This window comes from Peromyscus leucopus, chromosome 8a (assembly GCF_004664715.2).
Source record: "Peromyscus leucopus breed LL Stock chromosome 8a, UCI_PerLeu_2.1, whole genome shotgun sequence".
Lineage (NCBI taxonomy): Eukaryota > Metazoa > Chordata > Mammalia > Rodentia > Cricetidae > Peromyscus > Peromyscus leucopus.
Window position 1 is genome coordinate 41,286,411 of NC_051085.1, and position 72,089 is coordinate 41,358,499.

At 41.6% G+C, this 72,089-nt stretch overlaps 1 protein-coding gene and 1 long non-coding RNA gene across 4 annotated transcripts; both read left to right on the forward strand.

Annotated features, from left to right (window-relative positions):
- The first annotated feature begins 2,333 nt into the window (after window positions 1-2,333).
- Window positions 2,334-34,226, forward strand: LOC119086839. Its single transcript, XR_005090205.1, has 3 exons — window positions 2,334-3,532; window positions 31,989-32,120; window positions 33,200-34,226. It is a non-coding gene; the product is annotated as an uncharacterized LOC119086839 (long non-coding RNA).
- A 2,207-nt stretch (window positions 34,227-36,433) lies between these two features.
- On the forward strand, window positions 36,434-56,477 carry LOC114686318 (retinoic acid early-inducible protein 1-epsilon-like). Of its 3 annotated transcripts, XM_028860960.2 has the most exons (6): window positions 36,436-36,819; window positions 37,204-37,336; window positions 50,842-51,099; window positions 51,541-51,807; window positions 52,445-52,675; window positions 55,396-56,477. In XM_028860960.2, the coding sequence occupies exons 2-6, from the start codon at window positions 37,246-37,248 to the stop codon at window positions 55,428-55,430; spliced, it is 882 nt and encodes a 293-aa protein (XP_028716793.1). In that variant the 5' UTR covers window positions 36,436-36,819; window positions 37,204-37,245; the 3' UTR covers window positions 55,431-56,477. The 3 variants fall into 3 exon arrangements, with proteins under 3 accessions (XP_037056231.1, XP_028716793.1, XP_028716792.1); XM_037200336.1 differs by having other exon boundaries at window positions 36,434-37,336; window positions 52,445-52,537; XM_028860959.2 differs by having other exon boundaries at window positions 36,436-37,336.
- Window positions 56,478-72,089: the final 15,612 nt, after the last annotated feature.

Below are 72,089 nucleotides of genomic sequence, written 5' to 3' on the forward strand. Positions count from 1 at the left end.
GTAACTCTGAGAGTGGAGGGGGAAAAGGTTAATTTCATGGTGGATACAGGAGCTCAAAACTCAGTACTGTTGAAAGCTGAGGGGCTCAGGCAGACAAAAAATCTTGGGTCTAAGGGGGGCCACAGGGGCCTAGACCTATTCATGGACTACCAAAAAAATGGTGGACTTAGGAATAGGCCAAGTAACCCACTGATTTATGGTGATCCCAGAGTGTCCATACCCTCTGTTGGGGTGGAATTTACTGTCCAAGGTGAAGGCCCAAATACACTTCTCCAGTGGTGGGGCTAAATTGCTTAATGATGATGGGAAACCTGTCTATGTGCTGGTAATCAATGACATGGCTGAAGAATATAGACTACAGACTCCATCAAATGGCTACTGAGTCTGACCCCCCAACTTGAGGAGTGGCTTCAGGAGTTTCCAACAGCATGGGCAGAGACTAAAGGAATAGGGCTAGTGGTGCATTCCCCCTCCCACCCACCCCTGTCTATGTAAAGATTAATCCGGGGGCAGATCCAGTCAGGGTCCACCAGTACCATATTTCCTTGGAGGCCAAGAAGGGTATTACCCCACACATCAGGCGGCTGCTAGAGCTAGGGGCTCTCAAGCCCATACAATTGGCCTATAATACACCTCTGTTGCCTGTCAAGAAGCCCCATACCAATGACTACAGGCCAGTCCAGGACCTAAGGGGGGTCAACAAAAGGGTAGTTGATATCCATCCATGGTCCCGAACCCATAAACCTTGCTCAGCTCCTTGCCTGCCAACCGACAGTGGTATACAGTCCTGGATCTGAAGGATTCCTTCTTTGGCTCCCAGGGGCCAACAATACTTTACCTTTGAGTGGCATGATCCCAAACTTGGACCAGGCTACCACAGGGCTTCAAACACTCTCCCACCATTTTTGATGAGGCCCTGTATATGGACCTGGGTGAGTACCATGCACAAAACCCCGAGGTCAGTCTCTTACAGTATGTGGATGATTTGCTGACTGCAGCTGCTGACCAGGAGAGTTGTCTGGAGGAGACTAGAAGATTGTTCAGTGCTCTGGGCAGCCTGGGATATCAGGCTTCATCAAAGAAAGCCCAGCTCTGCTGGCAGCAGGTAACATACTTGGGGTACATCCTAAAAGGAGGACAGTGATGGCTATCAGACACACATAAGGAAATGGTCCTCAAGATTCTAACTCCCATCACTGCCAGGTGGGTGAGGAAATTCTTAGGCACTGCAGGCTTTTGCTGCTTGTGGATTCCAGGCCTTGCTGAAACAGCCAAGCCCCTATATGAGGCTGCTAAGGAAGGACAAAGTTTTCTATGAACTGAACACCAGCAACAAGCCTTTGACAGGCTCAAGCAAAACATGCTTTTGGCTCCAGTACTGGGTTGCCAGATGTGACCAAACCCTTCCACTTATATGTGGATGAGCACAAGAGGATCGCCAAAGGTGTCCTGACCTAGGCCCTAGGTCCCTGGATGCAGCCTATGGCCTATCTGTCAAAAAGGTTAGACCCAGTCACAAGTGGATGGCCTCCATATAATTTCAGCTGTAGCTCTGCTGGTCAAAGATGCTGACAAATTAACTCTGGGATAAAACTTTACTATAACTACCCCTTGTGCAATGTAGGGAGTTTTCAAGCAGCCCCCGATAGGTGGCTGAGTAATGCCAGAATGGCTCACTATCAGACTCTGTTACTCAAACCTGCCAGGATGACATGCCAGCTACCACCGGCCCTGAACCTGGCCACCTTGCTGCTGGACCCCAACCTGGAAGAGCCCCTGTATGACTGCTCTGGGATTTTGGCCTAGGTATACGACACCAGAGCAGACCTGAAGGATATCCCTCTGCTCGACATGGAGGTGTTGGGATCAGTTTTGTGCAGAATGGACAGAGGTAAGCAGGGGGTGGGGGTGGGGCGGGGGCAGTCACTACCTCAGAAGAGGTGGTCTGGGCTGAGCCAATGCTCACTGGCACCTCTGCTCAGAGAGTGGAACTGGTAGCCCTGACAAAAGCCCTGGAACTAGGACAAGGGTAGAAGGTTAACATTGACAGTGACAGCCATTTTGTGCTTGCTACTGCCCATGTACATGGGGCAATGTATAAAGAAAGGGGATATTGACAGAGGAGTGGAAGACAATCAAAAATAAGGGACAAATCTTGTCCCTCCTCAAAGCTCTGTAGAAGCCCAAGAAGGTGGCCATAATACATTGCCCAGAACACCTGAAAAGAGATGGACTAGTCCTGAGGAGCAACAATTTGGTGGACAAAACTGCCAGGAGGTGGCACTGCAGATCAGCCCAATTCTATCCCTGGTCCTAGTGGATCAGCCCCCCCCCCCCCCCCCCCCCCCCCGGAACTACCTGAAACTCCTCAATACATCAAGAAGGACCTTGCCTGGATAAAGTCCCTGCCCATGGTGCAGTGCCTGGATGGTTGGTGGCACTCTGCAGATGGTAAAATTATTTTACCAAGACAGCTGGGCCAAAGAACACTCAAAATGATCCATCAGGCCTCCCACATGGACATGTAAAGAATGTGGGACCTATTGAGGCAGTCTGGGATAAAAATACAGGGAAGAAACCAGGAGATTTCAAACAAACATTGTCTCTGGATACAAGGCTTGCCAGCTCACAAATGCCACAGGGAACCCAAAGAATCTATGGACAATGCTTTGGTGGGGGGAAAGCCAGGCACCTACTGGGAAGTAGACTTCACTGAGGTAAAGTCCCGCAAGTATGGGTACAAATATCTCTTAGTGTTTGTAGACACCTTCTCAGGTTGGACAGAGAAATTCACAACAAAGTTTGAAACTGCACAGTTAGTGGCCAAGAAGCTATTGGAAGACATCTTGCTGAGGTATGGATTCCCAACCGTGATAGGATCAGATCATGGACCAGCTGTTGTGTTCAAGGTAAGTCAGAATTTAGCCACTGTCCTGGGGAGTGATTGGAAACTACATTGTGCATACAGACTGCAGAGTTCAGGCCAAATAGAAAGAATGAATAGAACCCTAAAAGAGACTTTAACTAAATTAGCCCTAGAGACTGGTGCAAACTGGGTAGCCCTCCTCCCTTTTGCTCTGTTCCGAGTAAGGAAGTCCTCCTACCAGATGGGATTGACTCCATATGAGATGATGTTTGGCTCTCCCCTGCCTATTGTCCCTAGTCTCCAGACTGAACTAGTGACTGAGCTGGATGACCTGGACCTCCTGGAAGCCATGCAAGGAGTCCATTGGGCTCACAAGCATGTGTGGCCCAAACTTCAAGCCCTTTATGAGTCTGGTGTTCCCCCTTAACCTCACAGGTTCCATTCCAAGGCACCGCCAAGGATCCCCAGAGTCTCATTGGAAAGGGCCCTATATCATCTTGCTGACAACACCAACCACCATCAAAGTGAATGGTGTTGCTACCTGGATCCACTACACCTATGCCAGGCCAGCAGATCTTTTCACCCTGAGGTACAACTATCACAGTGAAGGATGGGATGCATCAAGAGACTGGGACAATTCACTCAAACTCTGGTCTGGCACTACTGGTGAGCATAATCACTCTGTTAATCTGGACAGAATGGGTGATGGGGATCAGCAACAACCCCCACACCCCCCATGGAGGTAGCAGTTCAAGTCAGCAATCCTGCCACAGGAACAGTGGCCCCGTCTTTTGGTCCCCTCAAGGAATACATACCTAATTCCCTACAATGACACCTGGTGGGCTTGCTCTTCAGGTCTGACACCCTGCAGCAATTCAAAGGTCCTGAATAACACCAAAAGGTTCTGTGTCTTGGTGCATCTGGTACCCCAGTTGGTCTATCACTCTAATCTCACAGACCTAGATGGTACAAGCCTCCAATGGCTTCAGAGAGAAGCAGTAACAGCTCTCACCTTAAGCATCTTAATCAGGGCCAGTTTGACAGGCTTAAAAAGGGGCACTGTACCTTTTCAGGATTGCAAAGCCATTTTAGCAATGGTGCCATATTGTCCTGGCCTCAGAGGATGCCTGTTGCTAAAGCTGCAACCATACTTGGCTTGACAAGGATCAGTAGTCCTTTGTTTTGTGTCCTGTGTGTCTATTTTGCATAGCATACAGTCAGCAGTCAATAGGAGGGCACTTCGTTGCCCAGTGGATAACTTTTGCCACAATGAAAGTTAACTCCATGTGCAGTTTTTTCAATGCCCATATCTTCTTTGAAATAGATTTGTGCTCCTAGGAGCTGACATGTCTCATAGTCATAAAAAAGAAAAAAATCTAAGTTATTAAACATTTTAAATGCCATAGCCTGTATATCATTGAGGGGTTTAAAGATGACCTATCTAAAATATACCTCTGCTTAACCTTGAAAATACCTAATGAGACTAGAAGTTCAATTGTAATGTCTAACTACTAACTTTCATTTCTTTATATTCTAATAATTGGTAATAATAATATTCAAGGATTAGCAAATTGCATTACATTGTTAAATAAATTGTATAAGTACAATTTTTTGAACAAGATTAGAAATATATATATATATATAGCATTTTTAAACAATATCAGTCTCAATATATATAATTTGTATACAATATATAAAAATCCAATCCAATGTAAAGTATTTAAAACTAGCAGTTGTCTTTTAAAAGTAGATTCAATAATCTTTTTATTTATATATCTATATCTTCTCTTTTCTTGTGAGAGTAGATTCAATAATCTACCCTCTTTTCTATCATTTCTATGTATCATTTTTTTTTTCAAACAAGAACCTTAAAATCTAATCTCCTAAGTTTAGCCCTTTTTCTAACCATTAACAACAACAACTTATAACCAACCCTCCTAAACAATGACAACTATCCCGAGCCCAAAACCCATTGAAAGACCAAAAACCACCCACCCCACCCCACCTCTTTGGGAATGTGGGTGTCATGTTCTTAAAATTGCTTCCTGCTGTTTGTGGGAGAAGGCATCTTTAGAGGATTCTGAAAAGAAAAATTTTGGGTTAATTGTAAATTTCTGGGAGAGATAGCTATATCATTTGTTGTCCAGTCTCTGGATAATGCCAAAGTGCAGGGCTTATCTCAAGTCCTTGTTTGAGTAGTCTGTGAGGCTGGATCATCTCAGCTAACCATCTCGAAATTGTCCTGAGCAGTTTGTAGTCCAAAGCTGATCTTTGGGTGATGTTTGTCTGCTTAGTGGTATTATTACTATCCATGTGGGATCATTGTTGTGGGGCCCCATCACCTTTCTGGAGATTTCAAATTCACTGTTAGGTCTGGTCATGATTCCCTGCAAAAAACTGATAGAGACTTGAACACAAAAATATGTATGAATTAGTATGAAGCCTTTTTTCTAGAATTAGTTAGTACTCTATATGATCATTAACATCATAACAAAAGTTAAATATATATATATATATAATATATATATATTAATCTTAGAATTTTGATATAAAAATCATACCTTAAGAAAAGTTTAAAGAATCAAAATAGAACCAAAGAGTTGAGATTAGCAGCAATAGAATTGTCCCTTAATTTTTTTCCTTCTGTCCCATATCAGAAGATATCTCTCTCTTCTGACATGATATAGAGATTTTGCATTTTCCTTTTAACAACATGCTTGAGTTTAAAGAAGGAGAGAGCCATGCTCCAACTCCAAAGCCAGCTTTAATTTTTAATTGAACTGGGACTACAAAAAAGACCATTTGTGTTGTGATTTTACAGAAGAGCAGAAACAAACATTTAGGAAGACTTATGAAATTTTAAAAGTGATATACCAATAGGCCAATTTACTCTTTTTCTTGGGACATTTTTTTCTAGATGATTTGTTCTTTTTCTTCAGATGTCTCATTTGTCCAGTGTTCTTCAGATTCCTTAGCCTTCATTCTCCTGAAAGCCAAAAACAAAAACTTTTCCCCAAGCCTAACTTTGGTTTCCTTTTGGCACGTTATATCTGATTAAATGAAAAGCATTTGTTAGTGGTATAAGTTAGTTTAAATTGGATGGTCATGCTGCTTGATGAACTATTGCCTCTTCTAATTAAGAGGTCTCTCTTGTTCAAATCCAATCCTTATCAATTTTGATGGTATCCACAGCACATCTTCTCCTGTAGAAACAAAAGGAAAACCTCGTCCTCAGCTTAACACATATCCGAGTTTCCATTCTGAGGTCAGCACATCTTTAAATTATATAGGCTGATTTAATTTCATTTTCTATTATCCAGTGTCTCTCTGCAGCTGTTGTTCCTTTCTCATTAGCATTAAGAAAATTCAAAGTTAATAGAGCATTATGTATTGGAGAAATTATTTTGGCCACTCCACGTAGTTGAAAGGATATTTATTTAATGGCATAACTCACAAATTAAGTGAAAGGTAGGTCTCAGGGTCTGGGGAAGGTGTATCGCAGTCCAGCAGTGTTCTCTGGAGCTCTGCTCAGTTCACCTCCATGGCTCAGGGTCCCGGCACAGAGAGAGCACACAGAGAGAGCACTGGCCCATCCAGCTCTTGGGTCTCCAGGCGCCTCCCCTCGCCCCACCTCATAGGCGTGACAGTTGCCAGAGTCTCAATGGGGGTTGGAACTTCCAGATCCAAGCTGGAATGGCTACCCACTACATCTCCCCCTTTTTGTCTAAATAAGGAGGTTCTAAACTTATACAAGACTATATACAAAGGAATGGTTATCAAATATTGTCCAGGAATAATGAGGGATAATGACCTAGATAAGATGTAACTACAACCAATGCAAAAAATATCAAGCAAGAAACACATACTAAAATCCAGAGAAGTATAGAGCATAGGTAAATGGAATGCTATAAAGATCATTCAAAGGTGTCCTATCCTAAAGAACCTGAATCTAATACTTAATATGTTCTATCTAAGATATTATATATACTAAGTTGTAACTATAACTGCTAGTCTTCAATCCCATCAAAGACCTGAGAAGGAACATAATGGTACCTCAGAAATGGTAGATGGATGCAAGCAACTTTTGGGAATCTTGCAAGAGTAGACCAAGACAGCTGGCAGCCTGGACAGTCACCTAATGTTTCTCAGCATTGTTGGTGCATTCAAATTGGCTTCAGGCCTAGAGTATCTGACAGACCATTTTCAGAAGCAGGGTTTCTGAAAGACCATCTTACCCTGTCTTGGCAGAGTACAGTGGTCGCTTTCCTTGTGTCCCACTTGTCCAGAAAGGACAGCATTGCATTTGTACTGTCAGCCATCAAGGCAAGGGCAGTTCTTTGCCCAGTAGGCCATTTTGTGCCAAAAAGACAAACTTCCAAATGGAAATGTCTTAGAAGCCCAACATTCTCTCGGGATCAATTGGTGCAGCTAGGAGCAATTGTGTCTCACATCAACAGAATTCTAAGTTATTTAAATGCCATATTCTCTAGGTCTATGAAGTGTTTGAAGATTACCTGTCCATCTGACCTATGTATCTGTAAATCTGGATAACCTAACTAATGTAACTATAGAGATGACAGGCATAGGCGACTATAAATCTATAAGTCTTATCTACCGAAATAACCTAAGGACTAAGGCTTCACGTAAACAAGGTAAACAGTCTATTAGCAAATGTATGGTGAAGAACGATGACTTCAAAATTGTGACAATACACAAGATATTTATAACAGAGGTAGAAATATATAGTGTGATGTGCAATATGACAATAATCTTAAATATATATCAATATACCGAATATCCTAAACAGAAGTAGAACATAAAGTATGACAGATATAAATTTACATTTGTATCAATATAAAAATGTTTCAAATAAGAGTAGAAATATATGTACATTATAACAAATATAGTTCTGTATTTGTATCAATATACAAATTATCTTAAACAGGAGTATAAAAATAGTTTACATTTGTATCAACATATAAGAATCCATAACAGTACAAATTACAATGCAAATTATCTAAGGTTGCTATTTTACTAAATTTGTTTACTAGTATATACAATGATTTACCATCATATCTTATACCTATCTGTTTCATTTCTTCTTCCCTCCCCCCCTTTTTTTTACAATACTGAGTCTAATATTTTCTTCCACCCCCAACCCTATAACCGTCATCCATAACCCTGAGAATTATGAAACCTAAGGGAGAAGGGGCGTCGTTTTCTTAGAATTGCTTCCTGCCATTTAGGGGGTGATGTTATCTCTGTTGGGTACTGTGAGAAAGCTCAGATAGTTAAATCTCAGTTAGACTAACTGTAGGTTCTGCAGCAAGTTTTAGAGTAATGGGTAAGATTGTCTGAAATTCTGGCAAGAAGTGTAGTATGATGATGATTACCATGACATCATTCTGGATTGAGTAGAGTTGTTGTTGTTGGGGCCCCATCTTCCTTCTAGAGACTTCCTTCTGAAGACTTCTCAGACTGCAATTTCTGAGATTGCTATTGGAAAAATTTATTGTTATCAAAAATTGGAGGTTTGGATTTAAAGAGGACATAGCATGTAAGAAAGGATTCTGAGAAATCAAGAGTAAGCATGGAGAGAATTAGAATTTAGAAGACAATGGTCCCTTTTTTTGTTTCCTTCTGTCTCACACTAGAGGGCTCTTCTGATACAGGACTGAAGAATCTCTCAAACTTTTATTTTAGCAATATGCTAGGGTTTAGAGATGGAGTGAGCCAATTCCATCTCCAAAGCAAGCTTGGCTTATAATTGAATTGGAACCACAGCTTTTCTAGATTGATAGAGAGATAGATGTTAGACAGTGAGATTTTACCATGTGTAGATTGGTACCAATAGATTCTTCCTTTCTGCTGTAAACATCCAGATATCCAAGGCCTTATGAGTTTTGGAAGATGGGTATTTCCATTATCCTGGAAAGACAAAAACAGAACCATACCCCACCTTTTGATTGTTAAATTTTTCTTACAACTTGTAGAGATGTCACATTGGTGGATGATCTTTTACTTCTCTTCATCAAGGGGTTTTTCCTGTTCAAATCGAATTTTTATTAATTTTGTTGGTATCCATAGCTTTTCTTCTCCTGCAGAAACAAAGGCAAAACCCCTTCCCCAACCTAGAACATATCCAGGTTTCCATTCTGAGGTCAGCACATCCTTGAAATAAACTGGTTGGTTTAGCTCAGGAGTTTTGTCTGTCGTTCAATGTCTCTCCACAGCTGTTGTTCCTTTCTCATTATCATTGAGAAAATTCAAGGTTAATAAAGCACTATGCAGTCTATTTCTAGGAGTCATTGTTACCTGTTGCTGTTTATTTAGCATATCCTTTAAAGTTCGATTGGATCTCTCAATGACTGCTTGGCCTGTGGGATTGTGTGGTATACCTGTAACATGCTTTATATTGTAATAAGCAAAGAATTGTCTCATTTTATTGGAGACATATGCTGGGGCCTTGTCTGTCTTAATTTGTACTGGTATTCCCATGATGGCCATAACTTCTAAGAGGTGTATAATCACAGAATCAGCCTTTTCAGAATTCATAGGAGTTGCCCATTGAAATCCTGAATAGGTGTCAATGGTATGATGTACATACTTTAATCTTCCAAATTCTGCAAAATGAAACACATCCATCTGCCAAATTTCATTTCTTTGTATACCTTTTGGATTACTCCCTGCAGGTAATGGAGTTTGGTTATAGATGGAACAAGTAGGACATTTTTTCACAATATCCTTAGCCTATTGCCAAGTGATGAAGAAATCCTTCTTCAAACCTTTGCTATTTACACGGTATTTCTTATGACATTCTGAGGCTTCTAGCACATTACCTATTAATCTCATCATTACCTTGTGCTAAAGGTCCTGGCACACCTGTATGGGATCTGATATGTGTTATATATATAGGATGTTCCCTTTTTCTGATGATTTCCTGAAATTGTATGAATAATGAAGTTAATTCTGTATTATCAGGAATACATTCAGCAGTTTCAATATGTAAAACAACTCTCTTTGCATATTGAGAGTCAGTGACTATATTGAGGGGTTCTGTGAACCATAAGTACCATAAGGATGGCATACAGTTCTGCCTTTTATACAGAGCTGTATGGACTTTGCACCACTTTACTTAAGTCTCCTGATTTATATCCTGCTTTCCCTGATTTATTTGCATCAGTATAGAATGTGAGGACTTCAGAAATTGGCTTTTGTCATACAATGTGAGGAAGGACCCATTCAGTCTTCTTTATTAATTCTATTCTCTTGCTTTTGGGATAGTGGTTGTTAATCTCTCCTAAAAAGTTACTGCAGGCTCTCTGCCAGTATTCATTATCTTTCCATAGTGATGAAATTTCCTCATTAGTTAACAGTACTACAATTTCTGCTGGGTCCATTCCTGTCAAGTGGCGAAGTCTTAATTTACGCCTTTGAATCAAATCAGAGATCTTTTCTATATAGTCTTTAATTTCTTATTTGGTTTACGTGGTAGGAATATCCATTCCAATATAATATCTTCCCTCTGCATCAAAATACCTGTTGGGGAATGTCTGGAGGGGAATATGACAAGAATGCATTTAAGTTCTGGATCCACACGATCCACATGTGCTTCTCGAATTGTCTTTTCTACTAGAGCCAATTCCTTCTCAGCTTCGGCTGATAATTCTCTTGGATTATTTAATTCTTTGTCCTCTTTTAGAGTATTAGCCAAATTTTGTAGTCCATCTTTGGGTATTCCCATGATACCCAGTAAGTTGGAAATGCTTCCTAATAACTTTTGAAAATCATTAAGAGTCTTCAATCTATCTCTTCTTAGTTGTACCTTTTGGGGTCTAATTTTTTGTAGCTCTATCATATATCCTAAGTAATTAATAGAATATCCTCTTTGTATTTTTTCAGGAGCAATTTGCAGTCCCCAGCAAGGCAAAACTTTTTTTACTTCTTCAAACATGCTTTCTAATGTATCTAACTTTGGATCAGCTAATAGGATATCATCCATATAGTGTTAAATTATGGATTGTGAAAACTTTACATGAAATATCTCTAATGGTTTCTGCACAAAGTATTGACACAAAGTAGGGCTGTTTAACATTCTTTGTGGGAGGACCTTCCATTGATATCTCTTGACTAGCTGAGAATTATTATAATTAGGTAATGTGAAGGCAAATTTTTCTCTATCTCTATTTTCTTGTAAGGGTATGGTAAAGAAACAGTCTTTTAAGTAAATAACTATTATAGGCCATTCTTTGGGTAGCAGAGAGAGCAAGGGCATCCCAGTCTGTTTGGAGCCCATTGGCTGAATTACTTTATTAATAGCTCTCAGATCTGTCAGCCTTCTCCAATTACCAGATTTTTTTTTAATAACAAATACAGGAGAATTCCAAGGGCTGGTAGATTCTTCAATGTGTTGAGCATTTAACTGCTCTTGAATCAGCTGTTCTAAAGCTTGTAGCTTCTCTTTTGTCAAAGGTCATTGTCCAACCCAGACAGGTTTATTAGTTAGCCATTTTAAAGGTAAGTCAGTTGGTACTTCTGAGAGTTAAACAACAGTTGTGCTCTGTTTGTGAACAGCCTGAATGGTTGGTGACTGATTTTTATAGCATGCTATGATATTATTCCTAGGAACATGCATTGGTCTGTATTCCTTTTCTGAAAGTGTAGGAATTTTAATCTGGGTATTCCACTGTTGTAACAGATCTCGGCCCCAAAGATTTACTGCTACATTTGCTACATATGGCTTCAGCCTTCCTCTCTGTCCTTCTGGCCCTATGCATTCAACCCATCTCGAACTCTGTTTTATCTGAGATAGGGTGCCAATCCCTAAAAGTTGGACATCTACCTCTTGAAGAGGCCAATTCAGATGCCATGATTTTGGTGTAATTATAGTCACATCTGCACCTGTGTCTACCAGGCCCTCCAGAACCAGGCCATTAATTCGAATTCTAAGCTTTGGTCTTTGTTCATTTATGGAAGTCTGCCAAAATATTTGTTTTATAGTGTTCTTTGTAAACTGTGATCCATCTATCAAAGCTGTTTTATCATCCATTGCAGTATCGGTTTTTACATTAGGCATTGGTTTATTCAGTTGTCCTGGAGAGGGATTTCTTCCACAGTGGCTGGGAATGTTCGTACTACGTTTGATTTGGGGGACTGCAAGAGGCCCCCTGAGGTGTTTCCCACCAGTAAAGGGTTGCCTTGTATATCTATTTTTGATCTGCACTCACTGGTCCAATGTCGGCCTTTGCCACATCTTGTACATAATCCAGGAGGTGGTTGGGGTCTCCTGTTTAGGCTATTCCTAAAAGGAGTATTACTTCTAGGAGTACCCCACATACAGGTTTTACGTATATGACCTGGTGTACCACATTTAAAACATTTGGTACTATGGGGCCTTCGTTCACCTCTGGGATTTGTCTCTCCTATCTAAGCCTCATTACTGTAGTTAAGAGACTGAACACCATTAGTATATTGAATCCACTCTTCCAAAGGAGCTGATCTGATCTTTAATGGTGTAAGTATTCTTCTGCATTCTGCATTAGCATTGTCGAACAACAAGGACTCAGTTAATACTTTTCTTAATTATTTGTCTGACACAGCTCTTGTTATAGCTGTGTTCAGTCTTTGTAAAAAATCAGTGAAGGGTTTGTGTGGTCCCTGAAATATCTTTGTGTATACCTCAGTTGGTTTTCCAGGTTCTGGAATTTTTTCCCAAGCATTTAGAGCTGCTGTACGGCATAGGGATATTGTATGCTCATCATGAGTGGCTTGTACATTCCTGCCAGCAAAACATCCCTCACCAAGTATTTGATCTTGGGAGATCACAAAACCTCTGATTTTACCTTGTTATTCTAAATTTTTTGCCTCTTCTCTCAACCAGCTTTTCCACTGTAACTGCTGGCTATATTCTAGAACAGCTGAAATTAACTGATGCCAGTTATCTGGAATGATTCTATGTGAGGTAGACCAGGAATTTAACATCTGGCTTACATATGTGGAGTGTATCCCATACATAACTACTGCTTCCTTTATATTTTTAAAGTCCCTTGTTGAAATTGGCTGTAATGTATATGTCATATGTGGCTCGGGGTGTGTGTCATCTGCTGGCTTCTCATGGACGATAACAGGATAAGCCATTGTATGAGAGCCATTTGGAGATGTTACAACCTCTATGGTCTTGACCTTCTGCTTATTAGTTCCCTTGTCATGTTTACTGAGAGTTTCTTCTAGGGCTTGCAAATGAGCACCTAGGGTCTGTTCTAGGGAGTGAACCTCTTCTCTTGCAAGGGACTCCAGATTTCTCATGGAATCATAGAAGTTTTTATGTTCCTCAGAAACACATGATTCCATGGACCTTATCCTATCAATTAACGATAATCTTTCTTCCTTATATACTGTCTGAGTAGCCACAACTTCACTCTGGAGAGTTAGTGTTCTATCCATTAAATATTCATATTTATTATCAATAAAATCAATTTTTGGTACAAGCCTGTTTTGTAAATCCTGATTAGCAGATTCTAGAGAAAGAATCTTTTTCTGTAAGCCTTCATTGCTATCTTTGAAAGCCTGTAAATCCTGGTTAGCAGATTCCAGAGAGAGAATCTTTTTCTGTAAGCCTTCATTGCTATCTTTTAAAGCAGATTCCAGAGAGAGAATCTTTTTCTGTAAGCCTTCATTGCTATCTTTTAAAGCCTGTATCAGTCCCAATAATGACTCATCTTTGTTCTTAAACCACTGTTTGAACACTGAATTATTATGATGAATGCCAAAATGGTATAGCCCAGATATGCCTTAGGAGTGTCGTATATTTCCAGGAAGATGTCATTCATCATACAGGCAAAAAGGTTTTTAAATTCTTGTGAGGTAATGTTGTCGGCCATATTACACGAATTACTCAAAATTTGTTAGTCAATTTTAAGGTGTAAAATTATCAAGTGCCTTTACTTGAAACAGTATGCTTACCTTTCATGGTTTTGGGGGCGTGTAGTAGCACTTTTCAGCCAGCAGGTGGCGTTGGTACAGCTCCAAAACAGGGCCTGCTGGCGATCTTGGCTGGAGTTGGAGATGACGGAAATCGGAGCCAGCCTCTTTCGCTGGTCTGGAGCTAAGCTAGGGAATTGAGATCGGACTAGCTGCTCCCTTTTTTGGGAATGGAACCGAGTAGGTGTTCCCTGGTTATATGGAACTTTGCAGGCGGGTTTAGGTACCCGCCAGCTAGGGAGGAGAGGGCAGGAGCCGCCCAGGCCTTTGGAGTTTGCCCCATGTGAGAGCCAGATATTGGAGAAATTATTTTGGCCACTCCACATAGTTAAAAGGATATTTATTTAATGGCGTAACTCACAAATTAAGTGAAAGGTAGGTCTCAGGGTCTGTGGAAGGTGTATTGCGTCCAACAGTGTTCTCTGGAGCTCTGCTCGGTTCACCTCCACGGCTCAGGGTCCCAGCACAGAGAGAGCACACAGAGAGAGGGCTGGCCCATCCAGCTCTCGGGTCTCCAGGTGCCTCCCCTGGCCCCGCCTCATAGGCGTGACAGTTGCCAGAGTCTCAATGGGGGTTGGAACTTCCAGATCCAAGCTGGAATGGCTACCCACTACAATTATGTAATCTATTTCTGGGGGTTTTGTTACCCCTTTATGTTTATTTAGCATATCCTTTAGAGTTCTATTTGATCTTTCTATAACTGCTTGGCCTGTAGGATTATGTGGTATACCTGTAATATGCTTTATATTGTAATAAGCAAAAACTGTTTCATTTTAACAGAGACATATGATGGAGCATTGTCAGTTTTAATTTGTGCAGGTATACCCATGATGGCCATAACTTCTAGCAAATGAGTGATTACAGAATCGGCTTTTTCAGGACTCAAAGCAGTTGTCCATTGAAATTCTGAGTCAGTATCAATGGTGTGGTGTACATATTTCAATTTTCCAAATTCTGCAAAATGAAATCTGCCAGATTTCATTCCTCTGAGTGTCCTTTGGGTTACATCCTGCTGTAATGTAATGTGAATATGATCGTAAAAAGAACAAGTAAAACATTTCCTTACAATTTTCTTGGCTTGTTGCGGGTTATGGGAAAATCCTTTTTTAAACATTTACTATTGACATGATGTTTTTTATGAAATTCTGAGGTTTCCAGTACATTTCCTATCAATAATTTATCAATCTCATCATTACCTTGTGCTTGAGGGCCTGGTAGACCCGTATGGGATCAGATGAGAGTTATCGATAAGGGATGCTTAGTATTCCTGATTATATCATGTAACTATATAAATAGTGAAGTTAATTCTGACTCATCAGGGATAAATTCTGCAGTCTCAATATGCAATACCAATATTTCTGCATACAGAAAGTCAGTATCTATGTTGAGAAGTTCTGAAAAATCTACTCAATATTTCTGCATACAGAAAGTCAGTATCTATGTTGAGAAGTTCTGAAAAATCTACTAATACCAACAGAATAGCATACAGTTCTGATTTTCGAACTGAATTATAAGGACTTTGAACCACTTTACTTAAATTTTCTGATATATAACCTGCCTTTCCTTGTTTGTTTGCATCTGTATAAAATGTACAAGCTCCAGATATGTATGTTTTGCATACAATGAGAGGCAAAATCCAATTAGTTCTCTTTATAAGTTCAATTCTATCACTTTTGGGATATTTGCTGTTAACCTCTCCCAAAACATTATTGCAAGCTCTTTACCAAGGTTCATGTTCTGCCCATAATTTGTCAATGTTAAAGGTACAACAATTTCTGCTGTGTCTATTCCTGCTAATTGATGAAGTCCCAATTTTCCTTTTAAAATCAAGTCACATTCTCAAAAGCCAAAGATTCAATTATTATCTGTCTAGCTTCTAAATTTGATATCATTCTCTTCTGCTGAAGACAGCCTTTGTAAGAAATCCATGAAGGATTCTCTGGAGCCTTATATAACTTTTGTGAATGATTCAATTTTCTTTCCTGCTTTCTCAATTCCGTACCATGCATTCATGGCTACCATGTGGCATAGAATTAAGGTTTGGTTATCATATAAAAATTGTCTTTGTATATCAGCATATTGGCCTCCAAGAAGCTGATTCTTGGAAATTTCCACACCTCTAGCTCTACATTGATTTTCTATTGTCTTATCCTCGTCCTTAAACCATGTTCTCCACTGTAATTGTGCCCCAGGCTCCAGAAGAGCTATTACCAATTCTTTCCAGTCCTGAGGAATAATCCCATTACAAGTTGACCGTGAGTTTAACATTTGCTTTACTAATGGAGAATGCATGCCATATGATAATATAGCTTCCTTAAATCTCCTTAAATCTAACATTTCCACTGGAGTCCAGTTAGCTTGTATATGTTCTTATGGAGGTAGTTCCTGTAAGGTTACCAGACAGATTAAGTTTGTTGTTTGTAAACAGGCTATCTCTCTGTAACCGTATAATTCAACCCTGAAATAATTTTACCTTTAAATTCTTCTGTCTGGGTCTGATTTTCTGTATAAGTCATTTTAACAGGTTTTTCAAAAGCTTTTATCTTGGTACTTAAATTGTATTAATTTTTAATACTAAAATTAGAATGATTAAACAAATAATATTCATAATTGATGTTACATGGATCCCATCAACATTAATTATCCTCTCATTTAATTGCTCCATATTTAGACTACCTAATGTGTTATTGAACAAAGACCAGTTTCCTTCCATTGTAAAAATGTTTCCCATTTTTTTAATGTGGAAATAAATCTCTTTTAACTAGTTTTTCCCTTTAGGATATCTCAATCGACTTACCTAGTCAGCATAGAACAGTAGAGGTCTGAGGAGTTTTCAAAGCAGCTACCTAGTGTCATGGCAGTACAAGATGGAAATGGGGGGGGGACTCACCACCCACCAGGAGAGAGAGAAAGCCAAAGAGATTCCGGCCATGTGCTCCGGCCTGAGTTACAAGCAGTCTGGCCGCATGTACCTCTGGCCACTTGCAGCATTCAGCTACAGCAGAGCTGGAGCCCAAAAAGACAGAGGTAAGTGGCTTTTTTTGTGAATTCCTGCCCCACAGTTGAATGCCAAGTGTAGATGAATTTCTAAATGGTCTTTTTGAATAAAAAAAAAAAAACATGGAACCAAATATAGGGGTGAAAGCCTTAGAGATCAGGGAAATAGGAATAGTCACCAGCCGATGTAACAGGAATCTTAAAAGTTCTTATTAATAAAAACAAACCCAAGGCCAGTTATTGGGGTGAATGCTGGAAAATCAGAGAGACAGAACAAGCCACAGCTTCCTCACTTCGCCAGTTCCTTTGCTGATCCTTTTCCTCAGACTGGAAGCCTCTGAGTCCTCATATCCGAATGGCTCTCAGCTGAACTGTGCTGCTAGAAGCCTGAAAGCTTAATCAGCCAAATGCTTAACCAGCCAAATGCTGCTAATTTCTGGTCTTCATGCCTTATATATCTTTATGTTTTTGCCATCACTCCCTGGGATTAAAGGTGTGTGTCACCATGCCTGGCTGTTTCCAGTGTGGCTTTAAACTCAGAGATCCAGAGGGATTTCTGCCTCTGGAATGCTAGGATTAAAGGTATGAGTCCCACCATTTTCTAGCCTTTGTATCTAGTGGCTGCTCTTTCTCTGACCCCAGATAAGTTTATTAAGGTGCACAATATTTTGGGGAACACAATGCCGCCACAAGCCAACCTTACCTCACCAGCTCTGCAGCTTCCAAATTTGATGACTTCCTGTCTACCTAGGCTTTTATTGCCTTGCTGTTCTGCCCTCTCATTGGCTCTCTTACCCAGCTACCTCACTTCCTTGTCACTGCCTGACTGTACAGACCTCCAGGTCTCTATAGTTGGTCCTGGGATTAAAGGAATGTTTCACCACGCTTGGCTCTGTTCCCTAGTATGGCCTTGAACACACTGATATCCACACGGATCTGTGCTTCCCAAGTGATAGGATTAAAGGCATGTGTGTGGGCCACCATTTTCTGGCCTCTATGTCTATCTAGTGGCTGTTTTGTTCTCTGACCCCAGATTAGTTTATTAGGGTGCAATATATTGGGGAACATAATGTCACCACAGATATGATATTGATATGTCCTCATTCTCATGTGTCTTATTGATTTTGATATGTCTATAAGTAAAATCTTTTTACTTTAGGAATAAGGTATTTATCTGGCTTTGTCTTATGGCTGGTCTGTGTGTACAGGAGATGCCTAGGCATGAATTTGTTGCTTGTAAAATGGAGCCACCTTGGGTAAGACCCAGCCTGAAAGCCATCATTTTACACAATAAGGAATAACCTAGAGCAGGATACAACCCAATCTTCCCAAAGGTTATAGTCTAAGAATGAGAAAATGAACAGGAACAAAACAAAATGGGGTCACTGGTGACAATGATCTGTTATATCTTGATGAACTGATAGAGGAGGCATGCAGACAGTCAACTTTAATCTTTCATACCAGGTTTGGTCAGAAGTGAAATGGCAGATTACAACCTCATCAGAAGGTTTTCTTTTCTAGCTGTGGTGTAGAAGGGATGTGGACTGTTCCAGAGAAGTACCAGAGGCAGCTGTTGACAATGACTGCAGATCAGATTATAGACGAGGAAGCCGAGGAGCAGCATGGAGAAGCACCTAGTGATGAAAAGGGGGTGTCAGTTACAGGGACTCCTGCACATCTGTATCCTACTCTACTTCATTTCAGACGATACTTCACAGACTGTGCAGCTCAGCTTCCCAGCAGTTTTTCTTCTTTGGTTTTTGGATGTATTTATTTCAAACCTTTCTGCCATTTTGTTCTTCAAATGAAAATGAGGTTTTGAAATATATTTAAAGAGACTGAATAAAATCAGAACAGGTGAAAGGTCAGCCAGATATCTATATTTCTGCTTCAGATGGCCTTTTACTTTACTTCTAATGTGTTTTGTGGGTTTTTTTTTGAGACAAGGTTTTTCTTTATAGTTGAGCTTGCTAGGAACTTCCCATGTACCACAGGCTCTTACCTCAGCTTCTCAAGTGCTGTGATTACAAGTGTGTGCAACCATACCCAGAGTTCACAGTTTATAAAAATGTTATCTTGAGATAATTATACCTACTCAAAACAAGAGAGCAAAATAAAACCAACAGTTTTGTATTGACTGATATTAGATATAAATCTATTTTACTCAGCATGTTCATAGGAATTTTTTTTGAAATAATAATAGAAAATCAGAGTCTTGGCCATCTTCATCATACTTCTGTGTGCTCACTCTAGACCTCATATGACAAAACCTAACAATGATGATGCTGAAAATGAGCCATGCTATCCTTTAGTAAACAGGTCATTTCAATTTCAAAGAATACAAGTATTAGCATAGTAATTTCATATGCACTGAAGTCCAGCAAAGTACGTTGATCAGGTTCTTTTCTTCTTTTTTTTAGGTTTGGCTTTTGTTTTGTTTTGTTTTTTTGATTGGCTGTTTGCTTTGTCAGGATCCTAACAGGCAGCCCAGGCTGGCCTTGAACTTGGTGATCCTTTTGCCTCAGCCTACTGAGTGCTGGAATTATAGGTATGTACTACTCTGCCACCTCTTAAATCACCTTTGTCTGTTCTGTTAATATCTTAAAGACTATCATAAACCTATAGCTGCTAATGCACAGTACATGACACAGGCATAATATTTGGTACTATTATCTAATAAGATTTTATCAGGACATGAACCCATGCAATCATAATAATGATGATGATAATAATTTATAATAATAACTCTTCATCTTGCTCTTCCTTACTTCGAGATTAGGTTTCCTCTTGTAGCTTGAACTGGCTTCAAACTCATTATGTAATCAAAGGTAGTCTTTTATTTATGATCCTCCTGCCTCCACTTCCCAAGTGCTGGGATTCTAGCTATATGCCCGTATGTCCATCTAATTCTATACCAGAAATTTAAAATAAATTTTACTATAGCATTTTGGCTAAACTATATGGTCATTTCAGTAAGCAAGGAACAAAGTCTTATAGGTCTTTAAATGGCTCCATCAGACATGAATTCTAAATTCCAAATAGTCTATATTCTGAAAAGTTTTTATATGCTCCCTCCTCGAGGTCCTCACTCCTGCTACTCACACATCCATGCTTTAAGGTAAAGAAAGCTGAACTTTAAGTGCTTGAGAACAAAATATGTAAAATGAGTTGAAAACTGTTTATTAAGCACCTCTTGGACGTCTTCCTACCGAACAGAACTGTGGAGCAGTGTCCCTGTGGTCACCCTGCTGTGCCATACACACCACTACTTCTGTCCACTCCTTGTCCTAGGGTCAGTGAGATGACTCTGTGGCTAAAGAGCTTATGCCACAAACATGGTGACCTGAGCTGAATCTTTGGAACAAGTAAAGATGGAAGAACTGACTCCACAAATCCTTGTTCTTCTGCTGTGACATGAATAGGTTCAAAACACGAAAACTTTACTAGAGCAATTGCAATGCCCAGGACACATAGTGGGAAAGGATTTCACACATCTATGTGGGCCACTTCCTGAACTTAAGTTTGATGGGCCTCACCAGGTCTGCCTGCCTGCCTGCCTCTCACCTCCTGCAGTATTTGGTTTTTTCATAGTGATAGGAACACCAATAATGCCAGTGACTCTGCAGGTGATGAATAGTTCCTAATATGAAAACAGTGGTAGTTGGCAACTGTAGCCTCTTGAGGTTGTGATTCTGATCTTGGGGCAGTGCTTTACTTCTGTCTGTAGACAGACCACACCACTTCTTCCTTTCTGCTATGCATGTGCCATCACACGCTAGTGTACAGGCTAACCCACATGCCACTTCAATCTGTTGTGCGTATTGTGGTTTTTAGTGAGTTCGCACAGTTGGCTTGTGGTTTTTGCATATCAGTATGAATTGCATACAAAGGAGAGTGTTCATATAGATAAGTTTCACTAAATCTCAATAAATATTTTCCTAACTTACAATCCCCTTAAAATATGTGAAAAGCCACCCAGTTACATCTAAGATGGAGGGAAGTGAGACAGAAAGAATATAATGGGAAGTCCTAATGGATGAGTGAAAATACCTTTGTAAATGTTTTTGAAATTAGTACATAGTAAGGGTCTGAGCAAGGGTCAAGCTAAGAGCTCATACACATGAGGCATTTGGAAGCTTGCTTCATTTCTTTTTTGGACACTCCTGGTGTCTGAGCAGAAGATTGCATGTTGAACTCGGAGCCAGACTGTCAAAAAGTTAGATCTATGTGGGCATGGTGGCACACACCTTTAATCACAGCACGCAGGAGGCAGAAGCAGATAGAGCTCTATGAATCTGAGGCTAGCCTGGTCTTCACAGCAAGTTCTAGGCCAGCAGGGACTACTGCTGTTTATTTATTAGGTTTTTACAGTTAATCTAGTAATGCTGTTTCACATGTTCTAGTGAAGACACAGAAGGAGATATGCTGTGGATTTCTGTATGATGTAAATGTGTTGCTATGATTTGTAGCTGAATTTTTCTCTGGTCTTGCCCAGTCCCACAGACCCTGGAGCCACTTATAAAATAATCCCTCAGAAGCTTGTATTAATTAAAACTGCTCAGCCATTAGCTCAGGCCTACCACTGACTAGCTGTTCACTTAAACTCAGCCCATTTCTGTTCATCTATATGTTGCCACATGTTCCGTAGCTTTACCTGTGTGCTGTTATATATTGCTCCCTGGATGGCAGGCGGGCATCTCCTCCTTTTAGCCTTCCACTTCCCAGACTTCTCTTCTCTCTTTGTTCTGCCTATACTTCCTGCCTGGCTACTGGCCAATCAGAATTTTGTTGATACAGAGTGATATCCACAGCATTTCCCCTTTTTCTTTCTTTCTTTCTTTCTTTCTTTCTTTCTTTCTTTCTTTCTTTCTTAAAGGAAGGATTTAACTTTAACATAGTAAAATTACATATAACAAAAGTTTTCAAACAAGAATTACAGTTACAATATCTAGTCTATTTGTTTTGGCAAAATTAAAGAAAATATTCTATCTATCCTATATTGTGAGTCTAAGGTTTCATATCTAACTTATCTTTTATCACAACTAAGGAAAATTGCATGGTTTAGAAACCAAGATAAGAATATTCTCTAGAAACACAACCCTTAAGCCAAGCTAAAGGTGAGTTTTAAACAAGTGTCAGTCACTGATCAATGTAAGGGAATTGATCCAGGTTCCCAGGTACTGTGACATTAGGCCAAACTGCCCTGGCAATGGCTGGGTCCAGGGACCAGGAGATGGCCAGGTCACATCATAGGAGGGCCAGTCAGTCTCACAGTAAGTGCAAGCATTCCTTCCATTCCTCCCAAACCCTTGGGAGAAATTCTTTAGCATACAATAGGATGCTACTAGTAGGGAGCATTTAGAGTTGGAGGTGTGCATGTTAGGAGAAAATTTCTGTGACTCCTCTAAGTAGACAAACCCATTAGCACTGGCATTGAAGAGAAAATGGGACGTGGTGAGATCTTCCACAGCTCCGCTGTTGTGGGGACAAGTGAGAATAAGGACAGGAAGCAAGTGAGAATACAAGGCGGGGCAGAGGGGTGTGTGTCTCCAGAAGAGAATTGATATGACAGGGAATTTCCCCATCCTGGAGCCAGAGGAGACATATTACAAACAGCAATCACAGAGGGTGCCACCTTGTGGAGGAGTCGTAGGAAATCAACTGACATTACAGGGATCAAATAACAAAACATACTGTGTGCAGACAGTGCCCCTAGTGGCAGAATCCAGAAAACCCATCAAGAATACCAGTCAATCATTGTGAATATAGTCCAGGTCCCTGTCAGACAAAACAGAAATGCAAGCAACAAAATCAAGAAATCAAACAACTCCCTGGGCCAAAGATTCTAGTCATACACTCAAGGACTCACACAGTTGGCCATCAACTTATCCAAACAAAACTGAAATCTTGTCTCTCAAATTAGACAGAAACAATATTAGGTCCCCCATATTCATCCCAATTTAGCATGGGAGGACTGAGGAAGAATTTCTCCTCACAATTTTCTTTCCTAATCCCAGTGAGGCTTCTTTGGCCTTTTCCTCTTTAATCAGAAGAAAAACTGAATTCTGTATAGAGACTTACTTCCTAGGAGTGTCAGAAGGATTTTATGTTTTCATGTTTGGGAAAATTGCTGCCTTTCCAGAATTCTTTGGACTCAGTGAGAGAAGCACAGTCCTGAAAGTTTTATCAGGGGTACCCCCTCCCCCAATACTTCTACTTGGAAGGGAAGGCAGGGAACAAGGCTGAGTACCACAGAGATGGAGCTGGGGCCTCCGAATGAAATGATCCACGTGAGATAGTCATTGTCAATGATGGTGATTGAATCAAAGAAAAGTTTTGAGTCTTTTAAGTAATGGCCAGTATAAGAGTGGGCCTGTGCATCTGAAAAAGTCTTTTGGAGATTGAGCTGAGCTGAGGCATACCATGTTTTAAAAAGACAAAATCAAAAAGAAAAGATCAAAATCAAAAGAAAAACCAAAAAAAAAAAAAAAAGACAAAATCACAATGGCATCAGTGCTCAAATTGGGGGATTACACCAGTGAGGTATTTGGGGTGGACAGGTAATATCATTTCCTTGCAAAGCTCAGTAGTATTTTCCAGACACTCTACAACAGTTGTTCTTGATTTACATGTTCTTTTAGTTCTTTTAATTTTATGGTTAATCTTGCACAAACACCACATATTTTGGTTTATACATCTGGACCATAGATAGGGTCATGGACAGTGCCAAAAGCATTGCCAAGGTGGATGTGGCCGTTGGGGAAAGGGTAAGAAGTATCTAGGTAGACACAAAAAAGTTGGGACAATATGGCATTACCTTACTCTTTGCAACTGGATTTAGATTTGAAGTAGAAGTTCTCAGTGAGGACAGCATTACCTGTTGGCAATCTATTACTAGAGGGTTTTTTCTCCCTTCCTTTTCTTGTTCAAAAGTTTAGAATATTCTGCATCCTCCTCCTCAGTTTTCTTACTGTGTTGTTTTTTTCAGAGCATCAGTGTTTCATCAATATTTGAGATGTAGGACACATGGAGTAACACATGCCTAATCTTGGCTGCTTTAGTCCTGGGTGTCTTATCTTCCTTGTTTAAAGGCTTTCTGAAAATGTCTTGGTGGATGTGATGGCTATTCTTGATTGCCAAACTTGACTATATCTGGAATTAACTAAAACCCAAATGGCTAGGCACACCGGTGAGTGATTTCTTTCTTATTTGAATTATTTGATGTGGGAAGATCCCACTAATAATCCTGATCTTTGAGGTGGAAAGATCCACTTTCAATACAGATCTCTTGAGGTAGAGGTGAAAAGATCCACCTCTAATCTGGGCCACACTTCCTTCCGGCAGCATCATATAAAGGACATGGAAGATGGAAGCTCTGCTCTTTGCCTGCTTGCCCTCTTCTCACTGTCAAGTCCATCCTTTTACTTGCATTAGATCCCAGTTCTTAGGGATTGTGGGATATATTGAAGGTCATCTGAGACATCCAGCCTCATGGACTGAATAACTACTGGATTCTTGGACTTTGTTTTGGTAGATAGTCAATGTTGGACTAGTTAGACCATAGCCTGTAAGGCATTCTAATCAATTCCATATACATGTACATACATACATATATATTCTGTCTGTCTGTCTGTGGCAGTTTGAATGCCTTGGCCACCATTAGCTCATAGGAAGTAGCACTATTAGGAGGTGTGGATTTGTTGGAGGAAATGTCTCAGTTCACTTCCTGCTGCCTGCAGATCAAGATGTAGAACTATCAGCTCCTATTTCAGCATCATGTCTGCCTGCACACTGCCATGTCCTGCCATGATGATAATGGACAAAACCCTGAAACTGTAAGCTAGTCCCAATTAAATGTTTTTTTTTTTTTTTAATATGAGTTATCCTGGTCATGATGTCTCTTCACGGCAACAGAAACTCTAACTAAGACACTATCTTTCTATCATTCTATCTATCATCTATCTATCTGCCCGCCTGCCTGCCTGCCTGTCTGTTTGTCTGTCTTCATTCTATCAGTTCTGTTCCTCTAGGAAATCTAGACTAATACAGCAGACATCATCTTATTTATAGGGCCTGAAAAGCTGTCAGATTCTCCTAGCTATTTTGGACTTGAACCACCCAGGCACAGTATATCTGTCAATAACCCAGGCATTTAGGCTAATCAATCTCTTGGTCTCTTTTTCTCTGGGTTCTCAGGTACTCTTTTTGCATTCTCTCTCTCTCTCTCTCTCTCTCTCTCTCTCTCTCTCTCTCTCTCTCTCTCTCTCTCTCTCTTCTCATGGCCTGGTTCATTCTGGACTCTTCCAGATGCCTCTGGCTATTTTTCCCTCATATCTCATATCTTTCTAACTACTTATGTCTTTGCTAACTATATTCAACACCAGGCTTCTAAAATTTTTAAATAAAAAACAACATATATTTGATAATTAAGCTCTATAAATTCCTAAAAGTCTGGGTTTTAACGTTAATCAGTGGAACTCTGACAAGCTATTAATCTAGCCCTGGTAAAACATTGACTACATCATAGTCACAAGCTCAAAATTTTAAATTTCCTCTGGTTGTTTTCTAAGAAAAGACTTAAGTGCTTCTAAATCATGCTAAAAACATCTGTATCCAGCCCTCTGGAAAGAGTGTTTATGCTTTAAACCCAGAATCATTTTTGGGCCCCCAAGCTTTTACTCCAAGGTGTGAGTCTACTGCTTTTGTGGATTTCAATACAGATTACACACAGTGGTAATGCTACTATGTCTAAAATTTGCATCTCTTTTTGTAAACTTAAAACATTTGAGTAAACTTCAGGGAACTGACTTGGCTCCACCTCTCACAGGCCAAAGGGATTCAAGATAAGCACTCCTGCCAATCAACAGCCCAAGTGTCCCTGGCTACTGTCAATTCCTGAGGGTGGAGGTCTCTCTCTCCCCTGGTCTTGGGACTTATGTCCCCAAACTGCCCAAACTGGGATACAAGATGCTACCTGACCTGGGGTCAGAAGACTACTACAGAGGCCAAATGTGGTCACCTGTGGACCCTAAGTCTCTTGAGCTTCTTTTACACTGAAGGTGGGAAAGAGTGTTTGATGTGGAGCCAGATGAGTGGCTTGCCAAGCTAGAAATATTATTATGTACCCTTTAGAGAAAAACTATGCAATGCCTGTGGAAATGAACACCATTACCTGCTATTGTCCCCCAGGAAGTAGCCTAGGAGGGCTTGGGAGGCAAGGGCCAAAACTTCCTTATGCACCACTCAGCACAGCTGGCAGCATTGTATGTGTTTTAACCCTTGCCCCATACAAGTGAGAGAAGATGGATTTCCTTTGGTGTGTCCTCAGCCAGAGGCATGTGGTCCAGCTAGTTTAGGAGTTGGTTAATGCACCTTCCTTCCTGGGTGGGAGTGTGGGGGAAGGATGTAAGAATGGTGAACTGCGTGGTGGTTCAGTACATCGAGTGGAAAGTAAAGCTCTGTGTGGTGACTTCTGCCTGTAACCTCAGCCCTTAGAAGACTGATAAAGGGCCTAATGCATGCTGGAAGGCAATTCAGGTGAAGGAGGAGGAGGAGGAGGAGAAGGAGGAGGAGGAGGCGGACAGGTAAAGGATAAATTAAGAAATAAAGGTGTACACACCTTTAATCCCAGCATGCTGGACCCAAGGCAGGCAGATCTACAAAAGAAAGTTCCAGGACAGCCAGAGCTGTTACACAGAGAAACTCTGTCTTAGAAAACCAAAAACCAAACCAAAACAAACCCAAACCAACCAACCAAACAAACAAATAAAAAATCCAAACAAACAAACAAAAAAGAGTCACCATGGTCATGGTTTCTTTTTTTCAGTGACTCTACAGTTGCCATGGTCATGGTATCTCTTCACAGCAATAGAACAATGACCTCTACAGTTGCCATGGTCATGGTATCTCTTCACAGCAATAGAACAATGACCTCTACAGTTGCCATGGTCATGGTGTCTCTTCACAGCAATAGAACAATGACCTCTACACTTGCTGTGGTCATGGTTGTCTCTTCATAGCAATAGAACAATGACTTCTACACTTGCTGTGGTCATGGTGTCTCTTCACAGCAATAGGACAATGACTTCTACAGTTGCTGTGGTCACAGTGTCTCTTCACAGAGACAAACTTGCTCACATGGTCAGGAATCCCATAAAAACATTAAACTGGAGGCCATGACATAAACACGGGGACCTGGTGCAGACCTGTGCAGACCTGTACATGCTGCTTCAGTCCTGTGAGTTCCTGTGAGCTTTGCTCATGCTGATGTAGAGGGCCTTGTTTTATTGGGGTCCTCCATCCTCCCTGGCTTTTACACTCTTTGCGCCTCCTCTTTCCACAGGGTTCCCTGAGCTCTGAGAGGAGGGGATGGTTGAAGATATCCCATTTAGGGCTCAGTGATCCAAGGTCCCTTACTCTCTTCATAATGTCTGGCTGTGGGTCTCTATATGTGAACAAGGCATTTTAAACACAGTATTTTTATTCTTTGTGATTGTCATGCCTGCATACATGGATTTTCATCATATTTATGGCCAACACTTTCCCTTCACTCCTTCCAGACCCATTCTCACCACTTCCCAACTTTGTGTCTTTGTAAATAAATTTATTTTAGTGGCTGGAGAGATGGCTCAGTGGTGAAGATCACTGACTGCTCTTCCAGAGGTCCTGAGTTCAGTTCCCAGCACCCACAGCTCACAACTGTCTGTAACTCCAGTTCTAGTGGATCAGTTGCCTCTTCTGGCTTCTGACAGCAATGCATGTCCATGGTGCACAGGCCTATGTGCAGGCAAAACACCCATATACTAAAAGTAAACACTAAAGATGAATACATAAAAAATAACAAAAACTCTTTAAACTGAAGGAAGAAAAACTTATTACTATAAACACTGAATCAGACATTCCCTTATGATGATTCCTGAGACTTAGGGGCAGGGAATGTAATATAGATGTCCCATTTGTGGAATAATTGTTGTAAATCTGTGTTATAGTCCACTTGTATCTTTTGATTGGAGGCAGTACTTTCAGCTAGCAGGCATTCTTCTAACAGCGGGTAAGACACCAAAATTTTTCTGGGTGTCTGAAAATCTGTCTCATCATCAGAGAAGATGATGGTGGCTTTCAGTTCATGCAAAAGGTCTTGATTCAATCAGTTCTCTGTAGTTAAACACCTTTGAGCTATCTCCAGCAGCTGGGAATTATTTATACTTTTCCTTTTTTTCACTTTTATAATTTTTTCTAAGATCTGGGGCCAACTGGGTGACAAAGGAAATCATCTTAGCAGTTGTCTTTAATCTTTCTAAAATCACATATTGAAAATTGTTTACAATCTCCTTGGTCAGTGTAGGAAAGAAGAGAAAATCCATTTTGTTCAAGCTGTGTTGTCTGGCAGGGATCCTCCTGATCCACCCTGGAGTTATCTTTTCTTTCTTTCTTCCTCTTTCTTTCTTTCTTTCTTTCTTTCTTTTTTTCTTTCTTTCTTCCTTTCTTTCTTTCTTTCTTTCTCTCTCTCTCTCTCTCTCTCTCTCTCTCTCTCTCTCTCTCTCTCTCCCTTCCTTCCTTCCTTCCTTCCTTCCTTCCTTTCTTTCTTTCTTTTTCTTCAGAGAATGGTGAGTTTTGAGTTTTCCAATTATATGGACCATTAGTTGAAAACAAGACAGAAATCATGAAAGAGAAAGGAGTGGAACTGCCTCTTTTCCTTTGGGTTCAGCTCAGAGGACATTTCCCCTTCCCCAGGCCTGCATAGATCAGACATTATTGGAGCCCATTTTAGGTTTCCTAGTGTCTTTACCTCGTTGCTAGAGTTTTTCTCTCTGGGTCCTGCCAAGTCCCAGTAGTCCAGTAGCCCACTTATAATATAAATATACAGACACTTATATTATTTGAACTTCTTGGCCATTAGCTCAGGCCTACCATTGTGTAGCTCTTATTCTTATACCCAGACCATTTCTGTTAATCTATATGTCACTACATGTTCCATGCCTTTACCTGCTACCCCTACATGGTGTTCCTTGGACGGCAGGCTGGCATCTCCTCCTCCCCACCTTCCTGTTCTCTCAATTCTCCTTTCTGCTATTCCTGCCTATACTTCCTCCCTGGCTACTGACCAATCAGTGTTTTATTTATCAATCAATCATCCACAGCATTACCTGCCAGGTCTGCATAAAGAAGATGATTAGACCATGGACCTGAGTACAGGTGTCTGAGATGGTTTGCACTTGCCTGTGCTGGGGAGGTCTTTTGCTCCAACCCTTGGCATTCTTTTAAAAAACCTTTGGCAGAGAGAGTCAGTGCCCCATGGATTAGGACCCAGGCCCTCTCGAGGCTATCCTGTATTTTCTATCTTTTTCTCTCCCCTCTGTTCTTCTAACTAATATTTCCTGCTGCTCCTACTCAAGAGTATTCTGGGGAAATGTCAGGGTGGGGAATGGCCCCCCACAAGATATGGAGTGGAGGGAATGCTCACCTGGGAACTATTTCCCCCTCTCTGTGTGCAGTAACTTAGATGACAGAGGTCCCTGAATGAGAAGCCTGGCCCTTCCTCACCTCCACACAGAGACCAACCCTGACCATGAGCAGGAGTCAAGTAATGAACCAAGCAAGTGCTCCCACTCAGGGAGGACAGGGAAGGTCCTTATTTCTATTGTTTTGTTTGTTGTTTTTTCTCTAGGTGACTTGGAAGAACCCCAAAAAGATTTAGGTTCCCAATAGGAAGGACACATGTCTTAAACCAGGGGATTCTCATATGAGAGAAAGCCACTGGCCAATACAGAGAACCAGAACTGACAGAAACACACAGACAGACAGACAGACAGACAGACAGACAGACAGACACACACACACACACACACACACACACACGCACACACACACATACACACACACACACACAGAGTGAAGACAACCAGTGCTGACCGCCACACATTCATACACCTGAACTGTGAATCAAGTGAGGTCTCACAGATTCTGGACACTGGATCAGTGACCTTGTTAGACCTCTCCTGTGTGTCCAAAGAGAAGGCACCTTAACCAAACTCACCTCCAGATGTGATAGACCAGATGACTTTCTAATTTGTTTTCTTTTGGGGTGGAAAAGTCAGACTCCTGTGAAGCATTAGGTGGTAATTGATCAAAGAGAGTGTCAGGACCCTGAACTCAGGTTCACACCCCTTAGAACAGTGGATATCAACCTTCCTAATGCTGTGACCCTTTAATATAGTTCCTCATGTTGTGGTGACCCCCAACCATAAAATTATTGTTGTTGCTCTTTCATAACTGGAATTTGCTACTGTTATAATTGTAATGTGAATATCTGGTATGCAGTATGTCCGATGAGGGACTCATTTGAAAGGGCCCTTTGACCTGAAAAGGGTTGAGACCCACAGGCTGAGGACCACTGTCCTAGGAGCTCCTTGACCACCACATTCTTCCCTAATCCAAGGGGCTCTGAGATCTCTGGTGTCTTAAGGTCTTTCTCTGGGATGTCCTTGGGATTTCCAGAAATGTTGTGGGAAACTCACTGGAGAAGAATTTTCAGACACAGATTTAAGTCAATAGAAACTCTTTATTAGCTGGTCAGCAACTACACTGGGTGTTTGGGATCCCAGTGTAGCACCAACCCACAGGTAGAGTTTTTAAGCACAAAACCCATGCTTTGGGTCAATATACTTCAGTTAACAAGAATTCTTAGCCAGAAATGGAAGAAGAGAAGCCAAAAAGCAAGGTTAGTACATCAGAGACCTTCCCTTAACTATAGTCTTGAATTTTTTAATTTATTACATTGTTAAATGTCACTCCAAAATTGATTTTGTACAAGTGTGAATATATAGGAACCTTGCACAACATTACTAAACAACTTAAGTTTAATGTTGCAATGTTTTAGCTGATAACAGTTTAACCTTAAATATGATGCTCTAGGTGGATCTTCTCTGTAGAGGACAACAGTGGTCAGATGTGGACATCCAGGCTTGCAAGGCTTTAAGAGAAAAGTCTAAATTGTGTCAAGAATTTTATAAAAGAAAGTAAAATAGGAAGGACCCACCAAGAGTGAAAAAGACACAAAAACATGCATGGGGCCCTAGGTTTAATTCCCACTGCTACAAATTAAATAAAGAACATATTAGATGGCTCCCTGAAGGGAAGAATAGGATTTATGATAGGTTAAGAATATTCATTGTTTTCATGGAGGAAAAAAAAAAGAATCACTAGTAGTTGTACCTAAGAGGTCCAGCAGCAAGGCTGAAATGTGGAAGGTAGAGCAAGATCAGAGGATGGGAAGGGAGGTGGGTAGGCAGACAGGATTTGTCAATGCCAAAGGCTGATCTCTGTCCCTTGGGCACAGGACCCCTCACTCTGCAGACCACGATATGTTGTTGCCATGAAGTAGATGGAGATTTCAATGGATCCTGGGACACTGACCTCAATTGACACAAAATGTTGCATGTTCACCCAAGCACTAGAAAGTGGGCTAAATTTGTTTGTGAATCCAGCTGGATAAAAGAGGTGAAGAAAAATAGGAATTTAACTGCCTTCTTAAACAAGACCTCACAGGGGGACTGCAGGTCCTGGCTTGAGGAGTTCAAGTCGCACTGGGAAGAAAAGCTGGAGCCTACAGGAAACTGGGAAGAAGGGGAGGAGACTCACTGCAGATGAGGGGTGTGTGTGTGTGTGTGTGTGTGTGTGTGTGTGTGTGTGTGTGTAATAATCTAATCACTATGAGATCTTGGGTTGCTGGCCATTTTTTCCATCATTCACTTCTTTTCTCACCCTCTATCTCATTGTCTTCATATTGTTCACTCACTGTGGTTCACACACACTCTCACTGCTGAGCATCCTTTACATGCTTTACTTTTCCTCATTCTAGACCCTGCTTTTCATCTCACTTGATTTTTCTTCTTCCCTGCCACCATCCTCACAGGTCAGTTCCTCTTCTGCCACTAAGGAAGATGTGGCCCCATCATTACCATGCTTCCCCTACAATAGCTGCAAGAGTCTTTTGAGGACAGGGGACATGCCCTCTCCCTTCCTACTCAGGACCCACCAAGTAGAACTCTGTATGTTGCTGAATTACCTGAAGACCCACAAGCTAAGGTGAGATTTCCTCATCTTTGAGGTGTGTTCAAAGACTCAACTTGTGTTTCCACTTCAGCCTTACCAACTGCTACTCCAGATGTGGACCAGGCTTTGTCCATGGCCATCAAGCCCAATTCCTATGTTTTGCTGATAATCCTCACCTGCTCCCTCCTGCTTCTTGTCTGAGGAGGATCCTTTGTAATGACAGGTATGAGGACAGTGTAGGGAGAGGGATAAGGGACAGATGGGTGAGAAATAGGAAAGCAAGTTTGAATTCCTGGAGTCCTGCTCTTGTCCCTCAGCTGCAGCATTGTGTTGAGAAAGGAGACAGGAAACCTGGAGTTCATGTCACTTGCTAGCCATAGCTTCTGTATGCTCGGCCTTTATAGGACAGGAATCATGTCACTTATCTTTGGGAAATGAGGAGGGAACACAGCAAGTTCCTAGTTAGGAGCGTCCCATGATGCAGATGTGGAGACAGCAGTAGCACAAAAGAACATGGTAGTTTCACTTAGTGTGTAGAGGGAAGAAGATTCCATCTCACAGACAAAGATAAAGAAGATATAAACAAAGAGATGGCCCAGGGGCAAGACCACTTGCTGTTCGTGCATCAGACCCAGGGTCCATTCCCGGCACCCACATGACAGCTCATAACCATACAGCTCCAGGTCCAGGGAATCCAGCTCCTTCTTCTGCACAGACCCCAGGCATTCACACAGTGCACTTACAGGCTTACAGACTCACACCCATACACATAAAATAGAAATGAATCAAGCAGCAACAGCAGCCTCCAGAACCCCTGGAGCAGTGTCCACACTGGAGGCTGTGGGACTGAGCTGCTGCTAGAGTCTACTGTTTCCATTTGGGCTGCCCAGAAGGACAAGGTGGGGCAGGGACAGTTCCTGCCCCTCACACATCTGTGCATTCCAGTCTAAGGCTGAGAAAGAATGGATAAGAAAGCTGTATGCAACCCCTCTCTGGATAGTGCTCCACCCTGCTCCTCTGGCTCCTCCCATCAGGCCCAGAGTCAGGAGGCAGAGCCAGTCATCACCACTTTATTCTGAATTTCCTGTCTGCAGCAGGGCCTGGGGCTGACTCTGGAACATGGGAAAGAAGGGAGGAAGACAGCAGAGGCTCCAGGGATACAGAGACCAGGAGTGATGGAGGAGGGAACTGGATGACCTCAGTGAGGGTGACTGTGGGGTGGTGATAATGGGTATAGGGCATTCAGGAGAAATGACCCAGGTTGTCCTCAGACCCTTCAATAGACCTGTTCCCTTGCTGCAGGTTGAAGATGCTGCAGAGAAGGTCGTGAGAGTTCATCTGGTGCAGCCACTCTCCCTCTCATCGGCCTCAACCAGATGAATCATGGTGCTGCCGACACAGTATTTCATGATCTTTCACTCTGTGCTGCTCACTTGGGTCTTTCTTATCACCTTGTACTGTTTCTCTTGGAGCTCCCTGGTGGGATTTTCCCTAAACATAGAACCACTTGAACTAGAGATGGAAAAGAACGGGGTTATATACCCATCTCTAGCATAGGAAACAGGATAACTAAATCTCCTTAGTGGGAGTGTGAAGTTTTTACTATATATATATATATATAACTTATCAGTACATAGGTCAGTGTGACACACACTAGGAAGGCCTCCCCCTCCCCCTAAGATATTCACCTACAAGTTAAATTCTGTTAAGAATATTAATTTTGTAATTGATATTTATTACAATCCCCATACTAGGCAGCCTTCTCTAGAACAAAAGAAAAATTGGGTATATTATTTTTTTCAGGACACTATATGATAAATAGGAACTATTTCATAATAGAAAAGGTGATATTTTATAACATTATTACTATCATAGGTCATTTTTTGTGACATGCACTAGGTAGTCCAGCAATGCCCACATGCACACTGCAGACAGAGAACCCGGAAGCTGCTCAGTCCCACAGGCTGGCTGCCCCTGCAGTGACAATCTGGCAGTGAAAGCCAGAAGGTCCTGAAAAGCTGGTGCTACTGAGTCCACACAACCCTGATGCAGGCTCTGGGTCAGTGCTGCTCTCCACTGTGCACAGAGAAGCTCCTTCTGCACATCCAGAACCTGTGATGGGAGGAGAATGAACTGACACAAGTTTTCTCTGACTCCACATGGGCACTTTTGCACACGTGCACTAGCACTCACACACATGTGACACATACACAGTGACAGCATAAGGACCCTAAAGTATGGAGAGTTTGCTGCTAAAAACAACTTTATTTTTGAGGCAGGGTCTAACTATGTAGCAAACCTGGAATGGAACTTACTATGTAGACCAGGCTGGCCTGGAGCTCAGAGATTCACCTGCCTCTACCTCTCCACCATTAGGCTTAAAGGTGTGTGCCACCATGCCTGACTGATCCTTGGATTTTGAGCTCTGATGGTATGCTACTAAAGTATTACAAATGTAAAATTTACTATTTCACCCAAATTAACTTCTAAACTATAGTGGTATTAAATAGACTGGCAAGATTCAAACATCTCAGGTATCACTAAAGGAAACCTGTAACAACTAACCATAGGAAACAGAAATTGAGGACTAGTTATTTAGTAGAAGTCACTGGTAATGTCTGTCCTTCATTTTCCTTACTGGAAGCTGTCTGATTGCTGACTTGACATCTTTAAAATGCCATATTTCTGTTTGGATGTTTATAAACTTTCTTCTTGTGATTGCTTTATAGATATTCATGTTTCTACAAATGTGTGCATGTCTATATTATACGACTTTACATAAAAGTTTTTCGTATTCTTCTGTAATTATTTTATTTCACAAGGTTTGTGGCAATGCCTTATTCTTTTGTTTTAAAATAGCTGTATTATTCTCTCTGTTCATTGTCAATCTGTATAAAGACCTGTCAGTATATATATTTTTTGTCTGGTGGGGGTGGGGGTTAAGACAGGGTTTTCTCTGTGTAGCACTGGATGTCTGTTCATCTGAGGGGACTAACCTCTGATAAGAACTGGAAATTTGACTTCACAGAGACAAAGCCTCTTCACAGCAAGTTTAAGTATCTGTTAGTGTGTGTTGACACATCAAAAGGAATAGAAGCCTTTGCTACTCAGAGGGACACTGCTCTGACAGTGGTCAAGACTCTTCTACGTAAGAACATTTCTAGGTTTGGACTGCCCCTGTCAATAGGATCAGATAACGGACCTGCCTTCACTCTGTCCATAGCTTAACTGGTTAGTAAGGCTTTAAGTGTAACCTGGATATTATGCGTATTGACCTCAAACCTCAGGACAGAGTCCAAGGCAGAACTGGACTGTTAAGTTACCCTTCTCTAAATTACTTTTGGAAACCAGTGAAAATCGGTCCAAGCTTTTACCCATGGTCTTTCTTAGGGTAAGATGTATCACCTACAAGGCAGCATTTACCCCCTATGAAATTGCATTTGGAAGGCCACTTGTGGGGATCTCTGCAAACACCACAGCCAGCAGAGAGTTGGTCCACAAGAAGCAAGAAGGAAGCTCAGTTTAACCTGACTCAGTGGCCAGGGTTGGGTCAAACTTTGAAACTCTGACCACAGGTAGTTTATTTTAGGTATATTTAAGCACAGTACAATTTTGAAAAAAAGTTCCTGGTGATAATTAATTCAATCTCTTGTGTACAGCAAAGCTTAAAACATGACTACATCCAAACTCTTTTAAGCACAAGTGACATCTTCCATAAATACCGGCTCTACAGATCAACAGGACACAGCTCAAGATGGTGTCTGGGGGAGGATAGTGCTGGTCAGGGAGATGGCTCTGTGCCTAAAGAACTTATGGTACAAACACGATGACTTGAGCTGAATATCTGGAAGAACAAGTAAAGATGGAAGAATTGACTCCACAAATCTTTGTTCTTCTGCTGTGACATGAATATGTTCAAAACACGAGAACTTTACTAGAGCAATTGCAATGCTCAGGACATATAGTGGGAAAGGATTTCATGCATCTATGTGGATTCCTTATGAAAATATAAAAGAGAAAAAGAAGTATTTGAGTCATGTATAATAATGTAATGTCCTTGAGTCATCCTAGTAGGAGCAGAAAGCCCTGGCTGGAGAGCCCACACTGTTTTCAGAGTTACATTTATGCCTCTAAGATTGTGTAACAGTCTAAATTTATTCTTTGTCCTTTTTGAATTGTAAAAATGGGGGAGCTCACTCCAGGCAGTGGTGGTGCACGCCTTTCATCCCAGCACTCCGGAGGCAGAGATAGGCTAATATCTGAGTTCCAGGCCATCCTGGTGTAGTGTGAGTTCCAGGACAGCAAGGGGTACACAGAGAAACTCTGTCTTGGAGGAGAAATTGGGGAGTCCAAAGGTCTACCGCAAAGTCCTTTCTCCCCTAGTTACATTTTTTTTTTTTTTGTACTACAAGTTGGACTCGTTATAATTTTTACACATGACGAGGTCATCCATCAGAGGGGAAGCGGGGTGGGGTGGGGGCGGGGGTGCTGGTGGAGGGTGGGAACAAAAACTAAGCTCTGGGATAGGCTAGTCCTAGGGCTCATGCAATGAGGGAGCCATTCTCCCCACTCCATGGAACTCATGAGCTGAGTCAGTTGAGACAAAAAGAGCAAGGAGCCCTCTAGTAGGGTGCCCTGGGGAACCTGAAAGAACCTACTGCAGGCCAGGGGTGGTGGTGGGAGGACTTGAGCGTTCTTCTGATTAGTCAGCATCTGAAAGGGAGGAACTCAGAAATAATGAGTTTCCTCAATAAGCAGAGTGGGCGTGGGATGTGTTGAGAAAAGAGAATGGGCGTGGTTCTGTAAATATTAGGCTGATTTTGGCTGCGATCTGCGGAAGTACCAGCTGAAAGGCGATGAAACTATCCTGTCTCTGTGTTTTCTGATTCTGTTGCCGAGGGTACCTGAGGGCGCAGCTGCTGGTGAGTGAGGTGAAGGGGTCACGGGATGTGGGATTTTAGGGTGACAGCGTCCTCAACTCTCAGTTCACAGTTCTGCTGTCCGTGTGAGCCGGCGAAGGCGCGGGCTGTTTAAACTGGAAACCACTACAGTTCTCCTTTCATAGCCGCGCGCTCGGTGCGCCCAAGGGTGGCGGAAATCACATACGCAGGAAGGGAGGATCAGAGCCGCGGGGCCCCGAGGGATCCCCCCGAAGAGATGCAGGAAAAGATGGGAACCAGGAACCAGCTTGTCCGGAGCACCGGAAGGACTGAGTTCACAGCGCAGGTGTCCACAACTTCGCGAATCTCTGCACAGGGTCGGGTCCTCTCGGGGCCGTCCTGAGGACTCCCGGATTCTCTCCACAGCTCCAGTCACACCTGTAGGTAGCCGGATCTCAGGAAGGGACCATGGCGAAGGCTGCAGCCACCAGGGGAAATCTGTCCCAGAATCTGGGCCTCTTGGTTCTACTGAGCTGTCTGGTGCCCTCCCTGCCCGCCGGTGAGTTCCGGGATTTAACTGGGGAAGGGGGAGGGCACTGGACTAGTGAGTCAGGAAGGTCACAGTCTCCTCACAGGAAGCTCCCGGGCTTCTCTTCACTATCACCAGGACTTAAGTCCGGTCACCCTGGTCCTCACAATGTCCCTCCCGGATTCTCTTCAGGGCATTGACAAAGTTAGGGGAAAATCACCCTGGGAGGGCCAGGAAGGGGCTTCGTGAATGAGGAGGGCTGGGTAGCAGAGGGGGTAGCTAGTGACGCCCTCAGCACCACTGGGATCAGCTGAAGCCTAAACAGAGTCACCAGTGCGGACCCCTCCAGGAGGAGGTCTCAGACAGCTCCCCTGGACCTAAGGCTTGCTGTGCTCTGAAGACTGCCTTCCTCCGGATTTCTCACAAGCCCTCCACCATGCTGGGACCTCTTTGTCCTTGAACTTTCTTTCCTACATTCTCACGGTATTCTCCAGAAGATCACATACAGGCTTCCAGGGACAAGGCAACTACAACCACACATGTTCGTCCTCCCCCCCCCCTTTTTTTTTCCTTTACCTTCTTTCTTTCTTTTCTTGTTGTTTTGTTTTAGGACAGGATTTTACACTATTGCACACACTATAGAATCTGCAGTAATCCCTTCTCTCCCATGGTCTTCCAGGTTTCTGAGATTACAGATTTGTCTCAACCAACTCAGCTTCAATTCCCATGGGACTCATCAGGCTTCTCAGCTCCCTTCCCTGCCCATCCAGTCTTCCCCACTTTCCCACCCACAAAGTGCCCTTTACCCTCTCTTCCACCAGGTGGCAATCTGTGCTCATGCCTGAAGACACCTCAGCCTACAGGGGCTAGCACACCTTGTCCACTATGGAGGACTCTGTCTATGGTCCTCTGTGGGGGTTTGAAAGCCCTTCCTCCCAAGCCCATAGAGTCTACCTCCTGATGAGATGGCATCAGATGCTGGTGTTCATTTAGGAAGCGGAGGGTTTTTGTTGCTGTTGTAAATGGCAGGCACTAAATATTCTCCATCTGGCAAATCTCACTACATCTGTCCTGCATCAAATAGTCAGTTCTGCATTCAGTGTGCAAGACTCAGAATGCAACAAGCTGATGAATGGGACAGCAGATTTTGTCCTCTTTCAATTAGGGGATTAGGGTATATCCCAGGTACCAGTCATGGTGCCCATCCCCTCAGAGTGTCTTCAAAAGTACAGCCAAAGCTGTTTCCCAGTCAGCAGTGGGTTCTGTGCTGCCTGTGACTTCTGGGTCAGCTGGAAATGACAGGAGGAGGTCCTGGCTTTAGGGCATCTTGATCTCTCCACTGCTGTCCAGTGGATTCCTTGGATCCCATGGCCATAGAGGACACTCCTTGACGCCTGAGGAGCTTGCTGAGGGAGAGGTGGCAGCTTACTTGAGAACTAACCTCAGTCACCTCCTCTAGATGAGGTAAGATCTCCACAACCATCTGGGGAAAGGGGATTTCTGTCAGACAAAAGAGTCCTTATCTTTCCCTGCTAGGCAGCTCTCAACACACAAGTGACTTGTCATGTCCCTGCAGCAATGTCTCACTGCTGGACATCTCATCTGACTGTGACATGTCCACCTCATAACCTAGTGAGAAAGAGCTCACCTCATGATGTCTGCCTGAGGCCTGATGGGCCTCCTGATAGCCCAGGACCCATGGGCTGCTCTCTCCCAGGGCCCAAAATCATGTCAGGAGCCACAATGAAATGGAGTGTATTTTCCCTGCTGCAGGTGATTCAGGCTGGCTCCTGGCCCAAGCAAGGTGATTCTCCATTTAATCACTGTCATGAACTCCCTCAGGCCATTTCCTAGAACTGACACCTCAGGCTGACAGATTGTTCTGAGTCATAGAGCCCTAGAGACAGGTCCAGCCATTTTTATTCAACATATAGAGATAGAGCTGAGCAAGTGTAACAGAGATCATCTGGCTTGTTTATATAATAATGGTATTGGTTCCTTTTCTGTTGCTGTGATAAAACTCCAAGGCCATGGTAACATACAGAGGAAGTTTTTATTTTCAGAGGGACAAGAGTCCAACACCTCACAGCAGAGAGGCATGGCAATGGACATGCATGGTGGCTGGAGCAGCAAGATTAGAGCCCTTATATAATTAGTTTGGTTTGGGTTTTTGAGACAAGGTCTCACTATATAGTTCTGCTGTTCTAGAGCTCACTATGTACTAGACACAAAGTCATAAAGATCTGCCTTTCTCTACTGCTCAAGTGCTGGGATGAGAGCCCTGTGATACCATGTCCAGCTGGGAGCCCACATCTTAAACCTCAAGCACGGTCCAGAGATGAAGAAATGGAAATGGCCTTCAAATCCACACCCCCAGTGACATAATTCCTTCAGCCATACCTCCTAAACCTATCCAAACAGCTGTCACCAATTGGGGACCAAGTATTCAGACATCCTGCTCTATAGAGGACAGGCTCATTCAAACTACCAGATTAGACATTCACTGAAGTTACTTGGGGTTCATCCCTGAGTGACAGGGAAGTAATAAAGTGATACACAAACAGTGATGGCACTTGCTGCTGGACTGAATGGTCACTCTTGTTGGGACCTGAGTTTTCCTCCTAGGAAGGCAATCTGGGATCTCTTTGAGGTTATTCAGTTTTAATTGTTCAGTTAGATTTGTTTAGTTAGCTTTATTTTATATATGTGTCTGGTTCCCTCAGAGATCAATAGAGGGCATTGGATCTGGAAATGGAATTACAGGCAGTGGTGAGCACCAAGTGTGGTGGCTGAGAATCAAACCTGTATCCTCTGCAAGAGGAACAAGTGTCCTTAACCACTGCACCACCTCTCCACCCCCAATGGTTCAGTTTAGACAATGGGCACAGGAGCCTGGGGTTTTCATGGGACAGCAGTTCTCAGCTTCTTGATCATCTGTTCTGTCTTTAATTATTAAAATACAGCCACATCTGGGTTGGCTAACTATCTATCTCTATTTAGGATTTTGTGTTCTGTTAGCCATGACCCCCTTAAGCAGTTAGGCTTCAAGGTGGGTCCCCCTTCCTCATCAATGGACCACTGCCCTTGATGTTACTGCCTCCTGACCACTCCACCTGATGGGATTTTCTGTACCATGGAATTCAAAGTTAGAAATAGTTTTCAAGCACATTCACAACCCTGAGTCATCATCATCCCTGAGCTTGAACAGTCCTGGTGCCCTTCTCCCAGGTCATTCTCAATACGCTTCTCAATGTTGGTGTTCCAGCATCCCACAGAGTGTCATGGACTCTGAACACTTTCCCTGGAAATGTTTGCTGTTACATCCACTCTGGCACATGCACTTCTCTGAGATTTTTTTTTTTTTTGTGATATATATTTTTTATTTTACAATACCATTCAGTTCTACATATCAGCCATGGGTTCCCCTATTCTCCCCCCTCCCACGCCCTCCCCTTACCCCCAGCCCACCCTCCATTCCCACCTCCTCCAGGACAAGTCCTCCCCCGAGGACTGTGATCAACTTGGTAGACTCAGTCCAGGGAGGTCCAGTCCCTTCCTCCAAGACTAAGCCAAGTGTCCCTGCATAAGTTCCAGGTTTCAAACAGCCAACTCATGCAATGAACACAGGACTTGGTCCCACTGCCTAGATGCCTCCCAAACTGATCAAGCCAGTCAACTGTCTCACCTATTCAGAGGGCCTGATCCAGCTGGGAGCCCCTCAGCCTTTGGTTCATAGTTCATGTGTTTCCATTCATTTGGCTATTTTTTTCAATAATTGAGTAAAACTGAAATTTATTATATGCCACAGTTGTCCTAGGGACCTCCATGCTATATATATAGCCTCTATGGTTCTATGGGTTGTTGTCTGATTGTCCTTTATTTTATATCTAGAATCCACCAATGAGTGAGTACATACCATAACTGTCTTTCTGGGTTTGGGTTACCTCACTCAGGATGATTTTTTCTAGTTCCATCCATTTGCCTGCAAATTTCATGCTTTCATTGTTTTTCTCTGCTGAATAGTACTCCATTGTGTATATGTACCACATTTTTTTCATCCATTCTTCCGTTGATGGGCATCTAGGTTGTTTCCAGGTTCTGGCTATTACAAATAGTGCTGCTATGAACATAGCTGAGCATGTATCTTTATGGTATGAATCAGCATTCCTTGGGTATATGCCCAAGAGTGGGATGGCTGGGTCTTGAGGTAGTTCGATTCCTAATTTTCTGAGAAACCGCCATACTGATTTCCACAGTGGTTGTACAGGTTTACATTCCCACCAACAGTGGAGGAGTGTTCCCTTTGCTCCACATCCTCTCCAACATTGGTTGTCATTGGTGTTTTTGATCATAGCCATTCTAACAGGTGTAAGGTGGTATCTCAGAGTCGTTTTGATTTGCATTTCTCTGATGATTAAGGATGTTGAGCATTTCTTTAAATGTCTTTCAGCCATTTGTAGTTCTTGTTTTATGAATTCTCTGTTTAGCTCTTTAGCCCATTTTTTAATTGGACTGTTCAGTGCTTTGATGTCTAGTTTCTTGAGCTCTTTATATACTGTGGAGATCAATCCTCTGTCAGATGTGGGGTTGGTGAAGATCTTTTCCCAATCTGTTGGTTGTCTTTTTGTCTTATTGACTGTGTCTTTTGCCCTGCAAAAGCTTCTCAGTTTCGAGAGGTCCCATTTATTAATGGTTATGCTCAGGGTCTGTGCTGTCGGTGTTTTATTTAGGAAATGGTCTCCGGTGCCAATGCGTTCAAGAGTGCTTCCTATTTTCTTTTCTATTAAGTTTAGTGTAACTGGATTTATGTTTAGGTCTTTGATCCACTTGGACTTGAGTTTTGTGCATGGTGACAGATATGGATCTATTTGTAATCTTTTACATATTGACATCCAGTTATGCCAGCACCATTTGTTGAAGATACTTTCTTTTTTCCATTGTATAGTTTTGGCTCCTTTGTCAAAAACCAGGTGTTCATATGTGCATGGATTAATGTCAGGGTCTTCAATTCGATTCCATTGGTCCGTATGTCGGTTTTTATACCAGTACCAAGCTGTTTTTATTACTATAGCTCTATAGTAGAGTTTGAGGTCCGGGAAGGTGATGCCTCCAAGGGTTGCTTTATCGTATAGGATTCTTTTAGCTATCCTGGGTCTTTTGTTTGTCCATATGAAGTTGAGTATTTTTCTTTCCAAGTCTGTGAAGAATTGTGTTAGGATTTTGATGGGGATTGCATTGAATCTGTAGATTGCTTTTAGTAAGATTGCCATTTTTACTATGTTAATCCTACCTATCCATGAGCATGGGAGATCCTTCCATTTTCTGATATCTTCTTCAGTTTCTTTCTTTAGAGATTTAAAGTTCTTATCAAAAAGGTCCTTCACTTGTTTAGTTAGTGTTATCCCAAGGTATTTTATATTATTTGTGGCTATTGTAAAGGGTGATGTTTCTCTGACTTCTTTCTCAACCCTTTATCATTTGTGTATAGGAGGGCTACTGATTTTTTTGAGTTGATCTTGTATCCTGCCACTTTACTGAAGGAGTTTATCAGCTGTAGGAGTTCCCTGGTAGAGTTTTTGGGGTCACTTATGTATACTATCATATCATCTGCAAATAGTGAAAGTTTGACTTCTTCCTTGCCAATTTGTATCCCTTTGATCTCCTTTTGTTGTCTTATTGCTCTAGCTAGAACTTCTAGTACTATATTGAATAGATATGGGGAGAGTGGACAGCCTTGTCTTGTTCCTGAATTTAGTGGTATCGCTTTGAGTTTCTCTCCATTTAATTTGATGTTTGCTGTTGGCTTGCTATAAATTGCTTTTATTATGTTTAGAAATGTTCCTTGTATTCCTGATCTTTCTAAGACCTTTATCATGAAGGGGTGTTGGATTTTGTCAAAGGCTTTTTCAGCATCTAAGGAGATGACCATGTGGTTTTTTTCTTTCAGTTTGTTTATATGGTGTATTACATTGACTGATTTCCGTATGTTGAACCATCCTTGCATCCCTGGGATGAATCCTACTTGGTCGTGATGGATGATTGTTTTGATGTATTCTTGGATTCGGTTTGCCAATATTTTGTTGAGTATTTTTGCATCAATGTTCATGAGGGAGATTGGTCTGTAGTTCTCTTTCTTTGTTGCATCTTTGTGTGGTTTGGGTATCAGGATAATTGTAGCCTCATAAAAAGAGTTTGGTAGTGTTCCTTCTGTTTCTATTGTGTGGAACACTTTGAAGAGGATTGGTATTAGTTCTTCTTTGAAAGTCTGGTAGAATTCTACACTGAAACCATCTGGTCCTGGGCTTTTTTTAGTTGGGAGACTTTTTGATGACTGTTTCTATTCCTTTAGGGGTTATTGGTCTATTTAAATGGTTTATCTGGTCTTGATTTAATTTTGGTATGTGGTATTTATCCAGAAAATTGTCCATTTCTTCCTGGTTTTCCATTTTTGTGGAGTACAGGTTTTTGAAGTATGATCTGATGATTCTCTGGATTTCCTCATTGTCTGTTGTTATGTCTCCCTTTTCATTTCTGATTTTGTGAATTTGGGTGCTCTCTCTTTGCCTTTTGGTTAATTTGGCTAGTGGTTTGTCTATCTTGTTGATTTTTTCAAAGAACCAACTCTTTGTTTCATTGATTTTTTTGTATTGTTCTCTTGTTTTCTATTTCGTTGATTTCAGCTCTCAATTTGATTATTTCCTGGCGTCTATTTCTCCTGGGTGAGTTTGTTTCTTTTTGTTCTAGAGCTTTCAGTTGTGCTGTTAATTCATTGGTATGGGATTGCTCCATCTTCTTTATGTGTGCATTTAGAGCTATGAATTTTCCTCTTAGCACTGCTTTCATAGTGTCCCATAAGTTTGGGTATGTTGTACTTTCATTTTCATTGAATTCTAGGAACTCTTTAATTTCTGTCTTTATTTCTTCCTTGACCCATTGATGTTTCAGGTGGGCATTCTTCAGTTTCCATGAGTTTGTGGGTTTTCTATAATTTTTGTTGTTATTGAGTTCTAACTTTAAGGCATGGTGGTCTGATAAGATACAGGAGGTTATTCCAATTTTTTTGTATCTGTTGAGATTTGTTTTGTGTCCAAGCATGTGGTCAATTTTTGAGAAGGTTCCATGGGGTGCTGAGAAGAAGGTATATTCTTTTGTGTTAGGATGGAATATTCTGTAGATATCTATTAGGTCCATTTGAGTCATAGCATCTGTTAGGTCCTTTATTTCTTTGTTAAGTTTCAGTCTGGTAGATCTATCTTTTGGTGAGAGTGGTGTGTTAAAATCTCCCACTACTAATGTGTGGGGTTTGATGTGTGTTTTAAACTTTAGTAATGTTTCTTTTATGAATGTGGGTGCTTTTGTATTTGGAGCATAAATGTTTAGAATCAAGACTTCATCTTGGTGGATTTTTCCCGTGATGAATATGTAATGTCCATCCTGGTCTCTTTTGATTGATTTTAGTTTGAAGTCTATTTTATTAGATATTAGGATAGCTACACCAGCTTGTTTCTTAGGTCCATTTGCTTGGAAAACCTTTTCCCAGCCCTTTACTCGGAGGTAGTGTCTGTCTTTGGAGTTAAGGTGTGTTTCTTGTATGCAGCATATGGATGGGTCCTGTTTTCTTATCCATTCTGTTAGCCTGTGTCTTTTTATAGGTGAGTTGAGACCATTGATATTGATGGATATTAATGACCAGTGATTGTTAATTCCTGTTATTTTTTTGGTTGTGTTGTGTTGTCCTTCTGTGGTGTATGTTGGTGTAAGATTATCTATTGCTTGATTTTTCATGGATGTGTTTAGCTTCTTTGGGTTGAATTTTCCCTTCTAGTGCTTTCTGTAGGGCTGGGTTTGTGGACAGGTATTGATTAAATCTGGTTTTATCCTGGAATATTTTGTTTACTCCGCCTATGGTGATTGAGAGTTTTGCTGGGTATAATAGTCTGGGTTGGCATCCGTGGTCTCTTAGTGTCTGCATGAGGTTTGTCCATGATCTTCTAGCTTTCATAGACTCTATTGAGTAGTCTGGTGTTATTCTGATGGGTTTGCCTTTATATGTTACTTGGTCCTTTTCCTTTGCAGCTCTTAATATTTTTTCTTTATTCTGTGTGTTTAGTGTTTTGATTATTATGTGGTGAGGGGACTTTTTTTTGGATCCAGCCTATTCGGTGTTCTGTAAGCTTCTTGTATCTTCATAGGTATTTCTTTCTTTAGGTTAGGAAAGTTTTCTTCTATGATTTTGTTGAATATATTTTCTGTGCCTTTGAGTTGGTATTCTTCTCCTTCTATTCCTATTATTCTTAGGTTTGGTCTTTTCATGGTGTCCCAAATTTCCTGGACGTTTTATGTTAGGACATTTTTGTCTTTATTGTTTTCTTTGACTGACAAATCTATTTTTTCTATCGTGTCTTCAGTGTCAGAGATTCTCTGTTCCATCTCTTGCAATCGGTTGGTTATGCTTGTTTCTGTAGTTCCTGTTCGTTTAGTCAGGATTTCTATTTCCAGCATTCCCTCAGCATGTGTTTTCTTTATTGTCTCAAATTTATTTTTTAGATCTTGGAATGTTTCTTTCATCTGTTTAATTGCTTTTTCTTGGCTTTCTTTGATTTCTTCCCATTTTTTGTTCGTTTTTTCTTCCATTTCTTTAAGGGAGTTTTTTATTTCCTCTTTAATGGAGTTTTTCATTTCCTCTTTAAGGGAAGTTTTTATTTCCTCTTTAAGGGAGTTTTTTATTTCCTCTTTAAGGAAAGTTTTTATTTCCTCTTTAAGGTAGTTTTTCATTTCCTCTTTAAGGAAAGTTTTTATTTCCTCATTGAGGGAATGTTTTATTTCTTCTTTAAGGGCCTCTATCATCTTCTTAAAGTCATTTTAGGGTTGATTTCTTCTGTTTCTTCTGTCATGGTATGTTTATGTCTTGCAGGTGTAGAATCACTAGGTTCTGATGTTGCCATATAGGTCTTTATGTTGTTGCCTGTATTTTTGCACTGGCGTCTACTCATCTCTTCCTCTGTGTGGTGCAGGTGGTGTCTGTGTCTGAGAGTGCCTCTCTTGTTCTAATTTTTAGTCTTGGTTTAGTAGTGGTTCTTGGTTAAATTGGTGCCATTGGGCAATTTCTTCAGGGGCAGCTGATTTCAATCGGTGAATTATACTTATGATTCTGGTGATCTGTTTTGGTGTCTGGGTAGTGCCTTCTTCTGTGTTCCCAGGTCACGTTTTGTTCATTTGTCAACTCCTCAGCTAATCTTGTTTCTTCAGACTTTAAACTGTAGGCATCTGAATCCTCTCCCAGATGGGTTTCAGCTGAGCAGGGTAGTCTCACCAACACCTCCAAGTTGTTGGGTTTCACAGGATCAGCAGCTGGGCCCTGGGTTGTCCTCAGATGGAGTGTTCAGATTCGTTCTGGTTCTGACCCACGGAGATAGCTTCTTCCCCAGATGTTGGGGTTAGGGGCATCCCTGTTCCAAGCTGCGTCTGCTTGTCTCCATCCCTGGGCCTGTCTACCTCTGCGGTCCGCCGCCGGGCCTGTATGTCCCTGTCAGCTGCCGCTGGGTCTGTCTGCCTCTTGGGGCGGCCACCGGGCCTGAATGTCTCTGCCGGCTGCCGCCGGGACTGAATGTCCCTGTCGGCCGCTGCCGCCGGGTCTGTTTACCTCAGCGGGCCGCTGCTGGGCCCGTCTACCTCTGTGGGCCGCTGCTGGGCCTGAATGTCTCTGCTGGCTGCCGCCGGGCCTGAATATCCCTGTCGGCTGCTGCCGCTGGGCACGTCTACCTCCACAGGCCGCCGCCACAGGCCTACCTGCGTCTGCTTGTCTCCGCCGCCGGGTCTGTCTACCTCTGTGGGCCGCTGCTGGGCCTGAATGTCTCTGCTGGCTGCCGACGGGCCTGAATATCCCTGTCCTGAATATCCCTGTCGGCTGCCGCCACTGGGCACGTCTACCTCAGTGGGCTGCTGCTGGGCCTGTCTACCTCTGCGGGCCGCCGCCACAGGCCTACCTGAGTCTGCTTGTCTCTGCTGCCGGGCCTGCCTACCTCTGTGGGCTGCCGCTGGGCCTGAATGTCTCTGCCAGCTGCCGCTGTGCCTGAATGTCCCTGTCGGCGACCGCCGCTGGGCCCGTCTACCTCAGTGGGCTGCTGCTGGGCCCGTCTACCTCCGCGGGCCGCCACCGCAGGCCTACCTGCGACTGCTTGTCTCTGCCGCCGGGCCTGTCTATCTCTGTGGGCCGCCGCTGGGCCTGAATGTCTCTGCCGGCTGCCGCTGGGCCTGAATGTCCCTGTCGGCTGCCGCCGCTGGGCCCGTCTACCTCAGCGGGCTGCTGCTGGGCCCGTCTACCTCCGCGGGCTGCCGCCGCAGGCCTACCTGTGTCTGCTTGTCTCCTAAGGCCTGCAGTTTCTCTGATGTTAAAAGCCATGGCTGACCCCATACAGGCTTGTCTGTTAACCATTTTAAAGATAGGGCTGTTGGTATCTTTGAAAGAGCAGCAGCTATTGTGTCCTGTTCTTGTACAATCAAGATGGTCAGTGACTGTTCTGTATAATGCCATTTAATATGTTTCCCAGAAATTTATGTTAGTTTACAGTTTGTTTCTGAGATTGGTGGAATGTTAATCTGGATATTCCATTGCTGTAAAAAAATTACATCCCCATAAATTCCTCACTGTATTAGTCACATATGGCTTTAATTATCTTCTCTGTCCTTCTGGCCATACACATTTCACCTATCTCATGTTTGTTTTAACTGCAATAATGTTCCAACCCCTAAACACTGAACATTTACCTCCTGAAGAAGACAATATAGATGCCAATATTCTGGTGCAATTATAGTTACATCTGCACCTGTGTCTACAAGACCTTCAATAAAAATGTCATTTATTCGTATTTTTAATTTTGGTCTTTGTTCATTTATAGAACTTTGCTGAAATATTCACTTTATGGTTTCCAGAAATTCTTTTGTTCTTCCTTCTATAACTGCTCTATCATCCAGAACAGTATTTTTTTTTTTTTACAATAGGTATTAGGTTCCTTAATTGCTCTGGGAAGGTGTTTCTTCCACGATGACAGAAAATGACTAAACCAAATTTGATATGAGGGCCTGGGAGAGGCCCCATCAGGGCATTTCCTGATGGCAAAGGCAAAGGATTTCCTTGTCGGTCCCTTGTTGATCTACATTTGTTAGTCCAAATTCTGCCTTTGCCACACCTTCTGCATAATCCAGAAGGGAAGGGCATTCTGTTGGAATTATTCCTGAAAAACATTGTTTCTAGGAGCACCCTGTTTATATTACCTTTTCAGGTGACGTTGTTTACCACAACTGAAATATTTGACATTTCAATTTTTCTTCAAACCTCTGGAAATCAACTCTCCTATCCAAGCATCACCATAGTTCAATATTGATTATGTCTCATATCCATTCCCCCAAGAGTGCTGATCTTATCTCTAACAGCCTAATTATCCTTTTGTATTGTGCATAAACATTTTCAAAAGCCAGAGATTCAATTATTATTTGTCTCGCTTCTGAATTTGGTGTCATTCTATTTACTGCTGCAGTCAATCTTTGTAAGAAATCAGTGAAGGTTTCTTTTGAGCCCTGTATAACTTTAGTAAATGACTAAATTTTCTTTTCTACTTCTTCAATTCTGTCCCAGGCATTCAAGACTGCTGCAGGGCATAAAGCCAGGGTTTGGGCATCATATAATGATTGCCTTTCTACATTAGCATAATCTCCCCTTCCAAGATGTTTGTCTTGGGAGATTTCAATATCTCTAACCATACTTCATTGTTCAATGGTTTTAGCCTTATCCTTCCACCAGGTCCTCCATTAAAATTGGGGATCAGCCTCCAAAACTGCTGTAACCAAATCTCTCCAGTCTTGAGGGATAATTCTATTACAAGTTGACCATGAGTTTAACATCAGCTTCAGAAAAGGTGAATGCATGCCATATGATACTATCTCTTCCTTGAATCTCGTCATATTTAACATTTTCACAGGAGTCCATTCAGCTCTTACCCAATCTGGGGGATATGTATCATTTGACAGTTCCTGTAAGGTTACTGAAAAAATTAAAGTTGGCTGTTTGAAAACCTTAGGCTTTTCCACTATAACCTTATAATGCAATGCTGAGATTGGTTCTCTTTTAAATTGTTCTGTCTGGGTATGAATATCTCTATGATCTGTTTTTAAGAAGTTTTTCTAAAACTTTTATCTTGGCACTCATATTAACCAATGTTTTTAATAAAACAAATGATCAAACAAATAATATTTATAATTGACATTACATAAATCCCATATAAGTTAATTATCCTCTAATTTAATAGTTCCATTTTCAAACTGTCTAGTGTATTATCAAAAAGAGACCAAACTACCTTCATTGTAATAGTGTTTCCTATTTCTTAATGTGGGAAAAACTCTCTCTGTCTTTTTTTTTTAACTAATTCCTTCCTTTAAGAAATCCCAATTGACTCACCAAATCTGCTGACAAATGGTGATTCAGATGATGGCAAATTGAGGCAGCTACCTAGTGTGGCAGCAGCCTGAGGAGGGGGTCCAGGGAAGCCCAGAATCCACAGGGAGAGAAGAAGCCAAAGAACCAGCTGTCTGCATGGGGGAATGTCAAAAGTGTCAAACTCTGGCTGACTCCTTAGCCAGACCAGTAGTGACTCCAGAGAGCCCTGTGTATTTCTGTCCTGTGCTGGTGGCTGCAAAGCCACAGGACAGCAGCTTTCTTGTGGATTCATGTCCCAAAAGATGGGCACCCGATATTGCATGGATCCTAATTGGTTTTATAATAAATGGGGTAAATGTTGAAAGATCAGCAAGAAAAATGAAGCCGGGCAGCTGTGGCACATGCCTTTAATCCCAGCACTTGGAAGGCAGGTGGATCTCTGTGAGTTCAAGGCTATCCTGGTCTATAGAGTAAGATCCAAGACAGGCACCAAAACTACACAGAGAAACCCTATCTTGAAAACAACAAGAACAAAAACAAAACAAAAACAACCAGAAAGACAAAGGAACCAGCCACAGCCATTTCTCACCTCACCAACTTCTCAGTGGAAAGGGGGAGTTCCTGTCTCCAAGAATCCTCAGACTAAATGCCTCTCCATAAACCTCAGCCTGAATGCCTCTGTTATCCTGTCTCCTCCAGCCTTATATTCCTTCCTCTGCCCAGCCACATCACTTATGGTTTTAACCTCCCTAGTGCTGGGATTAAAGGTGTCTGCTTCCCAAGTACTGGCAACAAAGGCATGAGATCCCAAGTCCTGGGATTAAAGGTATGAGCCATCACCACCTGGCTGTGTTTCTCTTTTAGACTGAATTAATCTCATGTAGCCCAGGATGGCCTTAAATTAGCCTCCTGAGTCCTAGGATTAAAGGTGTGTGCCACCACTGTCTAGCCTCTATGGCTAACTCTGTGGCTGTCTTTGCCCTCTGATCTTCAGACAAGCTTTATTTGTTAGAGCATACACAAAATATCACCACAGGTGGACATTGTGACTAGAGGCTTTACTGCTTCCACTTTGGACCTCACATGCATGTTTCTCTCACAGATACACACAGTCTTAGTTGCAATTTCCTTGTTAGAGCTCGTACCACACCTGAACAGCCCTGGTTTGAAAGATGGTGCTCAGTGGATGGAGTACATTTCCTTCCGTATGATGACAGCAACGCCATACCTTTGGGTGAGCAGGGAAAGGAAGAAAATGCTATTAAGAAATGTGTGGATTTGTCCCCAAAACTAAAAGACATTTTCGAAGAGCTGAGGAAGCAGCTATTTAACATGGAATCAGTTGCAGACAAGACCGAGGGTAAGTATGGACAGGATGTAAAGATAGAGGGTATCCATAAGAAACAGGAATGGCAGAGCCTATGTGGGAAGGGGGCTGTGGATGTATTTGCATGAAAGAGCTCAATACTGTTTCAGGCTGGTAGTACATGGTACCTAATGGGTAAGAAATGACAAGCCAGGGAAGAAAGAATACAGGTACTAAAGCATGTGAAGAAAGACTTGACCTTGGAAGGGTGATGGCTCTATAAGAGAAAGAAGATGAGGGTTTTTTGTTTTGTTTTGTTTTTTTCAAGACAGTGTTTCTCTGTGTAATTTTGGTGCCTATCCTGGATCTTGCTCTTTAGACCACGCTGGCCTCAAACTCATAGAGATCTGCTTGGCTCTGCCTCCTGAGTGCTGGGATTAAAGGCATGCACTACTATGGCCCAGCTAAAATGATGGTTTTGTGTGTCATTTGCAGATTATCAAACCTTGCAGGGCACCGTGGAATCTCATTATAAACAAGGACAACTCACTGATGCCTCCTGGAACTTCACAATTGGTGAACAGTGTTTCTTATACTTTAATCCAAAGAACAAGGAATGGAGAGTGATTTATGATAAAGACATAGGTGTCAAGGAGAAATGGAAGATGAACAAAGAACTAGCACAAGATCTAGTAACTTTCTCCATGGGGGATTTTGGTCACTGCTTGAAGCAATTCTTAAAGTACTGGAAGGAAATGTCAAGTAAGTACTTAGGTGGATTATCACAGGGAAGCCTCCACAGGGTGAGAAAGGCATGGCGGTTCCTTTGAAATGTCTGGTGACTTCCCTATGTAGAAGTCAGCATGTGTGTATAATAGAAAATTTGATAGACTGGATGAGTAATTTCTTGGTGGTCTTCATGCCTGGGGAGGCAGTGATGACCACAAGGCTCTGTCTTCCCCATCTTACCTCCCAATGTTTCCCAATCCCTACTAACCAATGGCCCAGGCACTCCATGGCCTGCTAATAGGGCCAAGTCTGTCTGAATCACTGTAAACTTCCAGCCTTTTATGCTTCACTTATAGCTGCCCTTGTACCAGCACTAACATCACTTTGGAAGGTTTCACTATCTTTGATACAATTGAACACCACAAATTGCCCCAACATCCAGAAAGTTCTACCCACAGTAAATATGTCACATTGTTTGATGTTTTGATAGACATTTGCTTCTTTGGTAATGAAATAAACTCTGCAAGGATATCTTACACACAACTCTCCTCCTCTCTCTACTCAGGAACTGTAAAATAGTTACTACACATGAGTCCTTTAGTCTGCCTAGGGAGAGAAGGTGCTGATGAGGATGTGTTGTTCATTTTATTTTCCTCATTTTTTTTTTAAGGATCAACATCAAGGGCCCCAGATATCACCCAGTTTCAATCTACCACCCAGCTTCCACCCACCATGGATACCACACAGATTCTACCCAACATAGGTACTACCCAGAGAACACTTTACATCATGTCTCAGCATGAGAAAATAATTATCTCCATGGCAGCAGTCATTGCCATCTTCCTGCCTTTAATTGGTGGGATACTTATGAAACGTGTCCCCAAAACTTGTCCCCAAGAAGGTAAGGAGCAGGCTGGGGTCTCACTCTGGTTCTTGGTAGAGTTAATCTGCTGAGGACTTGGAACAGGTGTCCCACTGTGAATCAGGGATGTGAATTCCGGTCTTCATTCTTACATAGCAAGGGCCTTACCCACTAAGCCATCTTCCCATCCCCCAACACTCATCTTTTTATAGTCTAGCTGCCAGTACAACATACTATATTGTGCTCAGACACCAGGAACTGAACTAAACAAGCTCCTGAATGCCTCTCCTGCATGTACCACCAGGACACTTGCCTTGTGCTCACTCCAGAAACATTTGTGAAGTTATTGTCACACAGTCCATTAGGACTCCCCATGTTACTCTTTCTGTCTCACTTCCTTCCCTACAATATGCAGTTGAGTGGGTGCTGAGACTTTTATTTAAAGGGAAAGTGAGCTAGGAATATATTCATGGTGGTTTAGTGGATTAGTCTCTGTGGTCAAACTCTTTCGTATACAGTTGATACTGACACGCAGGAACCACAAGCTGATGGTGCTAACTCACTAAATACCAAGACACAAGCAACATCTTGAAGGGACATGTGGATTAGCATGGAGAGTAGTGTATGCCAGGCACATGCCCAGCAGAAAAGACGCAATGAGATATAACTATAGACCGAAATAGAAAAGGATTGCCCCCAAAATCAGAACCACAACCTCAGGAGGCTACACACTTTCTAGCAAACACTCAGATTCCATATGAGAAAAAAGATTTATCATCTGAAGAGTCATTAACCTAGTCATTATTGGTGTCCCCATCACTGTGAAAATGTTAAACACAACAGGAGGTGAGGAACAGGCAGGCACCCGATGAGGCCCGTCACATCTTAGACTCACGAAGTGGCCCACATAGATGCGTGAAATCCTTCCCCAGTATGTGCCTTGGGCATTGCAATTGCTCTAATAAAGTTCTCATGTTTTGAACCTATTCATGTCACTGCAGAAGAACAAGGATTTGTGGAGTCAGTTCTTTCAGAGATTCAGCTCAGGTCATCTTGTTTGTACCATAAGCTCTTTAGGCCCAGAGCCATCTCCCTGACCCCAGGACAAGGAGTGGACACAAGTTGTGGTGTGTTATGGCACAGCAGGGTGCTTAATAAAGTCATTTCTCAAAGCAGTTTATCAATTTTGTCCATGGGTGTTTAACATTCAGTTTTCTTTACCTAAAGATGTGGACATCTGAGTAAGATGAATGGGTACATAGGGGAGAATGCACAAAAAAGCTTCTCAGAATTTTGTCTTTGGAGGCTGGAGTAATGGCTCATCTGTTAGGAACACTTACTGCTCTTGCAGAGGAGCCAGGTTCAATTCCCAGGACCTACATGGCAACTCACAACCTCATGTAACTCCAGTTCCAGGGGGTCAGATGCCATCTTATGGCATCTACGTGTTCCTGTACACATGTGTGCATGGATATACACTTGAGAGCACACACATGCACATAAAATAAAAACATAAGTAATTTTTTAAAAGCATTTAGTCTTTTGAACACTGGGATTCATGTCTGACAGTGACCATTTTAAGACTTACAGCAACGTATATTTTTTGTTTTTTTTTAAAATTAGCAATATGTTTTATTTAAACAACTATCTCTTAAATGTGACCTTAACATGGAATCAATATAAACACAAAGAAGGTATTTTCCATGGGGCTGGAAAGATGGCTCAGAATTTAAGAGCCCTGGCTGCTCTTACAGAGATCCTGAGTTCAATTCCCAGCACCCACATGGTAGCTCACAACCATCTATAATGAGATCTGGTGCCCATTTGTGCCGTTCAGTTATACATGCAGGCAAATACTGTATATGTAATAAATAAATAAATAAATAAATAAATAAATAAATAAATAATAAATCTTTAAAAAACTACAGGACTGTGATGAAGATTGCCAATGTCCTAACTATTTCAATATGATCTAACAAATTTCCCTGTAAGAATGGGGTGGTAAAAAAAAAAAGATTCATAGCTAATACCAGTTAACATGTTAGATTTTTGTTTGTTTGTTTGTTTGTTTTTCAAGACAGGGGTTTTCTGTGTAACTTTGTGCCTTTCCTGGAACTTACTTTGTAGCCCAGGCTGGCCTCGAACTCAGAGATCCGCCTGCCTCCCAAGTGCTGGGATTAAAAGTGTGTGTGCTACCACTGCCCGGCTAATATGTTAGATTTTTAAGTCAGTGTAATTATTTTGGAATAACTCTTATTGCATAAAAAAACTTTAAATCCACCTGTATATTTTGTCAGAGCGACAGTTCCCGTATGTGGATAGCTGAGGCAGGAGGATTGCTGCAAAAGTTCAAGCCTGTCATAGGTTATATAGTAAGTTAAAAGCCAACTTGGGCTATGAAGCAAAGCCCTGTCCCCCAAAACAAAAACAAACAAACAAACAAAATGAAAGTAAAGTTAAAAGGTGAGAAGAGACAGAAATACAGGTATATTTTGCTGGTCTTTCATATTTTCTGGGTTTTGTTGTTGTTCACAGATTTTTTTATTCACAATCTCTTATTCAATGCCCTTACAACTCCAGAAACATCTGAAGTCTTATCCTACCAGAACTTAGAGTAGGAACAAATGAATAGAAAAGGGTTGTGTGACTGAGTTCTGTGGTCTGTGAGGTGGGGGAGTGTCTGAAAAATGAAGAAATGTGGGATGCTGTAACTGGGTACACAGGAGCCCACTGTAATCCACACCCCTGTTTGTCAATAGGTGCTCCCTGCTGCTCCTCTTCCTCTGAAGTCTGACCTCCAGTCCTCATCACCAGCTGTGTCCCGTAACTGTTGAACATTGCATGTGCCTTCTTCAGCAAAGCCAACAAACATATCTCTTGGAAACCTGTGCCACTGACTTCTGACCAAACTGGTAACACTGAAAGTGACAGTTCTTGGGGCCTTGCTCACCAGGGCATCTAAGTGTGACAGGCTGTTGCCATCAGGGGCTTCTTCTTGATAGGTGCATTTTCCTGTCTCATTCTTAGATGATAGCTTTGTGGAGATCAGGCTGGGCCGGGCTCCAAACTACTCCTCACTGTGCAGAACAGTGGCTTGCCCTGGGTGACTCCATTTTACATGCAGCAGTTGGCTCCATTCTGAGTGCAATGCAGAGGTTGGATGCCATGACACCTCACTTTGCCCATACACTCATGCCTGTCCAGGATTATCCTTAAAGCACAGGCTGATGATTAACTTAATCCTGAAAGTAAAAATGTGTCTCCTATACACTTATCAAAATAGGAATCAGTGAGTCCATCTGCCTATCAAAACCATATCAGAGGACCAGGCCTGAGAACTTATCTGACGCCCTCACCTGGACCCCTGAAGAGGACACCTAATACTGCAACAGTCAGGGCCCCCCAGCCTGTCACCTGGTTGTTAGAGTGTCAAGGAACCAGCAGGCAGAGAACTCCTGGCCATCTTCAAAGCTTCGGCTCCACCCCCACTGCTAATGCCTTCTGCTTGGATCGCTTTCCAACACTTCATCTGCTGGTCCATCCTAATGTGCTCCTGCATCTCACCTGCTGGATCTTGTGGTCCTGCACCTCACCTCGGCAGTGCCACAGAATCCTGAGGTCCAGTGCAACTTGCAACCCTGCAGCTCTCCACCAGCTTCCTTACCAGCCCATCTAACCCCCTGCATTGAGTCTCTCCGTGTGTCTGTGACCCCTCTGTCTCTGCCTCCAGTCTGGCCCCTGTAATCTCTGCTGGCATCTCTTTCACTCATTTTTTCCCCCGAGACAGGGTTTCTCTGTGTAGCTCTGTGCCTTTTCCTGGAACTCACTCTGTAGCCCAGGCTGACCTCGAACTCACAGAGATCCACCTGACTATGCTTCTGGAGTGCTGGGAATAGAGGCATGAGCCACCACCACACTCTTCTGAAGCCATTCTGTAATATAGATATATACTCTTTTGTGTGGTGTATAATGTGTGATCTCAGAGTTTATGTTAGTGATTAAGACTAAAGTAAAAGAGCCCATATTGGCCAAAGACCAGTTATCAAAAGGAATTGGCAATTACAGCCAGGGAAATTGATGGATCTTGAAAATTAAAACACATGTGAGCAACTGTTCTGTAGGCATAGCTCAATCTTTCAGGATTTCACTCATAATATAGGGAAACAGTGAGTAAGCAGTCCATGGGCAAAAAAAAATTGGAAATAGATATTTTTTTTAAAAATCATGAAACTTTTGTTGCTATAAATAAAATTCAGCATCCCTACCAAACACTGGTCAACAGAGACTAAGCTTGCTCCATTGACCAAGTGCCTGTCCAGCACCATAGTGCAATCCTCCACAATTCAGGATGACACCAGAGCAAGGTATTAGGGACAGGGAAGGCACCCATGCAGCCTCTCATGAGGAGTGGGCTAGCAAAAATAAACAGTAAAGCAGAAAAAAAGACGTAAGCAAACCTCAGATCACACATCTACGGTTATTTATATATAAGGTAGATATAGAATTATAGTATACTAAGAATTTATACTGTACGAAAGAAAACTCAGGTAAGAAAGTTGAGTAGCAGACTACGGAAGGGATAAACCCTAAAGCAGTGCTGCCTCTAGAGATCCACAGTACCAGAGAACTAAGGTTAGGAACACGTGAGAGTAACAGTCCTGGAGGGTACTTTCATGCCAGAAACTACAGGAGACCATGGCATAGCCATAGAAATGTTACATTCAGCAGACCAAAAATGTTTAATGAGCGACCAAGAGATAGCTCAGTCATAGAGTGCTTGCCCCTCACAAGCATGAGGACCTGAGTGTACTCTCCAGAATCCACGTACACTATGGTGACACACACTTATAATCCCAGTGTAAGGGACAGAGAGAGAGAAGTGCATCCCTGGGCTTCCTCATCAGCCAGACTAGATGAATTGGTGAGTTCTAGTATAGGCTGGCTCTAAACACAGTGTTTATAGCTTCCTGAGGAATGATACCCAAAGTGAATGCTTAGTCTCCATAGGTACAAATATATGAACGAGCATACACACATGTGTATATATGCACGCGAGAAAGATAGACACAGTTGACCAAAACACAGCTAGTGAATTCTAAAGAGGCAATACTCCTGAGAGGGAATGGGGGTTTTAAATACTAGTTACGAGATATTACCTGGCCTTGTCTTCTGGGCCATTTTTATGTTCGTATTTGAATAGACGAGAGGGGGACAGCTCACGTCCTCTTAGATACGTTTCATAGCACCATGGCTCAACCACTGGCCTAAGGTGCCAGGTTGAGTAGGATTCACCCTCTAATTGTATGAGCGATCAAGAGAAACTAAGTCAGACTTCAAGCATTTAAGTCTGGCAATTAAAATAGCGTATTTTGATTTTATTTTCAAGGGAGGACCTTTTTGAGTATGGATTTGTTTGACTGTGTATGCTTCATCAAACATAAAAGAATTAACAAAAATCTCCAAGAGGCTCCCAGAAATGAGCTGTTTGAGCCTCTGCAAGAGGAATGCTATTGCCTCTCATCAAATCAACCCACAGAGACAGGCCTCATAACTTAACTATTGTTGGAGGGAAGAGAAAGACCTGATAGGAGCTGGTCCAGACATCTCCCATGGCCTTGCATCCTGTGGAAGAAATTTAAGATAAACTTAATCACCTCTTTAATAACTGGAGCTAAGCCTGAAAACTTGGAGTCAGAGGTGGAGCTGTCCTTATCCTAGTATTCAGTGACAGCCTTTATCATCTGTCCCAATGATATACAGAGACACAAAGGTCTCTGCATCTAGCGAAACAGCAGTGTTAAGGAAAACCCTAATGTGAAGGCATCACAAAGGTTGATAGATGTAGAGTTGGGAATAATTGAGATCATAAATGACAATTAATTAAAATTTAGAGGGCATTAGGAACTTCAGTTCTCCCAGTTGACCCAAGTCATGATGAGAAACCTGGTTGCAGCTGGTAGATTTTTAACTTTTTAGTATTCTTAGTAGTAAATTTTTGTCAGGTGTTTAAGAGCATGAAGATGGCCAATAGCTTCTCTTTGTTGTTGGCAGCTGTATCTCTTTAGGAGATACTTTTAGGGGTGTTGGAGAGTTTTAGGAGCCCCTTGTCTCCATTCATTATACTCTTCTGAACAAAGGGTATTTTTCTGTGAAATGACCCAAAGCTCAAACCCCAGAATCTCCATAGCCTCTCTGACACTATGAGACCCTTTTAGAGCTGTCCCAATGTTCTCCACCTTGGGACATGGCCAAGCTGGAGGTGAAGATGAACATTATTTACTATCAGCCTAGCCCCTGATCCTCATTGCTTTAGGCTTCTAGTGGTGGTTACTGAAAACTCAGAAAGTCAGTTACGCCAGACTTGAGAAACAGATAGTGGTTTTAATCTGTTATGTAACTTTCAGGGATGACCAACTCACAGCCCAAGCAGGATACCCATGAATGTGGTCAAATCAAATTCAGCGACTTCATTAAAATATTATGTTATAGTTTTGCAAAGATTTTTAGGTTACTGGGTTGTATGCAGAATTATATAGATTCTCAGGCATGAATTATACAGATCACTTTGTGTCATACTATCAAAGATTAGACACTTCTGATAAATAAATATTGACAAAGACATATATTAAATCAAACTTGACTCTGATAAGAGCCCATTGTTGAAAAGTTAACATCCTGCCAAACACAGAAGAAATTACAAGCAGTTGTTTTGACAACCATGAATGTAATTAAGTAAGCTTTTCATTAACCCATGCCATTTTAAATTAACTGTCACAAACCTCATAACATACGGGAACTTCTGCATGATCTTGTAACAATCCTTTAGGTGGACATTAATTTACCATAAAAATCTTTCTGACTCATAAGCAAATGCTCTCCATCAGAAATGCATCTCTATACCTATATACAGCCATTGCCATCTCTTTATTGGCTGCTTCTGTTCTTTGTTAAATTCCTACTGTTTTATTCTTCTTTTTTTCCTTGAAGCTATGAAAACCTGAACACAGCAAACTTTGTCATGTTTTCTCTTTTACAAAATAGGTTCAGATGCACAATATTATCAAGTGTTACATTGTCATTGGCAAATGTCCTTTTTCACACATGGCTTCAATAACCTGGTGACACTGTTTGTATAATGCTGATATTTCCTTCTTTCTTGATAAATTTAAAATAATCCAGTGTGTTATATTTGTTTGTATCTTATGAATTAAAAGAAATTTGAACTAAGCTTGCATGTTCTCTTGCTTACTTATCTGCCAAATTAAGTTATATCCCTTGAGGATTGGGCTTTTTCAGGTAAACATACCACATAGCATCTACCTGAAGGTGGAGAACAGACTCATCAAATCAAAGACACAGGCAAACAGCTGGGCCAGGGGACAAAATCATGCAGAAACCATGGCATGTGTGAATGGAAGTTCATAGAAAGACATTCACCCACATAAGCTAATTGACTGAATAGATCTTCAGTGATGTGAGATGCTGGAATGCCACAGGTCCAGAGATACATTGTCTTGGGCCATCTTTAGCCCTGTTAGGAACAATTTATTGCCTATCTTTGCATTGGCCCAACATCCTTATGACTATTAGATATGTCCTTAGAATGTATGAATAGACCCTCTAGATTCCCCAAACCCAAAAGCTAAGAATTTTCTCAGATGGAATCTAAGGCCTAGAGTGAAGATTTCCCACCCTTGCTATAACCCAGCACCTTGATGTCTCCACCAATGTCTTTTAAAGATCATTGACTATGATTTCCCCTGTTTTTTTTTTTTTTTTACTATAAAAAGTTCATAAAACTGCTGCCACATAAAATTATGGGTGACCTAGATCTGTGGTTATTCTGGTAGAAAGTGTCTCTTATCCCCTTGAGGGAATTTTTCTTGTTTTACACAAAGAAGTGGCTCTTGGCAGTATAATTGGAAACTGGAAGAATATATAGCATGGTTAGTTTTCGTCAGAGGGCACCCTTGGTATGAACGAGATAGAACATGGATGTCTCAAGCACAGAGCTCAGGCAGACCTTGAGAGGCGTCAAGCAAAGGGAAGCTGGTGGCAAAAAAGTCAGAGTTTGAGCAGGGTTTAGTGGGAGAGGATCTGCTGGGGTACACAGGGAAGCCCTCTAACAACTGAGGGTCTTGTCACAAGGCCATGAAGGCTTAGCTGTAAGGATCACAGAATCTTTGCCTGAATCATGACCGGAGAGGTCTATGTGCAGGATACTGTTGATGTGTCGACAGCAAGTCAGTGCTCTCATATTGGGAATGGGTCTAAAGGAAAATTTGTGTTAGAAAATAGATGTGTTTTCTTTATGATAATCTGAACATCAAATCTGGCCAGGTTTTGAGACTATATCCTGGGGTGGGTTAGAAGACACCATGGCCAAAAGCTATAGCGGGTCCTACCCAAGATACAACACTGAGCCTGAAAGTACCCTTCAGGGTGTCAGACCTGGGCTCTCCACTCTGACTCACAAAACACAACTCCTATGAGAAGAACATTCTATGAGAAGAACCCTCGTGGACCACGGTTCTGAAGCCCAGTTCACTCCAGAGCTAAACTGTGCATGTGGTTTGGCAGATGACACCAAGAAATACACAGGACAATTGCAACCTCAATCTGACCACATGTCACCTCTGAGGGTGTGATGGCTAGTTATACGTCAACTTCACATGAGATAAAGGTATCAGAGTGAGGGAGCCTTGGTTGAGAAAATGCCTCCATAAGACTGGGCTGTAGGCAGGTGTATAGGGCATTTGCTTATTTAATGATTGATGTAGTTGGGCCCAGTCTATTGTCAGTGTGGCCATCACTGGGATGGTTGTCCTGGGTTCTATAGGAGGGTCGACTGAGCAATCCATGGGGAGCAAGCAAGTAAGTAGCACCCTTCCATGGCCTCTGTTTCAATTCCTGCTTGACGTCCTGCCCTGAATTCCTTCAATGATAGACTAAGTTGTGGAAGCATAAACCAAATAAACTTTTCATCTCCAACTTGCCTTTGGTCACGGTGTTCCATCACAGAAATAGTAACCCTAACTAGGACAGAAAATGGTACAGGAATGTAAGATGTTGCTGTCACAACCCTCATGATGTGTTTGGGGGAAGATTATGATGAAGGAACTTTGAAACTTTGAGCTAGAAAATCACTGAGGATTCAAAGCTCTATGAGCTGTTCTGTAAGAACTTGAAAGAGAAGAATGTCAAGTCAGTGCAGACAATGGACACGTGGCTTATAAAGTTTCAGAGGGAAGCAAAGACTCTACCAAGGCATGTGTGTGAAAAATCTGTGGTGTCTGGCCAGCTGGAGCTGAAGAATCAGCTGTGATTAACAAGAGAACAGAGAAAGTAAAGCAGAACTTGGCTTTGCTGGGACAATGATGCTTGTCCGCTGGGGCCAGAGCAGTACCTTGTACTGGCAGCTGAACTTGGTACTGTGAGAGTCTTCCAGGTGGTGTGGTTTTGGTGGCATGAAGGGGTCATGCCAGCTGAAACTTGGCACTGTGAGCACTGTGAGAGGACAGGATAGGCACTGGTGAAAGTGCGGCTTCAGTAGCAGTCAAAACCCCAAGACTGAAGGAATCACAGAAAAACTGAGAAGATCCCAGGAAAGGCCATAGAAGAAAATGCAGTCCAGGTGCATCAAGAGACCCCAGCATTTTGGAGATGTCAGTACTGTTGTTGATTATTTGTCTGCACTGTGTGAAGATGTGTCATTCTGATTGGTTTAATAAAGAGTTGAATGGTCAATAGCTAGGAAGGAGAGATGGGCAAGATTTCTAGAGTAGAGAGAAAGAGGAGGAAGAATCTCTGCATGAATTACACCAGGAGGACACAACCGAGAAATGGAGTATGTCAGACATACAGAATGAAATCAAGGTAAAAAGCCACACGGTAAGTCTTTGCTTCCCTCTGAAATTTTATAAGCCACGTGTCCATTGTCTGCACTGACTTGACATTCTTCTCTTTCAAGTTCTTACAGAACAGCTCATAGATTAACAGAAACTGACTATGTCATAAGAGCTAGTCAGACAGGCCAAAGCCAAGGCTGGACATCCCTAATTAATAATGAGTCTCTATGTTGTTATTTGTGAGCCAGCAGCCAAAAGCGAAGTCTGACTACATATGGAGTGTAGCTGAAGTTTTCTACAGTCCTGCCTGGCCCACCGTAAGGAGAAATCTCTCTCACCCGCCAGTCCAGTAGCCACTCAGACCCAACCGAGTAAACACACAGAGACATATTGCTTGCAAACTGTGTGGCTGTGGTGAGCTTCTTGTTATCTAGTTCTTCTATCTTAAATTAACCCATTTCTATAAATCTATACCTTGCCACACATGGCTCATGGCTTACCCGTATCTTACATTTTGGTACTCATGGCAGTGGCTGGCAGTGTCTCCTGACTCAGTCTTCCTGTTCCCAGAATTCTCTTCTCTGCTTGTCCTGCCTATACTTCCTGCTACTGGCCAATCAGCATTTTATTTATAAAGAGTGATATCCACAGCACTTCCCCTTTTCTTTTTTTTTTTTCAAAAAGGAAGGTTTTAACTTTCACATAGTAAAATTACATATAACAAAACAATTATCAAGCAAGAATTACAGTTACAATATCTAGTCTATTTATAATATCTATATTTGGCAAAATTAAAGATGATATCCTATCTATCCTATATTTGTGAGTCTGAGGCTTCATATCTAACTTATCTTTTATCATAACTAAGGAAAATTGTAACTATCTAGTCTTCAACTACATCAAAGGCCTCAGAAGGATATAACATTGCCTGAGAAATAGGAGAAAGACACAAGCAACTTTTGGGAGTCTTGTGAGAGTAGACAGAGACAGCTGGCAGCCTGGACAGTCACCTAATGTTACTTATAAAGTTGGGGCATCTGTCTTCAGCCCACAGTCTTAGAGTCTCTCAGTCCTTCTCTCTGTGTCCTGTAGAATGTCTGGCAGTTTCCTCTGTGAAGCAGAAACCTAAAGGACCATTTTGTCAAGCAAAGTTCAGTAGTCACCTTCCTATGGGTCCTGCATGTCCAGTGATACATTTTTTTCAAGCAGTCCAGGCAAGAACAGTTTCTTGCCCAAATGACTATTTTTGCCAAGGTGAAGATAAACTGCATATGGAGTGTCTTCAATGCCAATCCTCTTCTCTGAAGTAAATCAGTGCTGCCAGGAGCAGACATGTCTCATTGGCTGTAGGTCTTTGAAGTGTTTGAAGATTCCCTATCTATATGAAATATATCTATGTATACCTAGAAAATTTAACTAACATGCTACAAGTTTGACTATCATAGAAGACTAATTATTAATCTGTATTTCTTAATTATCCATTACAATCTAAATGAGTTACATAAACATAATACCTCAAACAAGAGTAGAAATATATATACAGTATAACAAAATTAACTTTAAATTTGTATCAGTAAACTAAAATCCATAGCAATGTAAAACATTTCAAACAAGTTGTTGCTCTTTAAAAGTAGGTTCATTAATTTATCCTTTTATCCTATTATATCTATACTATCTCCTTTTTTTCATTTTTTCATTTTTTTTCATTAGAAAGAGATTGCATTTATAATCAACCTGTTTTAAATAAAAATATTCATTTTTCTCTGTCCAACACCAGAGGGCTCTTCTGATATTGGACACAAGAATCTTTCAATCTTTTTTTTTTTTTTTTTTGGAATATACTTGGGTTTAGAGAATGAGTGAGCCAATTACATCTCCAAAGCCAGCTTAGTATATTTGAGAATTTGGGCATAGCTTCTCATACTATTTCCTGCTGGATGGGGGCAATGTATCTTATGGGAACACAAAGAAAAATTCAGAATTATGGAATAGTCCATGAGGGTGTATTGTCTGAGCCGGTTGCCTTGAAACCATTCTGGATGCTAGATCATCTGGGCCTTGGTGTCATCAGAGATCTTTCAGGGGGGTCTTGGCTCATCAAACCTGATATATTTTAATCTGGAACAAATCCACAGCCTCTGGCTTTCTGTGGAAACAAGCAGAGCCTCCTTTCCAAAGTAACATATCCTTACATCCAAATTTTGAAGTCAAGGTACCTTTAAAATATTTATATTGGCTTAACTCAACAGCTTTTACAATCAAATGTTTTTCTGCAGTTAAGAATCACAAAGACAACACAATGCAGATTCTCTGTGTGATATCCATCTTTACGTGGCTTATTTTTTACACTATCTTTACTGTCTTTTTAAAGACTTTATTTTTAAAAACTATCTATTTATTTATATAACTGCATATATTCCTTTTTTCCTCTCTCTTTGAAGCCTACATACATTTTTACACACATTGTAAACCATTTAAAGTCTTGTTTCATCTGAATTTGCCTTATTGTGTAACTATTGCTTTAAACTGCAATGGTTAGTACTGAAGCAGAAGTCTTGGTGGATAGCTCTGCCCAATTTAGTTTTCAACATGGTGGAGACAATTCACTACTAGCATTGGGAGCCATAGTGGGCCTATGCTTCTATCTAAGCAGCATGTAGCCCAGAAACCTCTTTTATTATTATTATTATTATTATTATTATTATTATTATTATTATTATTATCAAAGGCTAAATCCACCACACAGCAGCAGTGTAATGTGCGGCTTGGACACACCTCATTCCTGCCATACTGCCGGTCAAGCTTGCATGCCATGAACCCACCATAGTAGCTCAAACCTGCAGGCTGCCACTAACTTGAGAGAGATAACTAGGAAGCTGTTTTTAGCTCCGTTTTACAATCTTGTTTTTCATGTTTTAGGTGGAAACTCTTACCAACCCATTTGTAGCTGAAGTTTTCTACAGTCCTGCCTGGCCCACAGTTAGGACAAATCTCTCTCAATGGAGTCCAATATGGGGCTCAAATATCCAAACATAGGGCCCAAGAAAGCTAAGGAAAGTGCTGGACTAGATACCAGACATGGTGGCTTCCCAGTCCTGCGCTCTAAGCCAGGCCGGTGCTCACAGTGTACATAGGCCCCATGCCTGGCCACTGGCTGTGCCAACATGTACAGTAGAAGGACGAGCCCTTTAAGATTTTGCTCCTGTGGTCAGAAAATGATGCAAACACTCAAAAAGTCAGGGTAGATCTCCCGAGGATCTTAGCTACAGACACAAGGGAAAAAGCCAAGAAATACTACAGGAGAGGTGACGTATATGCTGATCTCTCAGTATGAAAAGAGCTCTGAGAATGAATAAGACATGATTAATCTTGTTGGCTCCAGAGTCCTCATGACTTATTATTACATGCTATCCTTTCATATGGCATGGATAGAGATTTATATTACAGTTTGGTTATGCAGTCCAACACAGACTTATAAAATTAACAGATTTTTTTTCTTGCTCAAACATAGAACAAAAAAACATTTTAGCTGATTTTGCCTACTGCACATTCCACTAGTGTTAATGCAGATGTGTATGTATGTATTTTGAAAGTTTGTGTGTTTTCAGAAATAAAAGACACCAATAAAAACAAATAACTCAGGTGGTCTAGCTTCTCAGAATGGCTCTGAGAGGCATTACAGTTTCTTCAAAATTCTGCAACCAGAACAACTTCAAAGCTGCTAGCTGAGATGGTTCAGCCTCACAAACTTCTCCAGCCAGGACTTCATATGAGCTTTACATTTTCCTATCACAAGACTCTAAAAAAAATAAATAAATAAAAAATACAGCTAGCTCTTCCAGGACTTAACCATTATCCCAATTTTCTCAGGATTCCCTAAAGATGCCATTGTTCCCAGACAACGGGAAACAGTCTAGAACACATAATGCCTACATTCTCAAGAGGTAGGTTGGGTGGGTTTTGGCCATTCAGTGGATTATGGATGTTTGGCATTATTTATGGGAGTTGGTTCCAACTTGCTATCTGTCATGCTCAGAAAGCAAAGGAAATTAGATTCAGGGACCTTTTCATTCTGAAAAGAAAAAGGAGGAAATAGAAATGACAGGATAAAGGGGTAGATTATTAAATCTACTTTTAACTAAAAGGCAACTATTAATCTCAAATATTTTACATTGTTATGGATTTTTGCATATCAATACAAATTTAAGATTATTTTTCTTAGAATGTAAACTCTATATATGTTTCTAATATGGATTAAGACTTTTTGTATATTGATAAAATTTAAGAGTTTTTAATACTGTATATATGTTTCTATTCTTAAGGTATTGTACCTATACAGTTAATTTAAAAATGTAAAGTTCTAGTCCTTAAAAGCTATTTAGGATAATTTAGAAATATAGGTTAGTAGTTAGTCATCTACAATAATCAAACTTGTAAGCATATTAGATATGTATTCAAGGTTAAACAGAGATGTATTTTAAGTAGATAGGTGGTCTTCAAACACTTCAGAGATCTACAGAATATGGCATTTAAAATGTTTTAATGACATAAAACTTTTCATGACAGTGAGATACATCTGCTCCTGGCAGCACTGATTTACTTCAAAAAAGGTTGGTGGGCATCAAAGAATCTTTATATGGAGTTTGTTATTACTGTGTCAACATTAGTCACCAGACAAGAAACTGCCCTTGCCTTGACTAATAACACTACGTTGTTCAAATTTAACAAGCAGGACACAAAAGAAGGCAACTGCCAAACTTTGCCAAGACAAGGTAGGACAGTCCTTCAAAATTCCTGCTTCACAGAAAAGTCTGTCAGATATTTTAGGCATGTAGGCTGAAGACGGATGCCCAAATGATGCAGCAGAACATTGGTGTGACTGTGCAGGAAGACAGATGTCTCTGTCATTTCTTAGTTTTGTAAGTTGCTTGCTCTGCACTTCCTGTTTAATCAGGTCATATTTTAACCTTCCCACATCTCAGATGGTTTGAAGATTGGATAATTATACTTACAGTTTTCTGTAGTTGGATAGAAAGTAAATCAGGTACAAAAGTTTGCACTCACCAAGATAGGATAGATAATGGAGTATATTCTTAGAATTTGCAAAATAATAATGGAACTGGACATTGTGAGTGTATTTATTACTTGGTAATCGTTCTTATTGTATACAGTTTTACTATGTTAGAGTTAAAACATTTCCTTTTTATTTAGCCAAAAAGGAGGAAATATTGTGGAATAATTGTTTACACTATGTAAAGATGTATCACTGTGATTGATTCAATAAAGAGCTGAATGGCCAATAGCTATTAGAGAGATAGGTGGGATTTCTGGAAAGAGAGAGGAAGAAGAGGAGGAATCTAGGCACATGACATACAGAATGAAAAATAAAAGGTTAAAAGCCACAGGGTAAAATGTAGATTAATAGAAGCAGGCTAATTTAAGTTATAAGAGCTATCAGGACAAGTCTGAGCTAAGGCTGAGGCTTCATAGTTAATAATAACTATCTGAGTCATTATTTGTGAACTGGTGGCCCAAAGGAAGTTCTGACTACACAGTACCGTGGGATGACCACTAAGAATTGCAGCAGTAGTATAACTCAGTCATCTGAAGCCTAGAGAACAAGCTGTGTATCCTGTAGGGGTCAGAGCTGATGAAGTGAATTGAACCATGTAGAAGATTCTAGAAAATCATGAGTAGACTCCATATATTAGATACCGAGTTATTTACAGTTAGAGTTTGGTTTTGCTTTGTTCAGATTGTGATGGTGCTCTGGTTCTTCCCTTTAGAAATAAAAAAGCATTTAACTTAATTTTTGTATTTAGAGAAACCCACATTTAGGGACTTTGAATTTTTAAAAGACATTTTCAACTTTTAAAAAGATTTTAGATTTTTTGCAGAGACAGAACTTTTAAAGTGTTTGAATGGATAAAGACTGTGGGGTGTTTTAAGTCATTTTTTAATATAGTGATATTAATATTAACATGCCATCTTGGGGATATGGGAAAGGTGTGGTTTTGATTGAGAAGTGTTTCATTGTCAAGCAGTGGTGACACACGTCTTTAATCCCAGCACTTGGGAGGCAGAGCTAGGTGAATCTCTGTAAGTTCGAGGCCAGCCTGGTCTACAGAGTGAGATCCAGGACAGGCACCAAAACAACACAGAGAAACCCTGTTTTGAAAAACAACAACAACAAAAGTTTCATCAAAAAAGAAAGAAAGAAAGAAAGAAAGAAAGAAAGAAAGAAAGAAAGAAAGAAAGAAAGAAAGAAAGAAAGAAAGAAGAGACAGGAAGGAAGGAAGGAAGGAAGGAAAGAAGGAAGGAAGGAAGGAAGGAAGGGAGGAAGGAAGGAAGGAAGGGAAAGTGTTGTGTTTGTTGACAAGGGTTCAGTGTAGTGTTGTTTGCTCCATCAATGACCTTGGGCTATAGGGCCCGAAGGAGGCAGTGCTTCTTGCCTTTATATCACTATAGTTCAGTTGCACTGGCTAGTTTAATTTCAACTTGACAAAAAATAGGGTTCATTCCTAATTTGATTTTGGTCATGGTGTTTCTTCATAGTAATCATAACCCTAACTACAGGGAAAGGAACTCACCATCCTGCAGAGAGCAAAAACCTGATTACCCACAGGCCCATATATCAGGATGTCTGTCCAGAAATGAAAATGGCAGACACAAATGCTGTCAGCCAGGCATTCTCTCCCTCCCAATGCTGAAAAACAGCAACTATAAATAGGGAAATGAGAGAGAGAGGATGGGGAGATCTTCATAGTATGTTCAAGCCTCCTGAAATGAGCTGTCACACTACCTTCTCCATAAGAGGGCACATATTAAAGAGAAATTAGCCCTTAACCCTTGCAGAGAAGTCTAAGAGTCTAATTAGCTTATATCTGGATTTGCCCTGACCCCTGATAAATGGAGGTGGTCCAGACTCCAACCTGTTGGTCTTTGGATCTCCCTGCAAATTCTCCACAGACAGAAATCAGACTATTCCAACAACTACCACAATCAACAGAGGAAAGAGAAAAGAGTTCCCCCCAAAGCATGGGGCAAAAGCATTTACTAGACCAAACATGAATATCACCCCATCCAAGAGTCAAGAACCACCACACAGAAGGAGGAAGAAAGGATGTAAGAACAAGAAGGGGTGGAATGTTGTGAAATGCTGTTTTCCAGCGATGATGGAGCTGTTGAACTGTTTAACTCAGCAGCTCTGAGTACTTGCATGATCCCTGCACAAGAGCAGGCCTGTCATCCTTCCCTTCATGGAGGGAGAGGGACTCATGAGAGGGAATATAAATACATTTAATGGTAGTGTAAGGGGAGAGATGTTTTTAACAATGATTTAGCCACTCTTAAGATGCCATATTCCTGTACTTAACCCCACACCCATACTTCTATAATCCTAATTAAATTAATTGAGTCACACATAAGCACACACACAGACATACAGACACACACACACACACACACACACACACACACACACACACACACACACACGAGGGTGAAGCAGAAGCATTACTGTAGTGTGGCTTCCTTGCAAACACTGAAGACATTTCCCTCTGACTCATCCTTCTCTTTACAGAATGCATACTGGTTCATGCCCAACCTCTGTCATCTCCATGATCTCTCTGATAAAGAGGACAGATGGCTTATCAGAACAGTGGATGCTTTTGACCTGTGTCTTGACCCCTGGTCACCTGGGACCTGGATGACCTGGGAGCAAGGGACAAATTTGTGACATTTTTCTTAGTCCCACTATACTTACCCACATCAGCTTCCAAGTGTGTACTGAAGGAACAGAAGGTCAGTTACACCAGTCTTGAAGAATGGATAGTACTTTAAAATTCAGCCATTGTAGAACACTTAAACCTTAACCAAAAGTAACTTGACTCTGTTGAGGCAGGCTCTCACCTTGTAGCTCTGACTGGCCTGCAATTCTCTAAGTAGACTAGGTTGGTTTTAAACTCAAGAAGTTCTGCCTGCCTTTGCCTCCCAAGTACTGGGATTAAAAGAATAAGCCACCACACCCGTTCCCATGCCCTTCTAAAAGTAAAGCTTCACAAACATTTGTTGTGAGGTATCCACCAGAGAAGACTGCTCAGACGTGGGTTTAAACCAATAGTAAGTTTTTATAGGCAGCTGTCAGCTACACTGGGTGTTTGGGATCCCAGGGTAGCATTGAGCCTTTCTCAGGGTGAGATTCTAACCACAAAAACCATGTTCTGAGTTGACATACCTAACAAGAACGGTTAGCCAGAAGCAGAACTACAGAAGCCAAAATAGCAAGGTTAGTACATTTAGAGACTTTCCCAGAACTTTGAACTTTGATGGGTTAGGTCTTTAGTTTTGGCAGCTGGCGCTTCCCATGTGTTGAGATTTACAGCCTGAATAGTACTTCCACCATGGAGTCAGTTGTGCTAAGGTCTGGGTGCCTACTAAGATCTGGGGACTTGTTACCACATTCCTGTGTCCTATTTTAACATGCCTTTTTCTTGATCTCTTTCTCTTATTTTCAGTAATTTTTATTTTAGGACAAAATTCATTCAAAATCTTTTCTTGTCACAGAGCATTTTTTTTTGTCAAAAATCTGTTTTACGAATACACACAGAACACACATACGCACAGACACACACAAACACACACCCACCTACTACTGTCTGTGTGTCTTTCTCCAGTTACTAGTTTTACTTTTTTGTTGTTGTTCTTTGAGACAGGGTTTCTCTGTGTAGTTTTGGTGCCTGTCCTGGATCTCGCTCTGTAGAGCAGGCAGGCCTTGAACCAGCCTCGCTCTGCCTCCTGAGTATAGGGATTAAAGGCCTGTGCCACCACCAGTTGGCTAGTTTTACAGAATTCTTGAATGTGATTTAGTATTTTCATCTGAAGTCACAAAGCCCTTGACACAGGCCACATCTGATCCTTTTTTGTCCTTTAATGATAGATGTCAGGCCGGGCAGTGGTGGTGCACGCCTTTAATCCCAGCACTCGGGAGGCAGAGGCAGGCGGATCTCTGTGAGTTCGAGGCCAGCCTGGGCTACCAAGTGAGTTCCAGGAAAGGCGCAAAACTACACAGAGAAACCCTGTCTCAAAAAAAAAAAAAAAAAAAATGATAGATGTCAGTTTACTAAAACCTTATTATAAAGAACTGCATATAGCTGGGTTTGGTTGTGCACACCTTTAATCCCAGCTCCTGGAAGAGAAAGGCTGGCTGATCTCTCTGAGTTCAAGGCCAGCCTGGTCTACAGCACTAATTTCAGGAGAGTCGGGGATACACAGAGAGACTCTATCTTGATTTTTTTTTAATTTTTAAAGGAACTTGCATACTTAAAAAAATCATATATCAAAATTAATTAGACCTAAAAAAATTATCAGCCCTAATGTCTACAAACGCTCTAACAGGAAACTCAAAAGGCATCTGGCATTGTCTTAGTTCTATACAATTAGAATAGTAATTCTAATTAGTGTTGGAGCCCATTTGGGATTCCTAGTGGCTTTGCCCAGCAGGTCTGCATAAAGAGGATGATTGGACCACGGGCCTGAGTATCAGGTATTTGGAAGGGTTTACACTTGGCTGTATTGAGCAAGGGGGAGGTCTTTGATCCTCCCCT

Bases quoted from the DNA above. Each gene is read 5' to 3' on its own strand.
- LOC114686318 (XM_028860959.2), top strand. From the start codon at position 37,246: ATGGCGAAGGCTGCAGCCACCAGGGGAAATCTGTCCCAGAATCTGGGC. The intron at 51,100-51,540 runs GTAAGTATGGAC...TGTCATTTGCAG, and splicing joins AGTTGCAGACAAGACCGAGG to ATTATCAAACCTTGCAGGGC. The intron at 51,808-52,444 runs GTAAGTACTTAG...TTTTTTTTTAAG, and splicing joins GTACTGGAAGGAAATGTCAA to GATCAACATCAAGGGCCCCA.